Source organism: Nicotiana tabacum, chromosome 14 (genome assembly GCF_000715075.1).
Source record: "Nicotiana tabacum cultivar K326 chromosome 14, ASM71507v2, whole genome shotgun sequence".
Classification (NCBI taxonomy): Eukaryota; Viridiplantae; Streptophyta; class Magnoliopsida; order Solanales; family Solanaceae; genus Nicotiana; species Nicotiana tabacum.
In genome coordinates this window covers 54,967,040-55,039,128 of record NC_134093.1, presented here as the reverse complement: position 1 = coordinate 55,039,128, position 72,089 = coordinate 54,967,040, and the positions used below count along the sequence as shown (strand labels likewise).

Sequence of the window (72,089 nt, the reverse complement as noted above, 5' to 3'; positions counted from 1 at the left end):
AAGGATCTCAAAGGGTCCGATATACCTAGGGCTCAACTTGCCCTTCTTCCTGAACCACATCACAACCTTCATGGTTGAAACCCGAAGCAAAACCCTCTCTCCAACCATGAATACCACATCACAAACTCTCTGATCGGCATAACTCTTTTGCCTAGACTGTGTTGTACGAATCCGATCTTAAATCATCTTGACCTTTTCCAAGGCATCCCTGTAAGGCCCCGTGAAATTTCACCTAGAACCCAAGGTTTTGTGGTGCTGAGGTAAGCTAATGTGTTTGAGGATTGTAGGAATTTGTCATGGTGAGCTTGCGAGTCACGGTACGGACTTTTGGAGTTTCTTAGTGCATCGAGGAGTTGAAGGAAAAGATTTTGCGGAACATGACAATTTTGCGGTCCACTATGCGACCGCAGATCCAGTTTTTGGGCCGCAGATCGGTCGCAGAATGAAGCAGAAAGATTTGCCAATTTTGAGGACCATTATGCAGCCGCACAACCGTTTTGCAGGCCGCAGATCCCATCACAGAACCAGTATAAGAAATTTCGTAAGGATGTTCTGCGGTCCATTATGCGACTGCAGAATTGGTCTGCGGACCGCAGACCTATCGCAGAGTGAAGCAGAAACTCCCAGTTCTGAAAGGCCATTATGTGGTCCATTTTGCAGACTGCAGAAGTGTTATGCAGTCGCATATGCGGACCGCAAAAGTGTTATGCGGTCGCATATACGACCGCAGATCTGCATCGGGGCTTCATTTTTCTAATTTTATAACCCTACCCCTATTTTGTTTATCTAGTCTGAGGGTTCAGTTTTGGGGAACTGCCCGATATTTTAAAGAGAAAAGAAAACTATTCTAGAGAGAGGAAAGGGAGGACTAAGGATTTCACTACTCTACTTTGATCAAACCTTGGAATTTCATCAAAAGGAACTTGCTAGGGCTTCAAAAAGGTAAGAATTGCTTTCCCCAATTCTTCAATTTTAGGTTTGGGTTGATTATGGGTGATGAGGATAGATATATCACATGCATGAGTTAATAGAGACTGTGGGGAAGTTGTTGAACCATCTTGGGTGATTTTGTTCTTGAATTAGTTGAGGGAAGGTTGGGTCATCACTGTAGCAGCTCTTGACATACGAATTCCTCTAATCATGCTTGTAATTCTCACCTCTTCTATAGATTAAAATTGTTAGAAGTATTGGGACGTTATTGTTACACCAAGGAAAGCTCTTTCAAGGTATGAAGGCTAAACTCTTCTTCTAGTATCGAAATTCCCGAATCCTTGCAAACTTTTATCATGTGTAGTCCAACTTGAAACACTGTTGAGGTGAGATGTTCAAGGTAGTAAATTGATTCTCAAATTGCATAACGTGTCTGAACCCTTATGTGTTAAAGATTTTATATTGTGACTTAATTATGTTATACACCTTTTGGGAATCTAAATTGTGGTATTATGATTATACCTCCACCCGCATACATTCGGGTGAGGCGGTAGGGCCACTTCGTGTAAAGTTGTGGTATTGTGATTACACCTCCACCTGCATACATTGGGATGAGGCGGCAGGCCCGCTTTGTGTAGAGTTATAGTATTGTGATTACACCTCCACCTGTATACATTGGGGTGAGGCGGCATGCCCGTTTTGTATAGAGTTGTGGTATTATGATTACACCTCCACCCGCATACATTGGGGTGAGGCGACATGGCCACTTTGTGTAGAGTTTATGGTATTGTGATTGAACCTCCACCCGCATACATTGGGGTGAGGCGACAGGGCCGCTTTGTGTAAGGGTGGTTACAGAGGATCCCCAACGTAAAAGTTATAAATATTATTGGAAGCTCTTAATAAAATTTGCTTTGACTTTGACGGCTATCTAAGCCCTTTTATTGTTACCATGATTCATCATATTCATATTGTATTTCCAAATCCTTGAATAGGTATTTTGGTTTTCATACTAGTACTATTTGACATGTATTAACGTCCTTTTTGCTAGGGGCGCTGCATCTTTAATGGGTGCAGGTGGTTCCATAGCGGGAGGCATTGACCAGTGATAGCGGTACACTCTCTTCCCAGCTGACTTGGTGAGCCACACATCATTTCAGGGTCATGTATCTTTAGTTCTGCGTGTATTATATTTTGAGGTATAGTCGGAGTCTTGTTGTCAGCACTATCATTATACTCTTTTGTATCTATTAGAGGCTCTGTAGACATAGTGTGAGTTGTGTATTGGTGTTGGGAAAGTCAAGCTAGTAATGTCGAATGCTTTTTACATGTTCCACTTCAAACTATGAAAGTGTTTGTATTTTGAGACTTAAAAATAGAGTAACTAATGGTAATGGAGTTCGGTTTGTTTAAGCAATCCTCTTAGTATTTAATTAATAAGCATTTATCTCCTCTTTATTCACGGGTGAGTTTGGTTAGAAAGAAATCTAACAGGCTTGCTAGGCCGGGTTATCTCGGTTGAGCGCTGGTCGCACTCCCCGAGGTCGGGGCGTGACAATCCCGAACCAAATCAGTACCCGACAACCAAGTCTCTCCCAGATCAAACCAACCAACTGGAGAACAACACTGCCTCCCATATAAGTCATCATAAGGAGCCATCTGAATACTTGATTGGTATCTGTTGTTGTAGGAAAACTCCACAAGCGAAAAGAATTGATCCCAAGAACCCCCGAAATCCATAACACAGGCGCGAAGCATATCCTCAAATATCTGAATGGTGCGCTCGGATTACCCGTCCGTCTAGGAGTGAAATGATGTACTAAACTCAACTCGTGTGCCTAACTCATGATGTATGGCCCTCCAGAAATTTGATGTGAATTGCGTTCCCCGATCAGAAATAATGGACACCGGCACACCGTGAAAACGAACAATCTCGCATATATGTATCTCAGCCAGCCGCTCTGAAGAATAGGTAGCTGGTACCAGAATGAAATGCCTCAAATATGTCAGCCTATCCACAATGACCCATAATGCATCAAATTTCTTCAAAGTCCGTGGGAGCGCAACAACGAAATCCATGGTAATATGCTCCCACTTCCACTCGGGAATCTCAAGTCTCTGAAGTAAACCGTCAGACCTCTGATGCTCGTACTTCACCTATTGGAAATTCAAACACCGAGCCATATACTCAAATATATCTGTCCTCATTCTTCTCCACCAATAATGCTACATCAGATTCTGATACATCTTGGCGACACCCGAATGAATGGAATACCGCGAACTATGGGCCTCCTCAAGAATCAACTCACGAAGCCCATCCACACTGGGCACACAAATCCGACCCTGCATCCGCAACACCCCATCATTCCCAATAGAAACCTTCTTGGCATCACCGTGTTGCACTGTGTCCTTAAGGACAAAGAAATGGGGGTCGTCATACTAACACTCTCTGATGCGCTTATACAAAGAGGACCGAGAAACCGTGCAAGCAAGAACCCGACTAGGCTCCGAAACATCTAACCTCATGAACTGATTGGCCAAGGCCTGAACATTTGATGCTAGCGGTCTCTGTAACGAATAAGACAAAAAGAAGTAGAAATGGAGAAAACGGGGCTATAACTCTCTGTAACGACCCGGCCGGTCGTTTCGAGAGTTATAGCCCCATTTTCCCCATTTATACTTCTTTTTGTCTTATTCAGCTATATTATGTTATATCAGGTTAGTTAGTTCGGGTCCGGAAGGAACTCGGAGTGAAATGAGACACTTAGTCTCATAATTAAAAATTTTAAGTTAGAAAAGTGGACCGGATATGGACCTATGTGTAAACGACCTCGGATTTGAATTTTGATGATTCCAATAGCTCTATATGGTGATTTTGGGCTTAGGAGCATGTCCGGAATATTATTTAGAAGTCCGTAGAGGAATTAGGCTTGAAATGCCGAAAGTTTAATTTTTTTGAGAAGTTGACCGGGGGTTGACTTTTTGATATCGGGGTCGTAATACGATTCTGAAAATTGGAATACCTTTGTTATGTCATTTATGACTTGCGTGCAAAATTTGAGATCAATCGGACGTGATTTGATAGGTTCCGGAGTCATTTGTAGAAATTAGAAATTTCAAAGTTCATTAGGCTTGAATTGGGGTGTAATTCATGGTTTTAGCGTTGTTTGAGGTGATTTGAGGATTTAAATAAGTCTGTATGATGTTTTAGGACTTGTTGGTATATTTGGTTGAGGTCCCGAGGGGCTCGAGTGAGTTTCGGATGGTTAACGGGTTGGATTTTAGACTTGGAACTCTGCTAGAATGTTTCTAATGCACCATCTGGTTTCCTTCATTGCGTTCCGAGTGGAGCCTCGCGTTCGCAAAGAGGAAATGAGAGGCTGGCAATATTTTCTCTTCTCATTCGCAAAGAGAAGCACGCATTCGCGAAGGGTGAACTGGGTGTACATCGTGAACGCGAGAGGAGTTACACGTTCGCGAAGAAGAGAGGAAGCAGCCGAAGACCCCAGGCAATTGGTCTACGCGTTCGCGTAAGGGGTGTCGCATTCGCGTAGTGAGGGGGAACGAAGCATCGCGTTCGCGATGGGTTGAACGCATTCGTGTAGAAGGCATTGAGGCAGAGCCATTTTGTGCTTCGCGAACGCGAGGGTGATGTCGCGTTCGCGAAGGAGGAATTTGGACGGGAGCTATTTTGTACTTCGCGAACGCGAGGCACTGACCGCGTTCGCGAAGAAGAAAAGCCTGGGCAGTGAGTTTAAGTTCTGAAAATGGGAGTTCGTCCCATTTTCAGTTTTTGACGATTTGGGGCTCGGATTTGAGGCGATTTTGGGTGATTTTCAGAGGAAACAACGGGGTAAGTGTTCTTAACTCAATATTAGTTAAATTACCCGAATCCATGGTTATTTTTATCATTTAATTGGTGAATTGAGTTGGAAAAATTTGAAAACCCTCTTGGTTTAAATTGAAGATTAGAGGGTCGAGTTGGGGTCGGATTTTGGTAAAATTGGTATGGTTAGATTCGTGGTTGAATGGGTTTCCCGATTTTATAACTTTTGTTGAGTTTCGAGACGTGGGCCCTACGGGCAATTTTTGAGCTAATTTTCGGATGTTTTATGGAAATCATTATTATCTTATGGAATTAATTCCAATAAATTTTATTGACGGAAACGAATTATTTATGACCAGATTCGAGGCGTTTGGAGATCAATTCACGAGGAAAGGACATTGCAAAATAAGAATTTCGCGGCTTGAGGTAAGTAATGATTGTAAATCTAGTCCTGAGGGTATGAAACCCCGAATTTCGTATCATTTTACTTCTTTGAGGTGACGCACATGCTAGGTGACGGGCGTGTGGGCGTGCACCATTGAGGATTTGTGACTTGGTCCGTCCCGTAGTAACTGTAAAGTTGCATACTTCGTTGAAACTATATGATACTTATATGTTTTAGAAAGAGTTTCTGTAAATTGGGCTGAATGCCATGGTTGGGCCTTGCGCCAGTGCTGTTTGGACCCTTAGGGGCTTTTTCTTACTATCCTCTCATTGTTTTCGATTGAAAATCTATACTCAGTCATGTTTATACTTATTTACCGCATAACTCAGTTTTATGACTCTATTTTGATGCATATAAATGTTTTGGGCCGAATGTCCTGTTTTACTGAAATGCCCGAGTGGCTTGAGAGGTTTATGACTGAGTGAGGCCGAGAGCCTGATTTGTGAGGATATTTATGGGATCGGGCTGCACGCCACAATATGTTGATATCGGCCGAGGGCCTGATTGTGAGGATGAGTGTGGATCGGGGATGCCCGCCTGCATCATACTTTATTATTATAGCACGTGAGTTGTCCGTGCAGCACGTGAGTTGTCCATGCAGATTATAGCGCTTGGGCTGAAGGAGCCCCTCCGGAGTCTGTACACACCCCCAGTGAGCGCAGGTACCTACTGAGTGCGAGTGCCGAATGCTGAGTGACTGGGAGGAATGAGTGATTGTGAGGTATGCCCGAGTGGCAAGAGTGATTGTGAGGTATGCCCGAGTGGCACGAGTGACTGTGAGGTTTGCCCGAGGGGCTGTATATGAGTGATGTTTTTCCCGAGGGGCTGTTTATGATTTCATCATTTTTGCTCACCTTTGCATTGAGCCTTTTTTGAAAAACTGTTGGAAAAATATCTTTAAATGATTTTTACTGGAACCGGGTTTAAACTAGATGATTTGACTCAAACACTGATTTTTAAAGCATGTTGTACTTTACTGAGATTTCATGATATGAACGTTATATGCTTTATTGCTCGTCACTACTGCTCAGTCTTTATTTATTGTTGTTACTTACTGAGTTGGCATACTCACGTTACTCCCTGCACCTTGTGTGCAGATTCAGGTGTAGCTGGACACGGTAGCAGTTATTGAGTGTTCTGGTTGCAGATTTTCTTGGAGATAGCAAGGTAGTTGTTTGGCGATCGCAGCCCCTGCTCTTCTCCCTATTATCTTCCTCTAGTTGTTTTTAGCTATTTTTCAGGTTGAGTTAGCATTGATATTGTTAGACAGATTGTAGTAGATGCTCATGACTAGTGACACCCCGATGCCGGGCTTTTCCTTCCGCACTTTTATTTTGATTTGAACTCATTTACGAAGGTTTTTATGGTAAATAACATTGAAACTATCTTTGAAATGAAAACATCGGTTTGTTTTGGAAATGAGTCGGCTTGCCTAGTTCCACGATAGGCGCCATCACGACAGGGGTTAGTTTGGGTCGTGACAGTCTCTCACCAACTGGAATATATGCAAGGCTACCCATACTCACAGCCTTTCTTCTCAAGGCATCGGCCACCACATTAGCCTTCCTGGGATGATACAAAATGGTAATATCATAGTCTTTTAACAACTCTAACCACCTCTGCTGCCTCAAGTTAAGATCCTTTTGCTTAAAAAAAAGTGCTGGAGACTCCAATGATATGTAAATACCTCACAAGACACACCATAGAGGTAATACCTCTAAATCTTCAATGCATGAACGATGGCTGCCAGCTCCAAATCATGGACAGGGTAGTTCTTCTCATGGGGCTTCAACTAGCGCGAAGCATAAGCAATCACTCTACCCTACTGCATGAACACTGCACCAAGAGCAATATGCGATGCATCACAATACACGATGTAGGATCTTAAACCTGTAGGCAATTCCAACACTGGGGCTGCAGTCAAAGCAGTCTTGAGATTTTGAATGCTCAACTCACACTCATTGGACCACCTGAATGGGGCACTCTTTTGCGTCAATCTAATCAATAGGGTTGCGATGGATGAAAACCCCTCCATGAACCGGTGATAATAACTTGCCAAACCCAAGAAACTCTAAATCTCTGTAGTTGAAGTAGGTCTAGGCCAGTTCTGAACTATCTCAATCTTCTTAAGATCCACTTTAATGCCCTCCTCAGATACAACATGTCCCAAAAAGGCAATCAAGTCCAACCAAAACTTATACTTTGAAAACTTGGCATATAATTGACTATCTATCAGAGTCTGAAGTACAATCCGAAGATGCTGCTCATGAACCTTTCGACTACGGGAGTATACTAGAATTTCATCAATGAAGACTATCACAAAAGAATACAAATAGGACTTAAATACCCGATTCATCAAATCCATAAATGTTGTTGGGGCATTTGTCAAGCTAAATAACATCACTAGGAACTCATAATGCCCATACCGAGTCCGAAAAGCTATCTTAGGGACATCTGATGGCCTAATCTTCAATTGATGGTAGCCAGATCTCCAATCAAACTTCAAAAACACTTTGGCACCCTGAAGCTGACAAATAAGTCATCAATCCTCAGCAACAGATATTTGTTATTGATAGTGAATTTGTTCAACTACCGATAATCTATACACATCCTCATCGAACCATCCTTCTTCTTCATAAACGACACTGGCGTACCCCACGGCGAGACACTAGGTCTAATGAATCCCTTATCAAGCAAATCCTGCAACTGCTCCTTCAGTTCCTTCAACTCAGGTGGGGTCATACGGTATGGTGGAATAGAAATAGGCTGAGTGCCCGGAACCAAATCAATACAAAAGTCGATATCTCTGTCGGGTGGCATCTGATAAGTGTGGATTTTAACTACTTATTAGTACCTACTTGTTTTAGTTTTGGTCCAAAAGTATTAATTTATGTTCCTAAAACTAATGAAATTGTGCAAATTGCATGAATGTTGGAGAAATGGACTCTAATGAAGAAATCTAACTCAAAAAAGAGTGTTTCGGGTCATAAGGCAAGAAGGAGCACAACATGCTAAAAGTGTGGCCCGTAGAAGAAAGCGCGGACCGTAGAATTCTCTCCGTGGCCGCAGATCTGGTGTTGAAGCTCAGAAGTTGATTGAAGCAAAGCACGGACCGCACACTATTTTTGCGGCCGCAAAACATGGTTGCACTGACAAGAATTCAAAATGTTCAGAGAGTGTACAAAATGACCAAGAGTGAAGCCTTGCCAGAAGTGCGGACCGCATATGGAGTTTTGCGGATGTTGAAGCTAAAGTGCAGCCACAGGCGAAATTGTGTGGCTGCAGAATCCCTCAACCTGCAGACTCGAGCAAAGTGTGGACCGCACGTGGAATTGTGCGGCCGCAGAACCTCTTGAAGGGCATATTTGTCAGCTAATTTTGGGCCACTATAAATAGACGAGAATCACTTTTTTAGGTCAATTTTGGTAGTTTTTTGAGCTTTAGCCGTTGTACTTTACCACTTTTGGTAATTTGTAACCAATTTGGGCTAAAAACACATTAGTTTATCATTTTAATTTGCTATTATGGCTTTAATTAGTGTTTCATCTTTATTTTCTTCTATTTCCATTATGAGTACTAGATATTTTCTAGGGTTGTGACCCAACCCTAGTGTGTAAACCTTATGGGTAATTAATCTAATACTTGTTTATTATTGAGTGTTTGTTGTTTAGCCTTTTTCATGCTTTAATTTTAGAATTAATGGTTGCAAACATTTATTCATGCCTTTTTGACTTGGTCTTTACTTAAGAAAGAGGGACTTAGTCTAGGAAAACTTGGCTAATAAGAAATTGGGCTAGTTAAGGTATTGACTAGCCTAATTAAAAGGTTTGAACTAGAGATAGGAAAAATCCGACTTGAGCTCATATCAACTATTTGGCTTGATATCCATTTGGGATTGAGAAAGCCAAATTTGGCAAAATCACTCCATGACTGAGAGGTATTGAGTGGGTAACTTAGCGTTGAGAGCTATAATACACCCTGATCACTAAAACAAGTGTTAACGTAATTAATATATTAGGCTAACACCTAGGCAAATGTTACATCTGTAGGACTTTTACCTATTTGAAAACAACAAAAAACAATTAAGCAATCTCTAGTTAATCATCATATTATAGATTGTAGAAGTAATTTGCAAAACCATCTTGTTTGGAAGCATATTTAAGCTATTTCTTCTACACTCATCAAGTGTACATTCTAACACCCACATTTAGCTCCCTGAGAAAATCGACCCTGAATCATAGTTAGGTACTATTCTTCCAACAATCTCTTTCACTCATTGTTGAGTGAGGATTGGAGTGGATCAATATTTGGCATCATTTTCGGGGAGTTATCACGGTGTTAGCTATATATTTGAGTGTGTTTTTGGAATATCTTCTTTCCCTTCCGTGTTGCTAACTTGTTTAAGAAATCATAGGTACAAACATGGCGAATAATGAGCTTGAATATGCCTTTGGGGTACTTGGACGGTGAGGAGGAATAATTCTATGAGGCACCTCAAGTGCCACAAGCTAATCGACGTGGCTGGGTACCACAAGACAACGTGCTCGTACCACCCCTACCTCCACCACATCCACCACAAGCAGCTCAACACCTGATATTTCAAATCACCAACGTGATGCTTACTTTACTTGAGCAACGGAGCTTCTTCATCGGTGCACCAACCCAAAATGCTTACAAACCTTTGAAGGTCTTTGTGGATACATATTGGGGGAGTAAGAAAACTAATGTTTTCTAAGATGCATTGAGGATATGGCTTTTTTCCTTCTCTCTACGGGGAAAAACTTTAGATTGGTTGGAACGTTTGCTGAACCATCCAATACTCACTTGGGATGAGTTGGCGGCTAAGTTCATTGCTATGGTTTTCTCTACCGGGCACATGTCTACACTTCGGGATGAGATCTTGGCATTTAAAAAAGAATCGAATGAGCCACTACACGAAATTTGGGAGCGCTATCGAACAATGGTTAAGGAATGTCCCAACAACAATATGACAGAAAACATGTTGCAATAAAACTTTTATCGTGGGACTAACACAACCAACCAATATGTAGTGAATTAACTAGCCGGTGGAAACTTCATGACAACGCCTTATGCGGAGGCGTGTGACATTCTAGATAAGATGGCAGAGACGTCATCTGCTTGGATATCCCAGGCCAATATCCCACAAGGTGATCCGAATATGATCTACCTCCACAGAGAGTTGCAAGATCATGGGCAATACATTGACGAATTGACTACAACCATGACTCAACTAGAAAAGTCCTAACATAATCAAGTGCAAGCTCCTAAGCAAGTTTATGCTATGGAGGGAGTTAATGTTTTGGTAAACAAGAAGAGGACCAAGGGTCCAAAAATGCAAACCCGAGTGGAGAACTATGTTCAAGATGATGGCGGTATTGATCAAGATGATTCTTATAATTAGCAAGAGGAGGAAGTGCAATATGTGAACAATTTTCAAGGGCAAAGAAACAACTTCCAAGGCCCAAATCAACAACAATGGAGACCACAAAATAACCATGGCAATTGGAGTTCTAATAATCAAGGTAATTGGCATAATAACAATAATCAATGAAATTGGAGTGGAAACAACCAAGGAAATTGGAGAGGCAACATTTAAGGTAGTTGGGGAAACAATCAAGGCAATCGGGGTTCGGGTTTTCAAAGGCCCCCAATGTATCAACAACCAAGCAACCCACCTCCTTATCCTTACCATGGTTCAACTCCTTCAAACAATGAGATGGGACGTATTGAGAATATGTTCAAGCAAATGATGGAAAAGAATGCGGATTTGGATGCCTAACTTGCCTCACACAACACATCAATCCGCAATCTAGAAGTTCAAATGGGAAAAATATCTAAAGCTCTAAATTCTCGCCCTAAGGGTGCACTACAAAGTGACACGATGGTGAACCCAAAGTGTGGTAAGAATGCGGGGCATGCTATGGCAGTTATCATAAGAAGTTAAAAAGGCGAGAATGTACCCGCCTCAAGTGTAAAGCGACTTGTCGATGATGACCAAGTGATGCAAGAAGAAGATATCTCAAATGATGTTGTTTAAGCAAATGAGGAAGTTTGGATTGATATGTATGATAGTGTGGAAGAGACTCAAGAGGAGGTGAACCCGTCTAGGGAACACATCATTGACATACCGGAACCGGTAGTGCAAAAGGTCAAGGCACAATTTCCTAGGCCTCCACCTCCATACCCTCAAAGACTTGCCAAGCAAAATGGTGAGAATCAATTCAAAAAGTTCTTGTGACAAAGAAGTGGTCGATGAAGAGTCTTTCAATCAATGTGCTATTGGTAGAAGCTTTGGAACAGATGCCTGGTTATGCAAAGTTTATAAAAGATCTCGTGATAAAGAAGTGGTCAATGAACTTTGAGATTATCAAAGTCACTCATTAAGTGAGTGCAATTGTTCATTCAATGGCTCCTAAGTTGGAGGATACCGGTGCTTTCACGATTCCTTGTACAATTGGGAATGTCGAGTTTGCTAAGGCTCTTTATGATCTTGGGGCAAGTATAAATTTGATGCTCTATTCGATTTTCAATACTTTGGAGATTGGGCAACCAAGACCCATTTCTATGTGGTTGCAAATGCCCGATCGTACCATGAAGAGGCCACTGTATGTGATTGAAGATGTTTTAGTCCGGGTTGATAAATTCATTCTTCAGGCCAACTTTGTCATGCTAGATTACGTTAATTATGAAGTGTCAATCATTCTTGGGAGACCTTTCCTTGCTACGGGTAAGGCTCTTTGTGATGTAGAGGCAGGAGAACTCACTTTACGGGTTGGTGATGAAAAAGTGGTATTCCAAGTGTGAAAATGAGGTGTGTTATTTTGTGGACTTAGTGACCGATGTTATTGTTGACGATACAAGTGCTACTATCAATGTTGGTGATATGTTGGAGGCCAATTTTGCTCAGTTTTGATGATGACGAGATGGATGGTTTCATGGAATGCGTGAACTCTTTGCAAGGAATGAGGTCGTATAACTATGCACCCCGAAAATTATCTTTGGATCTTGAAAATGGGAAGACTCCTCCTACAAATCCTTTTATTGAAGAGACACCCACTTTGGAGTTGAAGCCATTGCCTTCACACCATCGGTATGAATTTCTTGACCATTGTTCTACTTTACCGGTTATGTTTTACTCTTGTTTGACAAATGTGCAGGTTGATTCCATATCGGTGGTGTTACAAAAGAGGAAGAAGGCTATTGGGTGGATTTTGGCGAATATTCGGGGTAAAAGACCTGCCTTTTGCATGCATAAGATCAAGTTGGAGGATGGTGTTAAACTGTCCATTGAACATCAAAGAAGACTCAGTGAGGCTATGAAAGAAGTTGTCAAGAAGGAGATTATCAAATGGTTGGATGGCGGGGTTGTCTACCCTATCTCCGATAGTTCATGGACCTCTTTGGTTCAATGTGTTCCAAAGATGGGGGGCATGACGGTGGTTACCAATGATAAGAATGAATTGATTCATACAAAAACAGTGACTGGTTGGAGGGTTTATATGGATTATTGCAAGCTCAACAAAGTTACAAGGAAGGATCACTTTCCACTTCCTTTCTTAGATAAAATGCTCGATAGATTAGCCGATCATGCTTTCTATTGCTTTCTTGATGTGTACCCTTCTACAACCAAATTCTCATTGCTCTGCAAGATCAAGAGAAAACAACCTTTACATGTCTCTATAGTACTTTTGCTTTCAAGAGGATGCCATTTGGTTTGTGCAACACACCGGTGACTTTTCAACGGTGTATGATGGTTATTTTCACGGACATGGTGGAAGTCTACCTTGAGATTTTCATGGATGACTTCTCGGTAGTTGGGGATTCTTTTGATGATTGTCTTGCAAATTTGGACAAAGTGTTGGCTAGATGTGAAGAAACCAATTTGGTACTCAATTGGGAGAAATACCATTTCATAATTGAGGAAGGTATTGTCCTTGGACATAAAATCTCATATAATGGAATTGAAGTTCACAAGCCGAAGATTGAGGTGATTTCTAAGCTTCCACCCCCAACTTCGGTGAAGGGTCTGCGGAGTTTTCTAGTCCATGCGGGTTTTAACCGGCGCTTTATCAAAGATTTCTCTAAAGTGGTGAACCCATTGTATAAGCTCCTTGAGAAGGATGCCAAGTTCAGTTTCAATGATAATTGCATGAGGGCTTTTGAACTATTAAAGCTCAAGTTGACAACTAGTCCTATTATCACCGCTCCAAATTGGAGTGTGCCTTCTGAACTCATAAGTGATGCAAGTGACGTAGTGGTTGGGGCTATTTTGGGGAAACGTATCAACAAAATTATTCATCCGGTCTACTATGCTAGTAAGACCATAAATAGTGCCCAAAGAAATTATACCATTACGGATAAAGAGCTCCTTGCTATTGTGTTTGAAATTGAGAAGTTCCGCCCATACTTGATGGGTGCCAAAGTTATTGTCGACACGGAGCATGCGGTGTTTCGCTATCTTATGAACAAAAAGGAGTCCAAAGTCCTGTTGATGAGATGGGTACTCTTGTTGCACGAATTTGATATTGATATCCAAGATAAGAAAGCTAGTGAAAACCAAGTGGCGGACCACTTGTCTTGTTTGGAAGAGGAGGGAAGGCCGCATGATGGCCGTGAAATCAATGCCTACTTTCTCGATGAGCAACTTCTGGCAATTTCAATGAAAGAGGTGCCATGGTTTGCGAACTTGGCAAATTTTCTTGTGAGTGCCTTCATTCCGGATGAGTTCTCTTCAAACCAAAGGAAGAAGCTCAAAAGAGATTGTCAAGATTATTATTGGGATGAACCATACCTTTTCATGATTTATACGGATGGGTTGATTAAAAGGTGTGTACCGAAAAAAGAGCAAGGCAATATTCTTGGGGCTTGTCATTCTTCACCATATGGTGGCTATCATGGTAGAACAAGAACGGCGGCCAAAGTTCTTAGTTGTGGTTTCCATTGGCCTAAAGAATGCTAGTGATTTGGTGAAATGATGTGATGAATGTCAACGGGTCGGTGGAATCTCAAAGTAAAATGAAATGCCTCTCACAACCATCTTGGAGATTGATATTTTCGATATTTGGGGCATTGACTTTATGGGCCCTTTTGTGAGCTATTGTGGAAACACTTACATCTTGGTTACGGTGGATTATATGTCCAAATGGTTTGAGGTCATCGCCTTACCCAACAATGAGGCGAGAAGTGTAGTGACTTTCTTGAAGATGAATATTTATACAAGATTTGGTACTCCACGTGCAATCATAAGCGATGGGGGTCACACTTTTGCAACTAAGCTTTTGACACTTCACTTAGCAAGTATGGTGTTACTCACATGGTCACGACTCCCTATCACCCACAAGCTAGTGGGCAAGTGGAAGTCTCCAACTGGAAAATAAAGAGTATTTTGCCTAAAACGGTAAATGCTAATCAGGCGGATTGGTCCAAGAAGCTTGATGATGCATTATGGGATAATCGGACGACTTACAAAATACCTATCGAAATGTCTCCATACCGGTTAGTGTTCGGGAAAGCTTGTCATCTTCCGGTGGAACTAGAGCACAAAGCAATATGGGCTCTAAAGAAATTGAATCTTGATTAGGAGTAGCCGCTAACTTGCGGGTTACACACTTGAATGAATTGGATGAGTTCCGGTACCATGCATATGCGAGTTCGTCCTTGTACAAAGAAAAGATGAAATATCTTCATGATAATACATTTGGAACAAAAAGTTCAAGGTGGGCGATCTTGTATTGTTATTTAACTCAAGGTTGAAAATGTTTCCCGAGAAGCTAAAATCCAAGTGGAGTGGTCCATTTGAAATTGTTGGTGTGACACCTTTCGGTGCATTAGACTTGAAGAACAAAAACAATAAAGTATTTTGAGTTAATGGTCACCGGTTTAAGCACTACTTGGGGAGGGTTGGAGATAGCAATGTGGTGGCGGTCATTTACTTCACTTGAGGATGCTTTAATATTGTATCGTGCTGCGACTTTAAATCAGGCGCTTCTTAGGAGGCAACCCATGTTCTTTTTCTTTTTCTTTTGTAGTTAGATGTTACTTGTTGTGTTAACTTAATTTGAAGTGTGCTAAAGGATTGAGTGTTACATGCAAGAAGGGTGGATGAAAAATGGCCAAGTATAGAAGCAATTGCGGACCGCACTTTAATTGTGCGGACCACAGAATTTCATGTGCCACAACAGGGGTGCTTATGCGGCCGCACATTTCAAATGCGGAACGCATAATTGGAGGCTTGCCAAAGTGTCAAAATGTAAACTCTCTAAAGTTTAAGTGTGTTAGTGCGGGGCAAATAAGCGACCGCACTCAAAAATGTGCGGACCGCACATGAGGTTCATAGAAGGCAGGCCCAGGTGAAAGAGCGCGGACCGCACTTGGAATTGTGCAACCGACCCTATTTACTCTGTAAGTGCCGAGTCTAACCTCAACAAAGTAGTGACGAGGCTAAGGCAATTCACTTACAATAACATGTATGCGACAATAATAATAACGAAAAAATATGAAATGGAAGTAAAGTAGTTAACTCATGAGAACGAACTCGAAATTTAACTACCAGAGAGCCCATAATAACAAATTGCATAGTCTCATATCACAATATCGAGGCAATTCCAACAATCACAAATAAGTACCACATATACAATCCGTTTCGGCGCGCAACCCGATCCCACCATATAATCATCTGTTAATATCATAATTTGTCATTATTCCACGATTTCAATTCATTAGCTTTCAATTTTCATTGCGGCGTGCAACCCCTCCCCAAACAATTTCAATCAATATAAACAATTCAACAACCAAGTTTACAAGAATTTCTGCATCAAGAAGGTAAATGTACAAGACAATAAAGAATCACATAATAATCAAAGAATCTCTAACGACTCGAAGTCTCAACTTTACCAATTCATCGGTATCTATCAACTAAAAAACTCATGCAAGAAAACCACATTTATAGAATGCAACAAATATTACAAAACAACAAGGTAAGTAAAGCATGTGACAACTTAGGTATACAAGCAAACCAAGTAGAGGCAAGTAGCAAATAAGCATCTAGTCATGGAAGGGATGAACAATTTAATATAAAAAAAAATGACAAGTAACAATTATGGCATAAAAGTGAAATAAAGCATGTAACAATTAAGGCATGAAGCAAGATATATCATGAAATAAACGAAAACATGGATAAAAATATCATGACGGCGTATATACACTCGTTACCTCGCATATACGTCGTTTTCCCAAAAACTTCACATAACACATAGTTCAAGAATTCCTAATTCCCTCAAGTCAAGGTTAGAACCAACATTTACCTCACTCAGTGAATCAAAGCAATCAACCAATGACGGCCTTGCCTTTTGAAAGAGCCTCCAAACCAACCAAATCTAGCAAATTATCGATCAAACATTTCAAAATAAGCTTTAGAAACTACCCATTAATGAAAGAGGTTCAATTTTGATCATTTTAGAAAAGTCAACAAAAATTAACCCTGGGTCTGCTTGGTCAAACCCCGAGGTTCCGATCAAAACCCGATTACCCATTCACCCCCGAATCCGGTTATGTGATTTGTTTCGAAATCCGACCTCAATTTGAGGTCTAAATCTTAAGTTTACCCAAATCCCCAATTTCTACCCAAATCCCTAATTTCTGTCTTGGAAATCCTAAATATGATGTTCATATCTCATGAAAAGTAATGAGTACTTGAAAAATATTGATTAAAGTCACTTACCAATGAATTTGGGAAGAAAAGTCTCTTGGAAAATCGCCTCTAGAGTGTTTAGGATTGATAAATAGTGTAAAATGAGCTAAGTCCCAATTTTCCCTCTTTTACCCAGCTGCAGATGTCGCAATTTTGAAGTCATGTTCGCAATTGTGAACATCGCAAATGCAAAACAAGGGTCACAAATGCGAACCCTACCTCAGAAGCCTAGAAGTCGCTATTGCGATGAAAAGTTCGCAATTGCGGAAAGACCCACCTTCACAATTGCGGACAATGCCTTCTCAATTGCGAAGATCACCCAAATGCACACTGAGTGGCAAATGCGACTCAAGGATCGCAAATGCGACCACTGATAAGAACTACTAGAATCACGTATAAGCATCCGAATCATGTCAAACCAATTCCGAATTACACCAAATTTTGAAGAAGAGTTTCAAATAGTAATACAGACCTATTCCAAGTTTCAACATAAAAATACGAACCTGATACGATCAAACTTAGGAAATTTTAAACTTTCAAAATACTAGTTTTTGACAAAAATGAGTCAAATAAATCTAGGGACCTCCAATTTAAATTTCGGGCATATACCCAAGTCTAAAATTATGATACAGGCCTATTAAAATCGTCAAAACACCGATCCGAGGTCATTTTTATAAAATATTGACCGCAGTCAACTCAAGTTTTTTAAAAGCTAAAAATCATATTTTCTTTAAATTTTCACATAAAAGCTTTTCAAAAAGTGATACGGACCATGCATGCAAACCAAGAAACATCAAACAGAGCTAACGGAGGTCTTAAAATAAGAAAATAAGGTCTAATTCTCAAAACGACATATCGGGGCGTCACATAAATTGTGCTCAATTATGACATAAATTGAGAAGAGAGACAAAATCACATACATACATTCTAGAGAGAAGAAATTGGGAAGAAGAAAAGAAAGATTTTTTTTATTATCTCTCTGAAAAAGAGTACAAGTATATATATATACACACACACACACTTCAGTGCACTCAACTCTCACGTGCAATCTAACTATCTAACAACTTAACTTCTAACAACTCATTAACAACTTATTTCAACTGTTAATATCTCTGATACTTCCCCTCAAACGGGTGGGTGAAATACATCGAGCACACCCAGCTTGAAAGAAGAGTATGTTGTTGAGCAACACTTAACCCTTTGGTGAGCAAATCTGCCAACTGAGATCTGGTGGTCAGATAACTAGTCTTGATCAGGCCTAATTTAATCTTCTTTCGGACAAAGTGATAATTGATCTCAATGTGCTTGGTACGTTCATGGAAGGTGGGGTTAGCAGCAAATCGCATTGCTGCCTTTCTGTCATAGCAGAGTTGTACTGGTGTAGAAAGTGAAATCTTGAGATCCTTTAAAAGCCCAACTAGCCATATAATCTCTGCTACAGCCGCTGTCATGCTCCTATATTCAGCTTCAGTTGAGTTTCTGCTCACAGTCTACTGCTTCTTCGATTTTCATGAGATCAAGGAATCACCCAGCTTGATTACATAGCATGTGACTAACCTTCTAGTATTGGGACAAGCTGTCCAATAAGAATCACAGAAGGCAATCAGTTCATTGAACGTTTCTTCAAGAATACTCCTAAACCAAGAGCATTATTTATATATCTTAGCACTCTTAATGCAGCTTCTCAATATGATTGTTTAGGTGGTTGCATGAATTGGTTCAAAACTTGCACTACAAAGTAAATATATGGCTTAGTGACAGTCAGATAAATCATCTTGCCCACTAGTCTTTAGTAACTGCTAATATCTTCCAAAGGTAAATCATCAGACCTTCCAGCATGAGTGTCATAGTCTATTGTTGTCAGCTTGATAATCTATTCTAATGAGGTGGAAGTTGTCCTGGCTCCACTTAATCCCGTATCAGAAATCAACTCCACATCATACTTCTTCTGATTAAGTAAGATCCCATCCCACATTTAGACCTCATCACTTCAGTCCCCAGAAAGTATTTAAGTTCCCCTAAATTTTGACCTTAAAATTGTCCTGAAGAGTTTTTTTTTGCCTCATGAATAATGTCCTTGGAGCTCCCACTAATTAGAATATCACCCAAATAGATCAAGATGATCACAATGTCCACTCCATTTTGCTTAGTAAACATGGAGTGATCATGTGAGCTTTGATATAAACCAGCTTCTAGTAAAGAAGAAGTCAATTTGATGTTCCATTATCGAGAGGCTTGTTTAAGCCAATACAAGGACTTTAACAATCTACATACTCTAGAATCCCCATGTCTGTGAAACCCTTGTGGAAGTTTCATATAGACCTCTTCATATAAGTCACCTTGAAGGAAGACATTATTCACATCCATCTGACACAAATGCCAATCCTTAGTTGCTAACATGCTAATCACAGTTATGAGAGTAACCATCTTGTCAACGGGAGAGAATGTTTCATGACAATCCAAACCTTCCCTCTATGTGTAACCTTTTGCCATTAGTCTTTATTTATACTTGTCTATTTCACCATGGCCCTTGTATTTAATTTTATACACCCATTTAGAACTTATGTCTTGCTTTCCAGCTGGTAGAGGCACCAACTCCCATGTATATTCTCTTCTAAAGCATCAATCTCTTGTTGCATAGCCTCTACCCATCTCTGATCTTTAGAAGCTTCTCTAAAGGTTTTGGATTCTGTGACTGTGGAGAATGACCCTAAATATGCATGATAGGTAGAACTGTAGGGGTGTTCAAACCGAACCGAAAACTCACATCAAATCGAAAAGTCAAACCAAACCAATTATAAAACTCGATAAGGTTTAGTTTGATTTTGTTTGTTATTGAGTAAAAACACTCAAACCAAACTGACATATAAATATATAATTTTTATATATGCTTCTAAGATTTTATATAGAATTTTCTTTAAAGAATATCGAGAAATATTTGGAATCCTCTCATGGGATGTATTATATTTAATAGAACTATGAAGTGAATCCATTTTTATTTACTTTAAATAATGGGTTGTATCATCACTTTCTTATCAAGTGTTATTGAAATGTGTCGATCTCTTTGTTCTTCTATATTCATATGTCAAGTAAATTTTTATATTTTCTTCGAATTTGAAATGGTATTTCAATAATTTAAAATTAAATAGAACATATTTTTATTTAGGTATCACATTGATTTTTATATTTAATTATTAAATTCGGTTAAGTTTGAAAGCGTACATCACCGAAAAATTATTGTTAGATGACTAAGAAAAAAACTATCATGTGTTACTAAAAAATATTTTTCTTAAGAATATTTTAATAAATCATATATTTGTCAGTTTTTTCAGTTTTTACTAAACATATATTCACTTATCAAAATTCTATCAATAACTTTAATAAAGTAAGATTGAAATAATATTCATGTAATAGAAAACGCGAAAAATCCGAACCAATCCAAACCAATATATAGTTGGTTTGGTTTGGTTTTGATAAAAATTGAACTAATCTGGTCCATGTACACCCCTAGGTAGAAGATAGGTGAGAATAAGTAATACACTAGGAGATGGGATAAGAGAAATAAGCAATTGGCTTGATTGTAGTAACATAATCACTAAGCCAAATAGGTGGCTTAGATACTTTGCTTGGTCCGATAGAAATTGCCTCCTGATTAGTTCCAGGTGCTTCATCAGGCATAGGAACTGCCACTTTTGGTTGTTCAACTTGTGAGATAGCTTTAACTGACTCGTCATGGAGTTCCAGTCCTTTAGCTGGGGTAGCTGAATCTGATGATGCTTCAGATTGTACTGGCGTGTATTACCCTCACTACCTTTAGGATGAGATTGTGGGTCTGACACTGCATATTGAGGTAATGGTTCTGTAATTGTTTGAGTAGGATGAGGAATAACATAATGTTGTTCCTCAAATGGTTGAATAATTGTTGGTTTCCTGAATAAAAATATATTTGAAGTATCTTCGTGTGGATCTTCTTTGAAAGGAAATATGGATTCTTTGAAAGTAACATCTCTACTGACAAAGAGTTGTCTATCTTCCAAATCATATAGTTTATACCTATTTTGAGTTTCTGAATAACCAATCAGGATAGCCTTCTTGCTCTTGTTGTAAACTTGTCAGTTCTATGTAGTGTACTTGCATAGCAAAGACAGACAAACAACCTTAGATGCTCTAGTTTAGGTTCCTTTCCAAGAAACAATTCATAAGGTGTATTCCCTTCCAACACAATTGATGGCAATTTGTTAATAAGATAGACTGCAATTCTGATAGTCTCCCCAGAATCAAATTGGCATGGAGCTTTGAAACTTTAGAGATCTAGCTACTTCAAATATATGCATATGCTTTCTCTCCACTGTCCTATTTTGTTATGGAGTATATGGACAACTACTTTGATGTATAATCCCACTATAAGCCAATAATTCATTACAGTTAGCATTAAAGACTTCTGTCCCATTTTTTGTTCTTAAAATTTTGAAATTCATTCCGAACTGGTTATTAATCATGGAAAGAAAATATTTTAACACATCAAATACTTTACATTTAGACTGCATCAAATATATCCAAGTGTATCTACTATAATTATCCATAATAGTCGCACAATAATATATCCTATTATATGTAGTTCCGAGTATAGACCCATACATCTAGATGCATAAGCTAGAAAGGGATATCTGTTTTATTATTACTACTAGGAAATTTCAGTCTACTATGTTTAGCTAAGGGACAAATATCACAATTATCTTGAATGCCACTATCAACTAGGCTTATAAGTGATGGTACATGTTGCATTTCACTAACTGATGGGTGGCCCAATCTCTAATGCCATAATCTTCCGTTGTTTTCTGTTTTGAAGGCAGTTGCTCCTGCTGCAGGCTTTATTTCTTCTTATAGTATGTACAAACCATCTCTCTCTCCACCAATCCCCATTACCTTGCCATTGAAGAGTCCCCGAAACACACTAAAATCGGGGGAAAACGTGGCCAAGCAAAAGAGTTCCCTGGTTATTTTGGAAGCCGACAGTAGATTGAATTTGAATTCTGGTACGTGTAACACATTGTGGATCTTATGATCTCCTAGAATCATTGTCTCCCCTGCACTTGAAATGTGAGTTCTACTACCAGTTGGTACTTGTACTTTACTACGTATTTGATCTCCTAGAGTCTTAACAGGTGTAATGTGATGAGAGGCCCTCGAATCTACAATCTATTCACAGGCAAAATCATTGGATAGTAGCGAGAATATACCTGCCATGTTTCTCTTGCATTCACTCGAAGAAGACTTATCCAGCATGCTCAGTAACTGTATGTTATTGTTGCTCTGTGAAACAATATCCTGCGGATTTTCCTTTAGAGGATGATTCATTGTCCGATGTTGTAGTGGTGTTAGCAAAAGGTTTGAAACCAGTAGGTGTCACATTCTTCTTTTTGCTCTTAAAATCCTAGGGATACCCAATGATTTTGTAACAATTTTCTTTTAAGTATCCTTTGTATCCACAATGCTCACAGATAAGACCTGGCTTCTTAGGTTTGAGTCCTTGAGTTTTCCCTACTAACATGATCAGAGGATCTTTTTTCATGTCAACCACTCATAAGGATCGTTGGCTCTCTTCCTGAGTCACAGTGGCATAAGCCTCGTTCATTAATATTAATGGTGTAATGACTCGACCGTTCATTTTGAGAGTTGTAGCCTCGTTTCCCTATTTACTACTCATTTTATGCTTTATAGCTGCTATGTGACTTGTCAAGGTAGTTGGTTTGGGTCTGGGAAGGTTTCGGAATGAATTGAGACACTTAGTCTCAAGGTTGAAAGCTTAAGTTGAAATGGTTGACCGGATATTGACTTGTGTGTAAATGACTCCGGAATAGAATTTTGATGGTTCTGTTAGCTCCGTAGGGTAATTTTAGACTTATGAGTGTGTCGAGATTGTGATTTGGAAGTCCGTAGTTGAATTAGGCTTGAAATGGCAAAAGTTGGAAATTTGAAAGTTTGACCGAGAGTGGACCTTGTGGTTACCGGGCTCGGATTGGGGTTTTGAGAGTTGGAGTAGATCTCTGGTGTAATTTATGACTTGTGTGCAAAATTTGAGGTCAATCGGAAGTAATTTGATAGGTTTTGGCATCGTTTGTAAAAGTTGGAATTTCTTAGTTTTAATATGCTTGAATTGGGGTGTGATTTGTGGTTTTAGCATTGTTTGATGTGATTTGAAGGCTCGACTAAGTTTGTATAATATTTAAACACTTGTTGGTATATTTTGTTGAGGTCCCGGGGGCCTCGGGTGGAGTTCGGGTGATTTTCGGATCAAGTTTGGAGTAAAAAGGGGTGATGTAGCTGAAGCCTTCTGGTGTAATCGCACCTGCGGAGCTTTGGTCGCAGGTGCGAGCTCGCATGTGTGGGCTGGGAAGCGCATAAGCGACCTAGGATGGAGGTGTGCAGTGGTCGCAGGTGCGAGATAATTTTCGCACCTGTGTGGTCGCAGATGCGGCGTCATGGGCGCAGAAGCGGAGTTGGCTAGTGGGGGAGCTTGCGCAGGTGCGATGGAAATTCTGCACCTGCAATTGCGCAGATGCATAGGCAGGAATGCAAAAGCGAAGGGAGCCTTAGGGCATATCCGCAGGTGCGGTTACGTGATCCGCAGAAGCGAAAAGGCTGGGCAGTGTGTTAAAAACGAGGGTTCCGAGATTTTCTTTACTTTTGAACCTTCCAAGCTCGGGATTAGGCGATTTTGAGAGGGATTTCGAAGGGATTCTTGAGGCAAGTCACTTGTGGTTTAATTTTTTCAATAATTATGTTTTCCCATTAATTTTTCCACCTAGATTGTGTGGTTTTAAGATGTAATTTAGGGGTTTGAGGCTAGGGATTTAGAGAGTTTAAATTGGGGATTTGGGTTTCGATTTGGTGTTGGATTTTAGTAAATTTTTTATGGTTGGACTCGTGGTTAAATGGGCTTCCAGGTTTGTGACTTTTATTAGATTCCGGATGTGGGCGGGGGGGCCGACTTTTGAGTGGACTTTTTGACTTTTAATTAAAAGCTTAGTAATTTCATATGGAATAGATTCCTTTAGCTCGTGTTGATTGTATCGAACTATTTGTGGCTAGATTCGAGGCATTTGGAGGCCGTTTCGCGAGGCAAAGGCTTGTTGGAGTAGAGTGTCGTATAGTTTGAGGTAAGTAACACTTCTAAGCTTGGTTCTGAGGGTGTGAAACCAGAATTTCGTGTTATGTGATTGGTGTTGAGGTGACGCATGTGCTAAGTGACGGGCATGTAGGCGTGCACCGTAAGAATTGTGACTTGTTCGATTTCATGGAACTAAATAGTTATTAACTCGTGTTGTTACCCGTATTTTCACCATGTGTTAGATCTATTGAGTTATCAGTCATGTTAGAAACCCTGCTTAGGCTATATGATGGTACTATTGGGATCCACAGTGGTCGTTCTTTGCTGTAGAACTAATTGCTTAATCTGTCAATTTGTACTCAGTCACAGTTATTACCTGCATATTATGTCTTAATCTCTGTTGTCTTTACATGTTATATCATATCATCATTTGTGGGCTGATTATCATGATTATGGTGAGCCCAAGAGACTGAAGAGGTTATTGACTGAGTGGGGTTGAGGGCCTATTGTGAGTGATATTTATGGAATCGGGTTGTACGTCGCAGCAGGCTTTATTGATTGATGCCAGGATTTGGCTTATCATAGTGCTTGGACTGGATCGGCCCCTCTGGAGTCTGCACACCCACAGTGGGCGCAATGCTAGCAGTTATGACATTTGGGCTGGATCTGCCTTGTTTTTGTCTGCATGTAGGCTGGATCTGCCCTAGGCTATGTTAAGTGTTGTTGTGAAATTTGAAAGCATGTCTAAGTCCTTGTTGAAAGTATGTCTAAAATTCTTGTACCTTCACTTGCAGAATATAAATTTTTGAGATATCATTGTCATGTTTTCTGTAACTTTTCGTACTGTTAAATGTTGAAAATTGGATCGTAATAATTGGACTTGTCACTACTTTCAGTCCAAAGGTTAGATTTGTTACTTATTGAGTTGGTTGTACTCATGCTATACCATGCACCTCGTGTGTAGATCAGGTGCTTCCGGTCACGGCGGTTGCTGACTTGCAGAGTCCAGACCTTTGGATATCATCGAGGTAGTTGCTTGGCGTTCGCAAACCTTGACTCTCCTCCCTTATCTTTCAATTTATTTATTCAGTATTACATTTTAGATAGTGTACCAGGCTTTGTCTTTTCGTAGATGCTCATGTGCTTAGTGACACTCCGGTTTTGGGAAGATTCTATGTATTGAGTTATGATTTTTCTATCTTGTTTTAAGAGATTTTTTCTTTATTTAAACTGTTTTAGTATCTTTCAATGATTTCAAGTGTTGGAAATGTTTGAATAGTCGGCTTGCCTAGTACCACGATAGACGTCATCACGATGGGTTGGTTTGGTTCGTGACAAGTTGGTATCAGAGCCAAGAGATTACTTCTCACATTGATATTGCTTCATTTAATCCCATAAGAAATTACAACAGATGTTGTGAATTTAGATGTTTAACATATAGTCTAGACTCTTCGCAATTACAGGAATGTTGAGGAGCCAGCACATCTTGTTCATCCCATAAATCCTTTATCTTCGAGTAATAGCTATACAGAGTTCGTACCTTGTCGCACGGTTGCAATTTCTATCAAGAGATGATAAATTCTCGTCAAGTTCGATGTATCAAGCCTCTCCTTCAACTCACTCCAGACCTTCTTCGCATTTGAAGCTTATACAATACTAGGCATCATTTCATTCGAAACAGTTCTTTCAATCTATGATAGCACTCTCGCTTTGCATTTCTCCTATTGCTTTGCTAATTCTCCTTTGTACGTCACCTTGACACAGGTTCCCTCTACAAATTTAATCTTGCCTTTACCACAAAGTGCCAATTTTATTGATCTACTCCATATAGCATAATTCTCTGGCCCAATGAGCTTGAGCGGAATCAAAACTAATCTAGGAGCATTTGCATATGCATTTCCAATGAATTCTAACCACACCCACTATTAATTTTTTTCTCATGAATCTTTTGAATGTTGTATATCATTGGTGACTTTTTGTTGGCCAAAAGTGATACTCCCTTATTTTATTTATGTGACATAGTTTGACTCGGTACGAAGTTTAAGAAAGAAAGAAAGAAAGAAATACTTTTAAAACTTTTGATCTTAAAAATTTTAGAGGATAAAAACTTTTGCGGGGCTTTTAATTAGTTTGGCTAAAAAAATTTCTCATTAAAGGTAAATAAAAAATAATTTCAAATTTAGCAACGCGTCAATCTTTTTGAAACAAAATAATAATTAAAAAAAAGTATAGCACATAAATAAAAATAAAGGGAGTAGATGATATTCTACGGCTAAATGAGCCGCAAATATTTTATATTTTTGGTACGTTTCTATAATTCTATTAGTGCTTTTTTTGTGTGTTAAAAGTAATGAGGAAACTACACAATGTCACACCTCCTTTTTCAGGGATTTTTTTCATTAAAGTGAAATTATTTGAATAGGATTATTTTATTTTATTTTTAAAAAAAAATTACACTTTTCTTTCAATTTTAATTTATAGCTCAATCATATTTTTTTATAATATTTATATTTTTTAAAAATCTTTATACTCATTAAACATGAGGTACACACGCAACACATATACCATAAGACTAGTTCTTTTAATAATGGAGTTGTCATTCTTATGTATAGATAATGGAAACCATTATTTACAAACACTTGATATGAACACATAGCAAAGTAATTAACAAAACAAATAATAGAAATTGAGCTAAACCTTAATGCACATGGGAAGTCTTAATTCCAGGGAATATTTGAATCTATTGAAGATGTATAACTAATAAGATAAATTATGTGCCCCATAATGTAAGTTTATTAAATATGGCGCACGCATCGAGGCATTTCTTTATATGCAAGGCTTTTAATGTATCGTTATGTGGAGGAGCTACATAGTCTATACGAAGATTCCTTATTTAATAACTAAATACTTATATATATTTTGATTTTTTAACACAATGTTCAAGTAAGATTTTATTCATTTGTTAATGTGTCATGATTGTGATATTGGGTCAAACTTATACAGTTATACTCACCTCGATTAATCTATTAATGACATGTTATTTGTCATAGGCACCTCTATTCAATGAGACAATGATGTTCATCAAAACTTAAATAGATTGGCTTAGTTAATCGACGTTGTTGTATTTTGAACGTTGATCTTAAGAATACTACTCCAATTATTAAATTTCTAGGTCACTCCCGTGAGGGAATTCTCATCTTAGATGATTAGATCTCTATGAAGCTAATTTGAACAAATTTAATTCAAACATTCACATAGTCAAGCTATGCCGTTTTCAAGTGAGGTATGTTAAAGTAAAATAAAGTATAATGCAATAATAAATTTAACTCTCCCACCCTCTACACCCCAAAGAGACAAAAATCAAATCTGAAAAAAAAAGGTTAAATGTATGAAGATGTCGGCGACAAGAGGAGTTGTTTAAATGGTATGTCCCTTTCACCTTTGACTTTAAGCTTGTAAGTTCGAGTTACCGTGAGAGTAAAATGGAGGAGCTTCTAGGAAGGATAGAAAAAATGGTGGGTATGGCTCATCTAAAAACACGAGATATTCGAAACTTTCACCAAAATTGCAAATATAATCCCTTTAATTTCAGTTTATATTGTATAGTGCCAACACTTTTTAAAACTAAAAAAAAGGATTCCTATTATTTTGGGTTTAGAAAAACAATTATGATGCTAACTTAAGGTTTCTTAAAAAATAAGAAACTTGAGATCTAATAAAATTAAAGAAATTGAATTACTAATGATTAATGAATATTGTATGTAACTATAAAATAAATCATACAAAATGAATTAATGATAAAATGAAAATAAAATAACCTATTAGCACATAATAAAAGGAGGTTACGTAAGAAGAAGATACAGAAAATTATGGTGTGACAAAATCTCTTGAAATAATTAGAAGATCTTCAAAAAGGGGTACTAGATCTATCAATATGAGCGGGGTCGGGCTAGCCCAGCCCAGTCCACATCGACTTTAGCAATTAACGGGCTGGATTGGGCTGGGTTAACCCACCATTTTGATGGGCCATATAATAGTCAGCACACCTCAGTCCTATATGGGTTGCGGGCCCCATGAGTTGGCCCATCATTTTTTAAAATATAATTTTATATTTTTTCTTTAAGTTCTAACCTAAAAAAAGATAAATATTTAAAAGTTAAAAAAATCTTATTAGAAAAATTTTACAAAACTTAATAATTTTTTATATTGTTCCAATATTATCACAATAAACACTAAAAAAGTAAAGGACAAGACTATATTTCATTCACTAAAAGTCAAAAGTGAAAGCAAACTATTCAAGAGAATGTTCATGACGCTTATGGGATATCCAACACACCATCTTCATCAAGCACATTTGAATGCGTTTTTGAGAAGGTTGTCTTAACATCTTCACTTTCATCTACATCTACAATTCGTATGCAATATTAATTAGTTAAATATTAAGAATAATTAAATTTTTAAAGCTAATTAACGTTTTAAGACTTTGATCTTTTAATATAATGAGCTTAATAAACTTTAAGCTTGGGATACTCTTCTTCTTATTTTTTGTGTCGTATACTTTTTATATTTTAAATACGTATTTTTATTAGGTCCATGAGCCGGCCCAACCCAACCTTAGTCAAGCATCACGGGCCACGAGCTTATTCGGACCGGGCTTAAAAGCCTCGTTTTTAAATAGGCTCTAAAAATTCTAGCCCAGTCCTGATAAATCACGGGATGGGATAGGCTAGCCCATCGGACCAAGCCCATATTTGACGGCTCTATGGGATATATTCAAAAATATCCAAATTTACAAGTGGTAATTGAAAAATAGCCACAGTTTCAAAAGTAATCGAAATTTAGCCAATTTTCATGTAAATATAAATTTTAACGAAAACACTGTTCAAAATCCGGAAAATATTCCAGCATAATATACTGGAATTCCAGTATAATATATTGGAACTCCAATATATTATACTGGAATATACTGGAGTTCCAGCATAATATACTGGAGTTCCAGTATAATATATCGGTCCAGCATATACACATGTGCTCCAATCTCCAGTATATTATGCTGGAACTTTTCGCGTGCAGGTGCACCAATCTCCAGTATATTATGTTGGATCGGTCCGTGTTGCAGCAAAATAGTGGTTATTTTTCAATGACTTTGCAAATACTGGCTATTTTTCAATTATCAGTTCGAAAACTGGCTAACGCGTGCTATTTGTGATACTTATCAAAAATAATATAACAATAAAAAAAGGAATTTACTTGCTATTTTCAAGAAATAGGAAACAAACATTGGATCTACCACCAATATTATTAAAACCTTAGTGGGGTTCCTGACAATGAAATCACCCACCAAGAAAGTCCCCACATTTCAGTCACTAAGCAAATTGGACCCCATTATATAACTTTTTAAATTAATGCATTTTACCACACCCTACATACTTCATTATATGATTCATCATTACTTAATTTTTTCAAAAGCGGTTGCTTTCCACCCCACCTGCCCCAACCCCCTATAGGGGATGGGGGCTGTATAGAAAATATAAATTTACAATATACAAGAATATATCCACTTTGGATTATTTGAGATTAGACACCTTGATTATAGGGAGCCCTAGGTTGAAACCAACTAATTAATATTCCATTAGTTGTCCTATATGAATAAATAAAATATGGGGGGAATGGGACAGAGGCTTATTAAGTGAAGATAACTCTATCTCTAATGCATTAGTTTAATTGATAACATCGCCATATTATCTTTTGATTCTTATTGAAGGCAAAGGAATCAAATATGTTTTGTTAATGAAATCATCTGACCTGGAGGAAACTACTCAGATTATGCTTTAAATCAGGATAATTATTTAACAATTAAATAATTAAGTTAACGATAGTAGTAGTATTGATTAGGAGATCTTATGCCATGTGGACACGAAGACCAATGTGTGAAGTTTAATTAGGGTTAAACTTATAAAATGACAAATGGTTGTGGGTTTATTATCGTGATTTAAGCTATGATTACGCAATTTATAAAACAAAGATTACGCAAATGATGATGACAAAGATTACGCAAATGATGATGACATCTACTATAATCACAGATCTCTAACATCCCAAGTGTTTTTAAGTTTTAACCTAGTGTCTAGAACTAAATGCAGAGATACAACTAATAGTACTATTTTTGGTGTAAGATCAATTTGCAGGCATCTCAATTATTTCATGGGGTATTTGCTAGTATCTTTTACTAGCACAATACTGAATAATTCTATCCATTAGATAGTAAACAAATAAAAAGAAATCACACGGCGTGTTTGTTTGACAAAAGAAACAACTATTCCAATAGCATTATCACGTAATTCGGAATTTAATTTCCTACTTGTTATCTACATCTCCCAAAAAGAAAAATGCTGATGGGCCAGTGGCCGAAGACACTGTTATATAAGTCAAGGGCAATAAGGCCCACAATTTAAATCTTTATAAGTTGAGCAGCACAAGAGTTGAGATACCTTTATCATAGCTTATCATATTTGATTATTGAGATGAGGGAAGAGATACTCTCCTATAATAAGGAGACTTAAAGATGAATGACAAACTAAACTAACATCTTTCTGTGTTTGCGTTGAAATAAGAAAGTAACATACAACATACATGAGAAATTTGGACATAAGGTGGTTAATATTAATTATTGGCAATAATGCTACATGTTGATTTTAATGAGTTAAGATTGATATAATAGAACAAGATTTAATATAATATAGCTTAGTAACGCACAACCACGGTACAAAACAGTCTCTTGAGTCTTGTCCCATGCAAACACAATAACACGGAAGATGCAACATCCAAGCATATTATGATTTTAGAAAATAAGAAATAATTTGTCCATTCTTGTTAATTGCTATACTTAAAAAACACATTCTTGTTTATAAATGCAGAAAAAGGTATCTTCACTTTCTAAAGGTATGAGCATGCGCTCAATAATGAGTTTCCAACTTTCTCTTCTCCAATTTTGTCAACAAATGGCACTTCATTCGCACCCCTAAAAATAATGTTTCTCTTCAAGTTACATAGTCAATGGACATACTGTTCTTTTATACAAAGTTTCTGAAATGGACTTGCTGGTGCCGAGTCTCCAAGTAGCCTTCCATTGTTATCACCAAAGCTACCGATCGTTTCGTCAACTCTATTTCTGACCACAAGACAAACGACGAAAATAGCTGGAAAAAAAAGCAAATCTATGAATCCATTTGAATGAATGAAGAGGGTTATCTGGTTGCCCTCAGGATGATTTGTTCTTCAGACCAGTGAATTCCTTTTCTTGCTGTTTCTTCAAGTATCTCTGTGCAGTAGCATTTACAATCTTAACGAAAAAGTTCAGTAGCATGATCGTAACCACGCCATTCCAAACTGAAGCAAATGAGAAATCCCATTTGTTCACCTGACAAGATGAAGAGTTTATATCAAGAAGAAGAACCATTGATTGTTGAATCAGCAAAAAAGAATCATGAAATATCACAAACAGAAATCTTTAATCATGTAAAAGAGAGTTAGATGAATTATTACCTTTATATTTGAAGTTACAGGTGTTTTGGTGGCCATATACTTGTCTTTCATGGAGTGGAGCTTGGCAATGATGTTTGGTAACATGGTTTCAAAACCAGGTATAAAACTAAGCATCCGAATCAACTCGGTTTCCACCCAATCAAGAAGTTGATTGTTGCAAACAGAAATTATAAACAGAGTCTGCACAAGCATAGCCAAAGAACACAGCTCTTTCATAAAGTGACCAGTCCAAAAAAGGTCGTCAACAGCCAAATGACAAGATCTTTACATTAAGCCAAAACTAAACTAAACTAAACAGCATCTAAGATGTGGAGAATCATGAATGCAGAAAAGGAGAGTTGACTGACCTGTATGTGAGTTTTAATGAGAGCCTTTCCAATCAAAGTTGCAAAAAAGAACTCCCAAAATGGGATCCCAAATTGTCCACACATTATGCCAGCAAGATCAAATAGAGGATTTGGAACCTACAAAAGGCACCTCCGTTACCACAGTAAATATTTTCTGGGGTTTTAGTAATGGGAAGTTCAGTGATTTGCAGAGACATTAGCAGATTAGAAACATATTTATGTACTAGAAACCAAATCTATATTTGCGGTCAACGAAAAATCAACTTTATTTTCTGGTGGGACAAGGTGATGCTCTAATGTCTAGCTTTAGGAACATATTAATTTATCCGCATGCAAAACTAAGGTAATCTTGTTTATCCTCCATGCAATGGTTTTCTGGATGAATAGAAGATAGATTTAAATAAAGACTTGGACTAACCGAAGCAAGTATTAGAATTGTGAAGAAGTTCAAATATTGTGCATGGGAAAGAAACCAGCGCTTCATTTGAGTCAGACGAGTAGCTAGAAATCCATTACTTTCAGAAGATGCATCTAGTTCTTCCATTGCGTCCACTCTACTACCTGAGAGGCTTGCTGCATTAAGTGATGGAAATACATTAGCAACAAGGACCCTGAAGATTAAAATATTCAATTATCATTTGCTTATAACAAGATCGGCAACATGCCGAAATTATTTTATTCCTGAAATTACAGGTGAATATTTCCATTAAGACTTGAGATTGAATGGCCGCCTATGATACTAGGACCAATAGCTACACAATCAGTTTGTGCTGGAAGTGTTAACAGATCTATTCGACACGGGTATGGGCTTAAAGGCATAAGAGACGAACCTGCTCGTGAAATAAAATATGGGGGAAGCTCTCCAAGCGCGGTTCCAAGGCCCCACAAAATAGCCTCTAACTGCACTTGGGGCAGTATACTACTAAGTGGGACACTTGTGCCATGTGAAGATGAAAATACAGGGGGGCCAAACTCTGAACAATCTTTGCGAAGCCATAGAGGAGTTCTTTGGAATTGTATTGTATCATAGGGAGCCATTTTGAGGTCAACTCGCCCACACTTCATTGCTTTTATCGTAAATAAAGCAATATGAGGGCCCAGATAGAGGACAAAAGTGTGCAAACCAGACCCTGCAACACGGAACAAATAGAGGATCTATAAGTGTTTTTAATGGAAAAACTAGAAAGAAGCAAGTTAAATCCCAATACTATCAGCAAGTTCCTTATTATGGAGACTTGAGTAGATAAGTTGCCCTCCAATATAGAACATAAGACGCTAAAAAATCAAACAACGTACCAAGGCCAATAGAAGATGCAACACCAAGAGCCACCCACCATAATCCAAACTTGAGATATCGAAGAACCTCCTCAACATGCTGCATTGCAACATAAAATGTCCAATTAGCATTGACGAGTCTTTGAATTTTAAAACAACATACAGGTACGATAAACAACCAAACAACGGCTCTTCAAAACTAGTTGAATGGCTATATGACTCTTCACTAAAACAGTCATGTCGGAATGACGAACTGTTTGAACCGCCAGAAACTAGACTCAAAGGACTACAATCTTATCAAAACAGCACCCCAAAATTCTCTATATATTGGGATATATCCATCCCATTTATGTATCATACAAGTAGAGGAAAATAGACATCTGACAATTTCTAACTCAACAAAATAACCCAAATTGTCAAAGAGCTCCAAATAAACAGTTCACTTGTGATGTAACAATAGAAAACTCAGCTCTGAGTTGACCACTTGTCAACTTCCAGCAACATGCAATAAAGTTCTTTTTCTTATGGAGGCGTGTGTGTGTGTGTCTATAGATAAAGGTGGTATCCGAGCGAACTCGCATGCACCTCAACTACTTCACCGAGTACATGCTACTTCCCACCAGTACAGATATCGGATAACTCTGCCCACCAAGGATTAGGCAAATGGAAAAAGTCACATAGTATTTTTTGCCTTTGTTGGGATTTGAACCTTGGTCTCCCAAGGCCTTTCCCCACTTCATTGACCACAAGCGCAACACCCTGGGTTGCTAAGCATATATTCTGGTGATGGTAAAGGTAACTATCCTTCTCCACTACAAAAGCAACTGAAATTGATGAAGCATACCTTTACATGAGGACCGTCGGTTGTCACAAGCAGTGTTAAGGCAAGCACAGCAATGGTACTGAAAAGCATACACCATCGATGTGACAAAAGATATGCTATCGACTTCCTGAGATACTGCATCATTGCCATACTGAAAAGTTTGAGTGTTCTGAAAGGCTGTGTCAACAGATTCAAATTTTCTAAATCCTGTTGATGCTTCGCACGAAGATCTGCAAGGCAATGGCAATTAACTCAGCCAAGTAACTTTAGAAAGCAATATTTCCTTCTCTTCAACAGGAGCATCCCACGCCCCTGACAAGAAATTAGACTGTCCCCTTAATTTTTGTCCCTTACTTTCTTTTCTCTGTTCAAATCTGCCTCGGTGAGCATCACAAATAAGCTTTCTGCTAAAACGTATGCTAAAAATGATATGCAAAAATATAAAGACCGCAACAGAACTAGCACTGCATTTACAATGATGAACATGTTCTCCTTCCTACAACATGCCATATAGGTAAAATATTTTTGTTTCTTTACTTTTAGCGTTTTTTCTTTGATGTGTTGGCTGTTTCTTGTTTGGTCAACCAAATTGATAAAGAGACACACTTATTACTTTATTTCCTATTTTGTTCAATCATATCAGTTAGATTATGTCGTTATTTTTTAACTCTACAACAACAACATACCCAGTATTATCCCACACCGTGGGGTCTGGGGAGGGCAGTGTGTACTGTGTACGCAGACCTTACCCCTAGCTTGTGAGGATAGAGAGGTTGTTTCCAATAGACTCTCAGCTCAGGAAAGCATAAGCACCACATTAATGATATTTTTAACTCTAGTCAAGTGAAAGTTCCTACAAAAGTTTCTCATTAATAATTCCACAAACAATTTTCAGAAAAGAATTGAATTTCTCTCGATACTTCTCAATAAATTTATTTCCTCATTCATTTAATAAAAATGTATTTTTTTATCCTCATCTATAACAGAGGTATAACATAAGCTTCCAAATATTAAGTGAAATAATGAAGCCTCGGCGATTTTAATTTATCTCTATAAGTTACTTTTTTTGTTCTTTTATCTCTCTGTATAAGTTACGATCTCGAAGATTCTTAAAAGTTGGGATACAGTAAGATTTTATGCTGATAAAGCACTAGTATACAAATAACAACAATAAGTAGGTAAAGATGTATGTAAAGATGTAAAGTAGGTAAAGATAACTTGTAATAGATCAGTGCTATTGATATCCTCCCCAGTTTATGGTTGGAGATATGAGCCTATTATAGTGAAAAATTAGTAAGCATCTTTATAGAGTTGATCTTAATAAAACAAGTTTGCCACGGGCTACGTGCCTACTGAACTGATCACTTACATGAAACAAAGATAATAACTCATAAGTTTTGCAATAATAGCAGTTCCTAATGAAACTACTTTCTCGGAAATTTTTTTATTAGAAAGGAGTTGCTTTCTAAGAAATTTGATATATATCATAGTTTAACAACATAAATGTTTCGATTTTTATACATCTCTTTCTTCTCTCCATATGCATTTAGTGGTCTTCCAGGCCTTCAGAATTAAAAAGCATATTTCGAGTTTCTCATCTTAATAAGAAGAAATGCTCAAAAGATAAATGCATCATGTAGTTTCCAGTTCACTATGTTTCTTCTCATCATCAAGTCACCGATCATGTTAAATGATACATTGCCAAACTAAAGTCTCATTCGCTGCTCTACCCACAGATGAATAGATATGGCACTCTTGCAGATAAGAAAAGATTCAAGCTAAGCGGATTGGGGCCAAAATAGAAGGGAATAAACAACTACCAAATTAAAGGAAATGAATATTGACAGAATATCCAAACTTCAAAGGACTTAACATTTCATCTTCACCCAACACTATGCAATAGAAAGTACTCCCCATGTTTCATAACAAGTGTCTTAATTTCATTTTTAGTATGTTTAAAAAAGAATGTCACTTTCCATATATAGTAACTCTTTAATTCAAACATCGGAAACAGCCTCCACTTCCAACCAAGAGGTTGTGAGTTCGAGTCACCCCAAGAGCAAGGTGGGGAGTTCTTGGAGGGAGAGAGCCGAAGGTCTATCGGACACAGCCTCTCTACCCCAAGGTAGGGGTAAGGTCTGCGTACACACTACCCTTCCCAGACCCCACTAGTGGGATTATACTGGGTTGTTGTTGTTGTTGTTTAATTCAAACATCCCCCATGGCATGTTTAAAAAAGACAAGATTCAAAGGGTATATTGGTACATTAAACAAATCTTTAGTTTAATAGCACAAGATTCAAAAGTCATCCTTAATTTCTTAAATTCGGATATGGAGACAAACTAAGACACATAAAATGATATGGAGAGAATAACAAGCAGAAGTAAAGGATATAAACAGAAAAAAAAAATTGTTATAGACTATGTCCAATACAAGAAAGTGGTATCTTAACTTTTTGATTCACAACCAACTCCATAACAAGCAGAAGTAAAGGATATGGAGACAAACTAAGACACATAAAATGATATGGAGAGAATAACAAGCAGAAGTAAAGGATATAAACAGAAAAAAATTTGTTATAGACTATGTCCAATACAAGAAAGTGGAATCTTAACTTTTTGATTCACAACCAACTCCATAACAAGCAGAAGTAAAGGATATGGAGACAAACTAAGACAAACTAAAACACATAAAATGATATGGAGAGAATAACAAGCAGAAGTAAAGGATATAAACAGAAAAAATTTGTTATAGACTGTGTCCAATACAAGAAAGTGGAATCTTAACTTCTTGATTCACAACCAACTCCATGGAGGTCTTGATTATACCTTCATGACAAGCTTGGGACAATACTATGCAGGATTTACAGGTAATTTGGCAAATTGGCTAAAAATTGCTTTTTGGAACAATACTACACAGATGCGGTTCAAAGAAAATATGTTCCACCAACTTAAATCTAGGCCAGTTATCATTCTATGTTGTATATTTCGATTCATATATTCAAAACTAATATCGGGTATCATGTAGTTTAACATTTAGCTGCTAAACAATGACAACTGAAGATGCTAATCTCCAAAAGGAAGCAGATGATCTCTAAACAAAGTAGAAAACTAGGATGAAACTTAAACTAATCTAATCCAGATGAGAACCTACTTAATCACACTGGTTTGAGATATATGAGCTTATATTTAAACGCCAAACAGAGACCGCATGACCACAGCATTTAAACAATTGTTTGTTCTCCCAAAAAGGGGATGATGAGAATGACACTAAAAACCTAATGTAATGAGCAGGGGCAGATTTAGGGAGGCGGAAGGGGTTCATCCGACCCTCCTTCGCCGAAAAATTACATTGTATATATAAGGCAAAATCTGTTTTTTACCTCTATATAATATGTTTTGAATCCCTTTGATACAACCCAAAACCATAGCTTAGTGGTCAAGGGAGTTCAAAACTTTTGTGAGGTCGTTGGTTCAATTCCCTCTAGTTACAATCTCTTTTAATTTTTTTTTTTTTTTTTGAACCCCCTTAGCGAAAATTCTACCTGCGCCATTGGTAATGAGTACTGGACCTCCAGTATAATGGTCGACTGGCTAAGTACAGTGGAAAAACAAGAAAATCTTCATAGAATTGGTATAAGATTATGAAAACAGGGGTGCAGAAAGTAGGATATGATGAATAACCAAAGTTTTCTCGCCAAAAACTTTAGTTAGTCTCACCTTTGCGATGCTACATTCAACAAATTTATTACAATTCAAAATGCGATAAAGTCTGCAGATATATACTCTGCCCAAGGCTGTTCCTAACTCCAATAATCTACTCGCACGGTAACCAGAAGGACTAAAACAAACAACTCCATAAATCAACATGTTTTAGAATTCCTCAAATCCCATGAAGAAGACCACATCACCCAAGGTGCACAATGGGTATCAGCGTACATTTTTCTCTACATCATATAACCAAGAAAACATACATGATGACATAAGCAAATAGTTCACATGCAAAAAAAGTGGTCTAGAAAATAAGATTCTACATGGCACAATGTATAGCTGGTTGATTGAAACAACCATAGTAAGATTGACAAATTATGATTACTGGCCCAGTATATAACTTAAGCATTCTCTGATTTTTGTCTCCGTACTTCAAGATTCAATCAGTCAAATACACTTAAATCGCACACTAGTTGCAGCTGGCTATACGAGTCAGGTAGATCGGTTGCTCTTTATTCGAGACCAATTCATTCCAAACTACAATAACAACTATGCCTAAAAATATCAAGCTAGGAGTCGGCTATATGAATCCTTATCCATTTAGACCCGTCTCAATTTGATATTCAATTAGTTAGGTTCTCTACTGCTGGAAGTTCTTCACATTTTCTACCGACATTCAAATCTCGAACAAGATTCCATTATTTGTTCACTAAGGACCCGTTTAGCCATAAATTTTGCCAAAATAAATTTAGGTTTTATTTGGCAAACGCATGTTTGGCCATAGATTTTGCCTACATTTTGGCAAAATCCCAAATCCTAAATCCCAAAAACCAGCTCAATAGCTGGTTTTTGGCCAAAATATCACTATTACATTTTTTAAAAATTGCCCAAACTTTTGTATTTTATAAAAGAGCCCACCATTTATTATTTTGTAACAATGTTGATTCGTCTTTTCGGTCACCTGATAGTGTATCATGTAGTTCATTATAAAAATAATAATTTTGTATCAAATTTATTTATGTTCATGACTATGGTTTGCAATAATACAATGAATGTTATTGATAATGGTACTGTTGGGTATTTGTGATAGTTTTTAGAACTTGTGGGTATAAGTCATGTTTCATGTTTTTCCAAAATAAATTTGGAAAATATGTTTTGAAAACTGATGTCCAAACACATTTTCATCTTCAAACTAAACTTCACACAAATCAGATTTTTCACAACAAATTTGGGAATCTATGGCCAAACGCTAGCTAAGTCTTCATAGAAACCAAGACATTGAAGTCTTTCGAGAAAACTCCCTTCCATGTAATTTTAGGTCTACCTCGTCCCTTTTAACACTTCCAATCATCATGGTTTCACATCTATGGACCAACACACAGGGAGGTATGACATAGGGCATGACACATCGATGTACCAGCACATCTAGAGGTCGACATAGGACATGACCATACCATCTCAATCAACCTTCTCTTATTTTGTCCTCCATGTGTGCTACTTGCACCTTCTTCATGATGTGATTATTTCTAATCTTCTCTAGTCTTGTATGATCAACTATTTCATTCCAATAACTATCCAAATTCACCATAACCCCACAAGGCGATACTTAATAGTAGATACAATTATGTGAAAACTAGGTTTGCTTATCCCAAAAAAGGGGGTAGCACAACATAAAAAGTTTAGTCTCAAGCATGAGAGATCCATCAATATTTTGACTTCCCCTTAAACCACACACAATTCTTGACAAATACTAGTTATATTCAAGAATCAGAGTTACACCTTCATCCAGCACATGCAATCATGAAATAACAAAAGATGCTTATTTTAATTTCTTTCCAGCAAGTATTAACACATACCCGACATTAAATTAAAAAAAAAAAAAAACAATCTTATCCATCAACAAGTTTCATTTTTTTCTTAATATCCCAGAAAATTAGAAAAAGAAAGACTTGCCTGAAACTGGCATTTCTTTAACTGGAGAAGCAGAACGAAAACTTTTCTGCGAATTTAGTTTCTTTTTGGACCCCATTGAAGCTAAATGTTTCAGTTAGACTCCCTCGTTTATCATCCAAAAACAACTACTGTTGGATTAACTTGGAAAATTGACTGATTCGATTACACAAAGATTCGATTTGTAGAAGAGATCTGAGGATTGTAAGCAAGAAAATCCAACTGGGTTTTGCGTCAGATCCACTGTGGGGTCGTATTCTCAACAATGGAGGCGACCCACATCACTGGGCTACAGAAATATACGTATATAAAGATATCAGATTTAAATAAATAAATAAACGAATAAATAAAGTTGGTAAATGCTTTACTTATAATTAGCCCCAAAATTAAAGGGGGAAAATCAATTAAAAGTGATAGATTCCAAAAATCGAATTAAAAATGTTGACATTTGACATGATTTCGGAAATGATAGTTCTTTTTTCTCACATAAAATAAAAGAATAATTTTGTTGATAACATAAACGTTTTTTATTTTCGAGAAATAAACTAAAGGATGCAAGAGGAGGAGAAGTCTCAAAGTATTGGAGCTAATGATTAATTGTTGAGATAAGACCAAAAGAGTGACATTACTATTTAAAAGAGTAGTACTGAAGCATACATTTTTTCCAAACCATACTCAGAAGTTTAAGAATGTTTTAATTTGATTGAAGAAGAGATTAGGAAACTAATTGAACGTTAGAGTCACTTGTTATTTCTTGAGGAAAAATGTAAGCAATTTGCGATTACTATTAGTTTTTTATTATTGTATACGGTCGAAATAGATTTCGGTCTTCCTATGTTCGATCGAGTTCGAACGGTAAGCAACCGGAATGGGATTTTGGGATGAGTTCCGAAGGCAGTACAAATGAGCCTCGAGTCCGAAGGCTGATCGAGGAGTCGGCTCGATGCTTTTATCGAGCCCGTGACCAAATCGATCCACAAGGCATTGCTTCGAGGTCAGGAATGCGCTACACCCACCCCGGAGGTCGAACTCAAGCCAAAATCGAGGGCTCGACCCAATAACGAGTTCGAGCCAGTATCGAGCTCACAAACAAGAGCCGTTACAACCGCACTAAGAGAGAGAATCTTGGCGGGAATCGAGGAAGGGACAATTCATCATGGGTCCTCCACTATATGCTTTATTTTATTATAAATAAAGTAGGATCCCTCTATTATAAAGGGGGAATCCTTGTAAGCAGAGAGGGGCAGAATGCATTGTAACAAAAGATCACTTCTCATATTGAAAGATATCTCCTCATGCTTGTTTTATTTTACATCATTCTTTCTTTTGCTCACTATTCCCATTCTCATAGCCAAGAACATACATATTTCTATTTCTATATACGATTTTGTATCAAATTGTATCACATATTCTTAGAATCATACACAAATTTAATGTTATCTGATTTTTCGGGTAAACAGTTTGGCGCCCACCGTGGGGCTAAGGATAACAGTGATTGTTTGATATAAATCTGCAGTACACACTAGTTTACAATTTCAAATCAGCAATGGCTTTACCTATCGACCACGAAACCGGCCTTCATGATGAAACCAACAACTTGGCACCCGGGGGCGGAAGGCCACTTGATGATGGCACTGAGGCTCGAATCGAAGTACCCGAAATTCGAGCTGAAGTATCATTGGATGTCAATTCACAAATAGCTCTGGAGGTGAATCAGCGCTTTGAACCGGAAAAAAGCATTCAGGGCGGTACTCGATCTGTAGCCCGAGACACCCATAACATGGAGGAAATCGGAGCCAGCTTACGTATGATCTTCAAGATACTACAAGTCCAACAAGTAGCGATAGCCCAGTTACAGAGCCAAACTCATATACAAAGCAGGTCGGATCCCAATCCGCTTCGAGAAATCACCCCCAGAACGGAGCCCGTCGTAGTGAAATCAAACGAGCAAGAGTCGGGGACCACTCCCGAAATTACTAAATTGCTCGAAGAACTCACAAAACGAGTCGAAGCCAACAACAAGAGAGTGGAAACATACAATGCCAGGGTCGATCAAATCTTGGGAGTTCCACCAATGATAAAAGGGCTTGATTCGAAAAAATTCATACAAAAGCCTTTTTCCTCGAGTGCGGCCCCAAAACCAATCCCCAAAAAAGGTCCGTATGCCCGAAATTCCCAAGTATAATGGTACGACCGATCCTAACTAACACGTCACCTCTTACACATATGCCATCAAAGGTAACGATTTGGAGGACGATGAGATCGAATCTGTGTTGTTGAAAAAGTTCGGGGAGACCCTCTCGAAGGGAGCAATGATCTGGTATCACAATTTACCACCAAATTCCATCGATTCTTTTGCCATGTTAGCAGATTCGTTCATAAAGGCACATGCTGGTGCCATAAAGGTTGCAACAAGGAAATCGGACCTCTTCAAAGTAAAGCAAAGGGGTAATGAAATGCTGAGGGAATTCGTATCCCGATTTCAAATGGAACGCATGGAATTGCCACCGGTCACAGACGATTGGGCCGTACAAGCTTCCACCCAAGGGTTGAACGAGCTAAGTTCGACAGCATCACGTCGGCCGAAGCAAAATTTGATCGAGTATCTAACAATAACTTGGGCAGATATACACAACAGATATCAATCAAAAATTAGGGTCGAAGATGACCAGTTGGGAGCTCCGTATGGACCCGTGCATCAGAATAGGACAGCTACTAAAAATCAAAGGGAGATCGACAGAGAACAAAGGTCGAACAGAGACCGATATCAACCGCACGTCGCAGATCGGATGAATAACGGTTCAACATGCAATACAGTTTGGAACAATCGAAGGATTGATCGAGGGCAAAATTCTCGGGGACTTATGAGTAAGAACGGCTTTGATAAATATGCCGATCCTATAGAAGCACCTCGATTATCAGAGTATAACTTCAGCATTGGTGCATCCACCATCGTGTCGGCTATCGGACGCATCAAAGACACTAAGTGGCCTCGACCCATGCAGACCGATCCTGCCCAAAAGAATCCCAATCAAATGTGCGAATATCATGGCACCCATGGTCACAGAACGGAAGATTGCAGGCAACTAAGAGAAGAAGTAGCCCACTTATTTAACAAGGGCACCTTCGGGAATTTCTGAGTGATAGGGCGAAGAACCATTTTAAAAGCAAGGATTTTGGCAAGCAAAACGAGCAAGAAGAACCGCAACACGTCATTCACATGATCATCGGCGACGCCGATACCCCTCAGGGACCAATGCTTAAACGCACTAAAACATCGATTGCGAGGGAAAAGCGATTTCGGACTCAAGATTACGCACCCATAGGGACTTTGTTCTTCGATGATGAAGATGCAGAAGGAGTCATCCAACCTCATAAAGATGCACTAGTAATATCAGTAGCTCGGCCAACATCATCAGATTGAAGGTCGTAGAACAGCTTGGCCTGCAGGACCAGATCATACCCACAACTCTGGTTCTAAACGGATTCAATATGGCATGTGAAACTACCAAAGACGAGATAATCCTACCAATAAACGTGGCGGAACCATCCAGGAAATGAAGTTTCACGTGATCGAAGGCGACATGAGATACAACGCCCTTTTCGGAAGGCCATGGATCCACAACATGAGAGCTATACCTTCGACCCTACACCAGGTCCTCAAATTCTCAACATCGAGAGGTGTCAAAATAGTGTACGGAGAACAACTGGCCGCAAAAGAAATGTTCGTCGTCGAGGAAGCGAAATCAATATCCTCGCCTTCACTGATAAAGGGAGCTCAGAAGGAGAACGGGACACCAAATAGCAATCACAGATGTCGGCATCGACCCAGCCAGATAACCAGAAGATCGATGAAGATGATGGTCAAAGGGTACCTCGATCTTTTATGGTTCCCGATGACTCCGACGCCACCAAATCAACAATTGAAGAACTCGAGCAAATCACACTAATTGAGTACTGGCCCGAGCGAAAGGTATACTTGGGAACGGGGTTGAGCCCCAAACTCAGGAAGAAACTTGTTCAATTTCTTATCGATAACATTGATTGTTTTACCTGGTCCCATTTAGATATAACAGGGATCCCGCCGGACATAACAACGCATCGACTAAGCTTGGACCCTAGGTTCAGACTGGTGAAGCAAAAGAGAAGACCCCAGTCCGAGAAAAAGCACGCATTCATAAAGGACGAGGTAACCAAACTTCTCAAGATAGGGTCCATTCGGGAGGTAAAATATCCCGAATGGTTAGCCAATGTAGTTGTAGTGCCTAAAAAGGGAACAAACTTAGAATGTGTGTGGACTATAAGGATTTGAACAAAGCATGCCCCAAAGATTCCTTTGCACTGCCCAACATCGATCGCATGATCGATTCCACGGCCGGCCACGAGATCCTCACTTTTCTCGATGCCTATTCTGGGTATAATCAAATCTAGATGAACCCGTAGGACCAGGAAAAGACCTCATTTGTCACCAAATATGGAACATATTGTTATAATGTGATGCCCTTCGGGCTAAAAAATGCAGGGGCTACTTACCAATGCCTAGTAAATAAAATGTTCGAAGAATAAATAGGTAAATCAATGGAAGTTTATATTGACGACATGCTAGTTAAGTCCCTACGCGCAGAGGACCATTTGACCCATTTGCAGGAAACATTCGAGATTTTGAGGAAATATAACATGAAGCTCAACCCCGAAAAATGTGCTTCCGGGGTCGGTTCGGGCAAATTCCTGGGCTTCATGGTGTCAAATCGGGGAATCGAGATTAACCCCGATAAAATTAAGGCCATCGAAGACATCACCATCGTAGACACCGTGAAAGCCATACAAAGACTAACGGGACGGATTGCAGCCTTAGGCCGATTCATTTTGAGATCATCAGATCGAAGTCACAAATTTTTCTCTCTACTCAAAAAGAAAAACGATTTTGCTTGGACCCCGGAATACCAACAAGCATTAGAGGAACCAAAACGATATCTATCGAGACCACCACTACTTCACACTCCAAAAACAGACAAAAAACTTTTCTTGTACTTGGCAGTATCGAAAATCGCCGTAAGCAGTGTCCTAGTTCGAGAAGAGCAAGGTCTCGAGCTAGCTAAAAACTTGGGAGCAGAAGTCTTTGAAGCCAAATGTGACTTGTTGCTAGTGGTGAGTCAAGTAAATAAAACCTTCGAAGTTTGAGAAGGTAGAATGCAAAGGTATTTAGACAAACTACTTGTCACTTTGCACCATTTCAAACAATGGACTTTACAGCATGTTCCACGAGAACAAAATAATAAAGCCGATGCACTTGCGAATTTGGGATCATCGGTCGAGGAAGGTGACTTGAGCTCGGGGACTGTCATCCAACTCTCAAGATCTGTAATCGAAGGAGGTCACGCCGAGATAAATTCTACAAGCTTAACCTGGGATTGGAGAAATAAGTATATTGAATACTTAAAAAGCGGAAAGCTCCCATAGGACCCTAAAGACTCTAGGGCCCTACGGACTAAAGCTGCTCGATTCACGTTGGCTTCGGATGGAACGCTATATCGAAGGACATTCGATGGACCGCTGGCAGTATGCTTGGGTCCGGGAGGTACTGATTACATCCTATGGGAAGTGCACGAGGGCACTTGTGGGAATCACTCTGGTGCCGATACATTAGTTCGAAAAATAATCAGAGCAGGGTACGATATGGGCAAAGATGTGAAGGAATTTATTCGTAAATGTGACAAATGTCAAAGGTTTGCGCCAATGATCCATCAACCCGGAGAGCAACTTCACTCAATCCTATCCCCATGGCCGTTCATGAAATGGGGAATCGATATCGTCGTCCCTCTGCCATCTACCCTAGGTAAAGCCAAATTTATTTTATTTATGACTGACTATTTTTCTAAATGGGTTGAAGCGCAGGCGTTCGAGAAAATAAGAGAGAAAGAAGTTATAGACTTTATTTGGGATCATATCGTATACCGATTCGGGATACCCGCCGAAATAGTATGTGACAATGGGAAACAATTTGTTGGCAGCAAAGTAACAAAATTCTTTGAAGATCACAAAATAAGAAGGATACTATCAACACCATACCACCCTAGTGGGAACGGACAGGCCGAATCAACGAACAAAACTATCATTGAAAACCTAAAGAAGAGATTGAATGACGCTGAAGGAAAATGGAGAGAAATCTTGCCCTAAGTCCTTTGGGCGTATCGGACAACGTCAAAATCCAGTACGGGGGCGACCCCATTCTCCTTAGTATATGGGTCTGAAGCATTGATACCAGTCGAAGTTGGTGAACCCAGTACTAGATTTCGATTTACGATGGAAGAATCAAATAACGAGGCTATAAATACCAGCCTCGAATTATCGGACGAAAGACGAGAAGCTGCTCTTGTCCGATTGGCCGCCCAAAAGCAGCGAATAGAAAGATATTATAATCGAAGAACCAAGCTCCGCCATTTCAATTCCGGGGACTTAGTGTTAAGAAAAGTCATCATCAATACCCGAAATCCGAACGAAGGAAAACTAGGACCAAATTGGGAAGGACCATATCAGGTTCTCGAGAACGTCAGAAAGGGATCGTACAGGCTCAACATTATAAACGGCAAACAACTATCAAGCAGTTGGAATGTGTCACATCTAAAACGATACTACTGCTAAGGTACGACCCTTCCATATTCATTTACATTTCAAAACTGACCCCTCCAGAAGTCCGAACAAGAGCTAAGATGGACCCTTCGCTTTAAAGCACGCGTTGCACTCTTTTTCCCTTAGACCGGTTTTATCCCACATGGGTTTTCGGCAAGGTTTTTAATGAGGCAACCAATGATCATGCTGCACTTACAACAAGTATCCGAGGCCTCTGTATAATCGACCTCGAATACTGGGGGGCATTAGCCCTCAAATATATCAAGTTCTGATGCAAGAAAGTTATTTCGCAACAACGGGGTTCCAGTAAGAAAAGTTGTAAGAGCCAAAATGATCAAAACGAACCATGCTCATGTAGTTGGCCCGAACCCAGACGCAAAACATGAACACATGTATAATGACTTGAAAAGAAAGTCCTCCTCTTTACCGATATCTTATATCCAAGAAAAATTCCTCTATTTGGAGATTTATTATGCAATCAGAATTAAGATAAACTCGACCATTACGCCTACGGGCTACTTTTATTTCGAGTTCGAGCAAGCACTCACTCGACCATTATGCCTACGGGCTATATTACTTCGAGTTCGAATCATTCACTCGACGACTACACCTAGGGGCTACTTTTATTTCGAGTTCGAGCAAGCACTCGACCATTACGCCTACGGGCTACATTAATTCGAGTTCGAATCATTCACTCGACGACTAAGCCTACGGGCTACATTACTTCGAGTTCGAATCATTCACTCGACGACTAAGCCTACGGGCTACTTTTATTTCAAGTTCGAGCAAGCACTCACTCGACCATTATGCATATGGGCTATATTACTTCGAGTTCGAATCATTCACTCGACAACTACGCCTACGGGCTACTTTTATTTTGAGTTCGAGCAAGCACTCACTCGACCATTATGCCTACATGCTATTTACTTCGAGTTCGAATGATTCACTTGATGACTAAGCCTACGGGCTACTTTTATCACGAGTTCGAGCAAGCACTCACTCGACCATTATGCCTACGGGCTACATTATTTTGAGTTCGAATCATTCACTCGACGACTAAGCCTACGGGCTACTTTTATTTCGAGTTCGAGCAAGCACTCACTCGACTATTATGCCTACGGGCTACATTACTTCGAGTTCGAATCATTCACTCGATGACTAAGCCTACGGGCTACTTTTATTTCGAGTTCGAGCAAGCACTCACTCGACCATTACGCCTACGGGCTATATTACTTCGAGTTCAAATCATTCACTCGATGACTACGCCTACGGGCTACTTTTATTTCGAGTTTGAGCAAGCACTCACTCGACCATCACGCCTACGGGCTACATTACTTTGAGCTCGAATCATTCATTCGACTACTACGCCTACTGGCTACTTTTATTTCGAGTTCGAGCAAGCACTCACTCGTCCATTACGCCTACAAGCTTCATTACTTCGAGTTCGAATCATTGACTCGACTTATAAGCCTAGTAGCTACATCACTTCAAATTTGAATAAGCACTCGCTCGATTATAGAGGCTACGAAATCCAGAATTTGATTAAGTTGATTAAATCTTTGTGAAAACATTTATAAAGCATGTACAAAGTCTTCACAAAATAAAAGCAAGTCGACAAAGTTGTCTATATACACAATTGTCTACATGATTGATTACAAACATAAAAACTAAGGACTAAGCTTCCTGGTCATCCTCAGGAGCGGTTTCTTCTCTATCGAGCTCCCCCCGGTTCTCGAATCCGCTCTTGCTACCATCATCATCATCATTATCGCCATCACTAGCCAAGGCTTCAGCTTCGAGCTCTTTAGCCTTTTTTATCTCTTCGGCAAGGTCGAAACCTCGAGCGTATATCTCCTCGAGGGTCTCCTTCCGAGACCGATACTTAGCAAGTTCGGCAACCCAATATGCTCGAGTATCGACAGTATCCGCCGCCTCTCGTGCCTCCATCTAAGCCGCCTCGGCATCAGCCCGATACACGGAAATGGACTTGTCCGCCAGGACTTTCAATGACTCAACCTCCGCCTTGGCTTCAGCAAACCGTGTTTCAAGCTCCTCGATCCTCTTAGCCTGAGCCGAACCCTTTTTCTTGACGCTTCGAAGCTGAACATCAGCCGATAATAATTTGGCCAAGATGGTTTTTTTTTCCGCAGCCAGGCGGTCGATAGTCTCCTTCCACCGATTACATTCAGCCTTGATTTGATCGACTTCTTCACGAAGTAACCCGATCTTTTCAACCTTTTGCTGCAGCTGAGATAACGAAGGGTTAACTTCCACAGTTGAGTCAAACCCATACTCTAACAGAATGAGGCTCAGCTGCTTATCTAGTTCGGCCTCTTCTTCACGAGCCTTAGCCAAATCTGCTTGGAGGTCCTTTATAGGCTTGCATCGTGACGGTTCAATATCAGAGGTGGCCGACCATCGTCTGACATGCATTAAATACCTTGAAAAGACTAAATCGATGGGACAGCTATCACATACGTCATGATTGAGTTCGAACGGTAAGCAACCGGAGTGGGATTTTGGGATGAGTTCCGAAGGTTGTACAAATGAGCCTCGAGTCCGAAGGCTGATCGAGGAGTCGGCTCGATGCTTTTATAGAGTCCGTGACCAAATCGATCCGCAAGGCTTGCTTCGAGGTCAGGAATGCGCTACACCCACCCCGGAGGTCGAACTCAAGCCAAAATCGAGGGTTCGACCCAATAACGGGTTCGAGCCAGTATCGAGCTCACAAACAAGAACCGTTACCACCGCACTAAGAGAGAGAATCTTGGCAGGAATCGAGGAAGGGACAATTCATCATGGGTCCTCCACTATATGCTTTATTTTATTATAAATAAAGTAGGATCCCTCTATTATAAAGGGGGGAATCCTTGTAAGCAGAGAGGGGCAAAATGCATTGTAATAAAAGATCACTTCTCATATTGAAAGATATCTCCTCATGCTTGTTTTATTTTACTTCATTCTTTCTTTTGCTCACTATTCCCATTCTCATAGCCAAGAACATACATATTTCTATTTCTATATACGATTTGTATCAAATTGTATTACATATCCTTAGAACCATACACAAATTTAACGTTATCTGATTTTTCGGGTAAACAATTATAAAATGGAGAATTAAGTTGTGTGAATACAATAAAATGAGTTAAGCAAATTCTATTTGTAATATTTTCGTGGGGTTAACGGATAGTGTTTTGGCATGAATATAAGTAAAGGTTCAATTTTTAAATAGATTGAATGTGACGTTATTTGTCCCCTCAACCAAAGTTTAAGATCTTTTCACATATATAGAAAAGGGGGAAAATAAAAGATTAATTATTGATGTTAACTACTATTCCATCCGTTTTAATTTATTTGAATATATATATTTTTTTATTAATGCCCAAAAAAATGACCTCTTTCTATATTTGGAAATAATTTACTTTTATGCATTAGTTTATAGCCACATAAAATATATATAAACTCGTTTTATACTAGGGGTGTACAAAGAAAATTGATAAACCGCACCAAACCGATAATCCGAGTCAAATCGGAAAAAAAAAATCCGATTGTGGTTTGGTTTGGTTTGGTTTGATATTGGAAAAATAAAATCCAGCCATATTTGGTTTGGTTTGGTTTAGGATTAACTAAAAAAAATCAAATCGAAATCAAATCAACCCGATAGTACATTTATACAATTTTTAAAAATATTTTATACCTATAAATATTTATTGTAATGTAATTTATAAATATTTCTTAAACTTTTTCGTAGTTTTATCTTTTAATGTATTATTTCAAGTTTGGATTTAACATTCTTGAATGGTAAATAAATTTTATAGCACATAAATGTAGTAACTCAAACAATATTCAAATTAATACTAATGCTAACAAAAAAAATTCAATTCAACACTAGGAATGATGATATTATTGGATATCTATTTTTCAGTTTTACATTAGTTTATAATGAAAATGCATAACTTAGTTTATCTTTTTTTTTAGTACTTAGGTATGTAATTAATAGTACTTATTAGCTATACTTATTTTAGCATGACCTATATATAGTATTTTTAGATTATGTTAATTTTTATTATGGCTTATTAATTAGCAATATTTGCTTTATGTAATATTGAATATTTTAGTATAATGCTATGACTTATCTCATGTTATTTGTGTTATTTTCTTGAAAAATACATTATATAATTGTATCTAACTAGGAATAAAGAAATATTTGGAGCATAAGTTACATATTTTGTGCTATGAAGACTTTACCGGAAAAAATCCCGAGAACCCGAAAAAAAACCAAAAACCAGAGAAAATTCGAGATTGAAAAATCCGACTTTGTTGGTTTGGTTTGGTTTATAGATTTAAAAATCTGACACCATTGATTTGGTTTGGTAATTGAAAAATCCGAACCAACCCGATCTATGTACACCCCTATTAATTCAAAAGTCTTCTGGTTTTCTTACATCTTGTTTGGATGGTTGTTATGTATCGTATACTATTGTACTGTTTTGATGTATACAATATTTAGATATATTATATTATTTTTTGTCATTTCATGAAGTCTTGCACCAACAATATGTAGAATAAACTTGCAATATTATAAACAAAAGTAAGGTATACGGTAAAATTATTATATAAAAGGTAGGGTAAAGGATAAAATACGATTACTTAATAATATGGAAGGGCAAGATGAGAAAAAATAAGGGAACGACGCGACCACACCAAATTGGTCGTTCCATAAAGTATCACTTTTCGTCGTTACGTAACGATAGATTTAACGATACAATATAATAAAACTTAAGTAACAATCAAAATAAATATTATAATACAACAGTTAACAACCATTTAAACAAGCTGTTAAATTTCGTGTCTAGTCAAATAGGTTCAAATAAATTAAAATGGGAGAGTAATGACATTTTATTCCTTTCAAGATCCGCATCAGCTCTCTCACATGCTGGTTCGTGTAATGTCCTCTCTTCTTTTTTCTTTTTCTTTTTGGGAATAAAGAATAGTATATGCTAACATAGAAAAGAAATTGAAGATCAAAACTGCTAACAATTGATGAAGCAGCAAAAAAGGTTTCAAATATATATTCTTTTGAAATGAATAGTCACTACTATATATGGAACGTTCAGCTTATATTTATCTGATAAATTTATTTTCTGAATTTATATAAACGAGTCTTAATCTTTTTTCTATTTTTAAAATCAATTTTTGTTTTGATAAGATAATTATAGAAAGAAAAACTTAGTCGGAAGCTAGCTAAATATTTCTAATTTCAGGTTCTATTTGATGAACGTTCTAATAGGTCACAAAAAATGTTGAAAATGAGAACTAAAAGAGACAAACTTAATCGAATGCTAAATATTTCTAATTACAATCATATTTCATATTTGAGTTGCAATACGTTGAAAATGCGGTATCAATAAAAGAAAAAAGAAGTTGGGGATTGGAGCTAGTGTTCAATGAACGTAATATTTTGTTACTCAAGAGTCAAGAGACTTGAAGCAATATATCAGGGGAAAAGGAGAGTTCAAGCAATGTAATAATTTATAGTATTAAAATATTATTTTTTTCGAACCAGAGAAAAAACTTCTGAGTTTGTAGGTTTACCTCCACTTAAACTTTTTCAAAATATGAAGCAGAATAGATTCAACAAGATGTTTGCAAAGTATGATTACAAAAATGAAAACATAATTTAGACTTGCAAGTCTAACAATCATAATTTCGACATGCATTGCTAAAGCGCAAAGTTCAGTCTCACAAAAATAATATAGCTTCTTTCTCTTTTACTGTATGCCCTCTCTCCCAAGGTTCGTTGAGCTTAGAGATGTATGAGATAGGCAACAAAACAATGAAATGGATTGATTTCTTTTTAGATGTCAACTAAATTGCATATGGCAAGTAACATGAATAGCCCAAACATTCTCATTATGGAGTAAATTTCATGGGTGGTCATTCAACTTTGTGTTTATTACCCAAAAGTCATTTTTCTTTCTTTTGTACGTAAAAGTCATTTAAGTTTGTGTTCATTACTTAAAAAGTCATTTTTCTTTCTTTTGTACGTAAAAGTCATTTAAGTTTGTGTTCATTACTTAAAAAGTTATTTTTCTTTCTTTTGTTAGACAAAAATTATTTTACTATACTCTAATTATCACAATAATAACTTTGACCAGATTTTACATAATACTTTTGCTTGAAAAGTCTATTATGCCCTTGACATTATAAATCCTCTTATTTATGTAATACCTTCTATATTATATACTATATAATATATTTTTACCTAGGTATTTTACTTATAATTAAAATAACTTTAAATTATTTTATTTATTATTTTTATCCATACATTTAGTCTTTCCATGATACTTAATTTGATTAATCATATTCAAACATGAACATATTTTAAATATAAAAATAATAAAAAAATATTTATTTTTTAATATTTATTTAAAATAATAAAAATATATTTGTTTAACAAATGATAGTTCTTTATAGTCAATAAAAATTTTAAGAAAAGTTTCCAAGATATTTGTGTTTAATATTAAGTTTTTTAAAGCTTTATTTGTTAATATTATTTATTTGAAAGTATTAATCTAATGTGTCATTTTGCTAAATGTGGGTATTTTATTTATTAAATTAATGGATATGGCTTGGTTGATAAATCAATGAGTTTTGATTTTTTAATTTTCATTAAATATATTTCATTAAGCATGATTAAGAATGTGGACTTGAGATTTGTTCACGGTAATATTACTGAAAAATTTAATAATGCTACTTATATATCTTGAAAATTAATATTAAGAAAAAATTAAATGTACGAATATATTATAAAAATAATAAATAAAATAATATTAAGTTATTTTAATTATAAGTAAAATACATGGGTAAAAGTATATTATATAGTATATAATATAGAAAGTATTACACAAATGAGAGGATTTATAATGTCAAGGGCATAATAGATTTTTCAAGTGAAAGGCTTGTAAAATTTGGTCAAAGTTATTATTGTGATAACAAGAGCATAGTAAAATGATTTTTGTGTAACAAAAGAAAGAAAAGTGACTTTTAAATAATAAACACAAAGTTGAATGACTTTTGCGTAGCAAAAGAAAGAAAAATGACTTTTGGATAACGAACACAAAGTTGAATAACCACCCACGAGACTTAAGCATTTTTTAACAGCAAAATATCGTTTGGTTGTGTCTCAAATCTTAAGGATATAATCTTAATTCTTAATTCACGTTATCCAGACTTGCGTGTTTGAAGGACAAGTTGGTTTGGATCATTAAAGTATCTCAATATTTGCATGCAATCGTCTTCGTGTTCTAATATAAAACAAGAAGCTAAATTTCAACGTATTTGAGAGGCAAATGTTACGGCAGTGGACTTTTGAGGACGCAAAGTGTAATTTACGCCATGGGAAGAAGCTTCGTAAAGGACTCTTCAAGTCTTCTACTTCAGCCTTCTTCATAGTTTAGCAAGAGAAAATTTGTCATTATCCTTTAAAGTACAACAACAATAACCCAGTATGTAATATGGCCAATAATTTGGTTCTTCTTAAGTGGGGGCCAAATTTTCATGACATTTGCCATGACATAATATTCACTATTAGGCCAAAAATTTCTTGCTATATATAGAGGAGCTTCTCCTCATTTATAAGCACACCAATTCAAGAGTTTTTCACTCTTGTCTTTCTTTCTCCTCCTTTATTTCATTATAGAATATTTTGTAAGAGAGTGAGTGTTGAGAAACACTTGTGTGAACCCTTTCTTTGGAGTGATCTTGTGAGATTATTCTCTTGGGGTATTTGGGACTAATTAGAGTATTTACTCTAATTTTGTACTCTCTTTTGTACTCTTGTTGGTATAGTGAAATTGTTCCTCTCCGCTTGTGGACGTAGGTCACTTTGACCGAACCACGTTAAATTTATGTTTTCTTTATTTTCTTTAATTGCCGTTATTATCAACTTGCATTGTCTTTGTTATTGTTATTATAATATTGTTTGGCTAAATTCTGCACTACCCGATTTACCGATCCTAACAAATTGGTATCAGAGCCAGATCTAACCGGGTTAGTTTAAATAGCCAAAATGACTCTAACAAAGTCTTATGTTGAGAAATTTGACCGAAGTGCAAACTTCGGAATGTGACAATTAAAGATGGAAGCTATCCTAATTCAGGATGGCTTAGATTTGGCACTGCAAGGAAAGGAGAAGAAGTCGGATAAAATAACGGACGAGGAATTTACCGTCATAGACAAAAAGGCAAAAACATATATTATTTTAAATCTCTCAAATGAGGTTTCGCGTGAAGTTGCAGTAGAAAGCTCAGCCAAAGGCATATGAGAAAAGCTTAAAACCCTATATATGAAAAGAACAGTAGAAAACAGGCTTTACCTAAAGCAAAAACTCTACACTTTTCGTATGGCTGAAGGTACCTCTATACTTGCACATCTTGATACTTTTGGTTCTCTTCTTATGGATTTAGGTAACACAGATGCTGAAATCAAAGATGAGGATCAAGCTGTGTTATTGCTTATTTCCTTACCCCAATCGTTTAAACATATAAGAGATACTATGCTTTATGGAAAGGATAATATCTCTTATAAAGATATCAAATCTATTTTGAAATCAAAAGAACAAATAGATAGAGATATTACTGGAGAAACTAGTGGGAACCAAGGGGAAGGCTTATTCATAAGAGTTAAATCCAATAAGAAAGATTCAAGTAGTGAGAGACCTAAATCAAGGTCAAAATCCAGATACAGAAATGTCATGTGCAAATATTGTCAAAAGAAAGGTCACATTATTTCTGAATGCTTTAAATTAAAAAACAAAGAAAAGCAAACAGAAAAGAAAAATGAGCACAAAAATACTGACACTGCCGAAGCAAGTGTAGCTGCTGAAGGGACTATTTTTTAGCAACTAATAATAGTTTCAAATCTAAAAATGAGTGAATTTTAGATTCGGGTTGTTCTTATCATATGTGATTTATTTACCACATATAAATCTATTGGAGGTGGAGTTGTCTTGATGGGCAACAATGCTGCTTGCAAAGTTATTGGAAAAGGTACAGTCCGAATCAAAATGCACGATGGTGTGGTAAGAACTCTCACCGATGTTAGACATATTCCTGACTTGAAGAAAAATCTCATCTCTTTGGGCACTCTAGAATCTCTTGGGTGCAAGTACACATGTGAAGGTGGAGTTCTGAAAATTTTTCGTGGTACTCTTATGATCATGAAAGCACGCAGATCTGGTACGTTGTATACTCTTTTGGGATCTACTGTTACAGGTGCTGCTGTAGTTTCAATATCAGATAAATCAGATTCTGACATCACCAAATTGTGGCATATGCGATTGGGGCATATGAGTAAAAAAAGGTCTTTCCATCCTCAGCAAAAGAGGTCTCTTATGTGGCCAAAGTACCAGAAATATAGAGTTCTGTGAACATTGTGTGTTCGGAAAGTAGAAAAGAGTCAGCTTCAAATCTCTAGCAATTCATAGAATAAAAGGTACTTTGGATTACATTCATTCAGATCTTTGGGGTCCTTCACGTAACCCATCAAAAGGTGGTGCCAGGTATATGTTAACTTTCATTGATGATTATTCTGAAAAGTTTGGGTTTATTTCCTGAAAAATAAAAGTAATTTTTTCTTAAATTTCAAACAATGGAAAGTTTTGATTGAGAAGCAAACAGGAAAACTGGTTAAGCGGCTTAGAAAAGATAATGGCTTGGAATTTTGTAATGATGAATTCAACGAATTTTACAAGAATGAAGGAATTGCTCGACATCGTACTGTGAGAATGATACCTCAACAAAATGGTGTGGTAGAAAGGATGAATAGAACTCTTTTGGAAAGGGATCATTGCATGATTTCAAATGCTGGGTTGACAAACGCTTTTGGGCAGAAGCTATCTCTACAGCTTGTTATATTATCAACCGAACTTCTTCTGTACCTTTGAACTTTAAGACTCTAGAGGAAATGTAGTCAGGTACTCCTGCTAATTATTCCGATTTAAAAATATTTGATTGCCTTGCATACATGCATGTAAATGATGGAAAATTAGAGCCAAGGGCTAAAAAGTGCATTTTCCTTGGGTATGCATCTGGGGTGAAAAGATGCCGACTATGGTATCCTGATCCCACGTCACCAAAATTTATAATTAGCAGAGATGTAACCTTTGATGAATCCTCTATGTTACATTCTAGAAAAAAGTCTTCTAGTTCTTGTAATACAGATAAAGGAAAAAGTACACAGAACCTGGTGGAGATTGAGATTGGAATTCCTTCTGAGCCAAACTCATCAACTTTGGAGCAAAGTACAGTTGAAACTCCTGAAGTTGAGCCAGAAGCTGAAATTCCTCAAGTTGAGACTCCTGAAGTTGAACCAGAAGAAGAAGAGTATTCTATAGCCAAATATAGACCAAGAAGAGAAGGTAAACAACCATTAAGGTTTGGAGATTATGTTGCATTTGCTTTTTCAATTGCACAGAAAACTGAAGAAATTGGAGAACCATCAAAATATTCAGAAGTGGTTTCTGGTGCTGACTCAGCCAAGTGGCCGATTGCAATGAATAAAGAAATTGAGTCTCTCTACAAGAATGGTACTTGGTCTCTTATGAAGCCGCCATCAAGAAAAAGAATTGTTGGTTGCAAATGGGTCTTCAAGAAAAAAGATGGCATTCCAGGGGTTGAAGATGCGATGTATAAGGCACGATTAGTTGCAAAGGACTATAGTCAGGTACAAGGAGTTGATTTTAATGAAATTTTCTCACCTGTTGTTAAACATAGCTCTATTCGTGTCTTGCTTGCCTTCGTTGCCATGCATGATTTGAAATTAGAATAACCTGATGTTAAGACAACTTTCTTACATGTCGAACTTGAGGAATAAATGTACATGCATCAACCCAAAGGATTTGAAATTAAAGGAAAAGAAGATCATGTTTGCTTGTTGAAGAAATCCTTGTATGGATTAAAGCAGTCTCCAAGACAATGGTATAAAAGGTATGATTCATTTATGTTGGGTCATGGTTATTCGAGGAGCATGTATGATAGTTGTGTTTACTTCCGGAAGTTAAATGATGGTTCATTTGTGTACCTATTATTATATGTTAATGACATGCTCATTGCTGCTAAGGATTTAATAGAAATTCACAATTTGAAAGGTCAGCTGAAAAGTGAATTTGAGATGAAAGATTTGGGAGCAGCTAAGAAAATCCTTGGCATGGAGATCAAAAGAGATCGAAAAGCCAACAGGCTATTTCTGACCCAGAAGAAGTACTTGGAGAAAGTCTTGGAGAGGTTTGGCATGAAAGATGCTAAACCAGTTAGTACCCCTCTTGCCGCTCATTTTAAGTTATCAGTTGCTCAATCCCCGCAGTAGAGGAAGAAGAGAGGTACATGGCACATGTTCCTTATTCCAGTGCAATCGACAGTGTTATGTATGCAATGGTTTGTACACGTCCAGACATTTCACAAGCAGTGAGCGTGGTAAGCCGATATATGGCTTGCCCTGGTAAAGCACATTGGCAGGCTGTGAAATAGATTCTCAGATACTTGCGAGGTACTTCAAACACACGTTTAGAGTTTGGGAGAAATACTAACACTTTAGTTGGCTTTGTAGACTCAGATTATGCAGGTGATCTTGACAAAAGAAGATCACTGACAGGCTATGTATTTTGCATTGGTGGTTGCGCTATTAGTTGAAAAGCTACATTACAATATGTAGTAGCTTTATCTACTACCAAAGCAAAATATATGGCAGTGACCGAGGCAATCAAAGAAGCCTTATGGTTGAAGGGTCTATTTGAACTCAGTTCATACCAAGGTGGTCTTACCATTTTCTGTGATAGTCAAAGTGGCATTCACTTGACTAAAGATCAGATGTATCATGAGAGGACGAAGCACATTGATATAAAATATCATTTCATCAGAGAAACCATTGCTGAAGGAAAAGTCTCTGTTCAGAAGATCAATACTAGAGACAATCCTGCTGACATGTTCACAAAACCTCTTCCAGTGTCCAAGTTCAAGCTTTGCCTGAACTTGATTGGCATTTATAAAGAATGATTTTTCCCATTGGGGTTTTTGCGGAGAAGGTGGAGCAAATTTACTATATATAAGACGAAATTAGACCAAGGTGGAGATTTGTAATATGGCCATTAATTTAGCTTCTTCTCAAGTGGGGGCCAAATTTTTATGACATTTGCCATGACATAATATCCACTATTAGGCCAATGATTTCTTGCTATATATAGATGAGCTTCTCCTCATTTGTAAGCACACCAATTCAAGAGTTTTTCACTCTTGTCTTTCTTTCTCCTCCTTTATTTCATTATAGAATATTTTGTAAGAGAGTGAGTGTTGGGAAACACTTGTGTGAACCCTTTCTTTGGAGTGATCTTGTGAGGTTATTCTCTTGGAGGTATTTGTGACTAATTAGAGTATTTACTCTAATTTTGTACTCTCTTTTGTACTCTTATTGGTATAGTGAAATTGCTCCTCTCCGCTTGTGGACGTAGGTCATTTTGACCGAACCACGTTAAATTTGTGTCTTCTTTATCTTCTTTAATTGCCATTATTATCAACTTGCATTGTCTTTGTTATTGTTATTATAACATTGTTTGGCTAAATTCCGCACTACCCGATTTACCGATCCTAACACAGTATAATCCAACTAGTGGGGTTTGGGAAGAGTAGTGTGCACGCAGACCTTACCCCTACCCTGGGATAGAGAGACTGTTTCTGATAGACTCTCGGCTCCCTCCCTCCAAGAACTCCCCAAGGGTAGTGTGTACACAGAGCTTACCCCTACCTGAAGTAGAGAGGCTGTTTCCGATAGACCCTCGGCTCCTTCCCTCCAAAAACTCCCACCTTGCTCTTGAGGTGACTCGAACTCACAATCTTTTGGTCAGAAGTGGAGGGTGCTCACCACTAGAGCAACCCACGGTTGGCTTGTCATTATCCTTTAAAGTGCCAACAATGATTTGTAGGTTTATTGTCTTTTCTGTTGATACAAAATCTGGAAGAAATCACTTTATAAAAAATCTTACTATATGTTTATGTTATCATATTCCTTTGTCTTAATATAAAGATTTAGTTTTTCACTAACTCTTCATTTCTTCTTTACTTTCACGAGCCTCATTATATATTTATATCAAGTATTAAACATTTTGGAAAATGCAAGAGGCATTATTAACTAAACTCGAATTTTTCCATAAGTGTGAATATATATTTTTGACATGAAAAAATATTTTAAATTATTAAGTATACTTTGGAGTTCTGGAATCATATCTTTTAATACCTATTGGGTCTCTTTTGATAAGAAATGAATATTAAACTTCAAAATTGTCAAATTTAGATTGCCGACTAAACTTAGAAAAGTTTTCTTGAAAAAGATAGTTAAGGTGTCACTCCCAAATAGATTTGCTATGATAGAATGCAAAATAAGAATGTGTTAATTAGGGGATAATATTAGGAAACAAGATTCAGAAAAATTCTACGTGAGTAAAGTTTGTTTTGGTTAAGGTTCTTTATTTTGTTAATCGATCTGTTTTTAAAAACCAAAAATAGATGGTGGCTTTTAAGTTTTTAACTTTTGTTTGTACGTAGAAACTACATAAATAAGCTAATTTTTTATGGTATAGTTGGAATTAGTTGAAAACACAAATGAAACAATATACAAATTTTGAGGAAGATTAAAGTGATTCGGATTGCTCTGAGGTCGTCAAAATTTATAGTTGAAATCGAGTTCAATAAATTTTCTGCGACATATGTATCTAATATGTATCTCACATATATCTCACACATAAGTATATGTAGTTATACAAGGGATACACAAATGATATACTATAACAGCTTAGCCCACTAGTGATATTATCCACTTTGGGACTAGGTCCGCACGACTTTAAAATCCATTACTAGGGTTTAAGAGGTATTTTCTTATATATCCAATATCTCTCCTGTATTTTACTGATGTGGAATTTATTTGGGGTGTTACATACACTCTTCTCCTATTAGGGACTCAACGTCCCAATTGAGGTTTGCCCTACCATCATCTCAACGATGTGGGATTCGCCTAAACTAAGTTAAACACTGATAGTTTTCCCATCATTGTTTGCACGCGGAGTGGCTATGGTACTAACTTGTCACGTCCGAAATTTGGGCAGGGTGTAATAACACCCAACCTATGCTAACTCGTTGAGTGAACTCTTTCCTATCTATCTGAAAAGTACTACTAAGCATAAAAATCATATTAAAATCGGATAATCCTTAAATCATATAAATCTGAAATAATTTAACAACATATGACGAATAAGAATTTAAATATCTAAACCTACCACGACAAGTTATGAGCCTCTATCTAAAAAAAATCTGTGTACATAAGTCTTTGAAGCATTCTCGTGGAATAATATAAGAGTTTAATAATAGCTAAAGGCTTGAAAAGAAACTGACACCACTAGAAGAATCAACAGCTCACCAACTGAGTATACGGAATTTATCTTTAACCATGTGCTTCGTCACCTACAAACTCAACTACTATCACATGACGTAGGGCTAAGTACCAAAAAAGAATACCCAAAATGTCTCATTGATAATTCCCTTAGTGGATGACCAAACTACTATAGGCTATCTATATAAACAAAACAAAGTGCAACAAGTAGAGTAGATAATTCATATAACAAATCCTGAATAGTCTTAAAATTAAAGTAATTCTTAAAATAAATTTAAAACTTATAACTGAAAGCTGAAGCTGAAAATTGAATTTGTATCTGATAATTGAAACTAAAGCTAAAAGCTGAGTCTAAACTGATATATGAAACTGAAGATGAAAACCGAGTTATATTTAAAAAAGTAAACTTTTGATAGATTTACTCATAAGCGTACGTAAGCTTTTGGGAATATGCACGAGGAGTGCTAAAGCTAATGTGGGACCTCTTATTATGCTCACTTAAGCTTAACCCGTACGTGGGACCTCTAATTATGCTCACTTAAGCTTAACCCATATGTGGAGCCATCGAGTACCTAAATCAAGATCAACACATATGATTGCATTAGTAGGCCTTTGATTTATGCTCACTCAAGCTCAACGCATATATAAGGCTGATGCTAGTAGGCTAGGAATACGTATTTTAGCCGTATTTTGCATTCTAATTACTATTCCATCACGATTTTCTCTTCGAGAATACTCGCCTCGTCGATTCTTCCCCTCGTTCCTTTTATCTTAGACATTGAGATGTTTATGCAAAGCATTCTTTTCTACCCTATGTAGGCGACACAAGCTACGAAGCTGTAGACTTAAGACTTAAGGATATTTTTTTGACGGTGATCGGGTCTTAGAATCCACAGGAAAGTGTAAGCACATGTATACAATTTAGATTTTGCTTTATATATATATATATATATATATATATATATATATATATATATATATATATATATATATATATATATATATATAGCTTTCTCTTGATGGAATATACCAAGCTAAATCTTCTTTTTAGAACCACAACTCAGTGAAGTAGGCGACAACTGCTATTAGGGTATGTCTTAAGGCATTGGCTCTATAAAACAAATATTTTCTATAGTTGTGTGGGTTCCTTTTTGTATAAAATATATTGACTACAAATTGAACTAAAGAAAGAATATTGACTATGAGCTTAAATAATGGTGATTTGCATTTATTACATGTTTTATGCCTTCCAGGAAATGATTCCGAGTTGAGAAGATATTTTGGAGCTAAATCGAACAATTTAGATCTTTGAAATCTGTGTAAAAGTTCAAGGAATTAAATCGGGATCGCCTTCGGGGGTCGAGGACCAATTCTGAATATCAAAAAGTGAGAACAAAAATTTACGGTGAGAAATTTGCACTACCGCACCATGGTGTGCGGGGCACTAGTGCAATTTTTCTGCAGAGTGAAAAAGTCAACTCTCTGGAGATCCTCACTAATGTAGGGCATGGGGCGGCGCATGGCATGTCGGGCTTGTGTATTTTCACTGTCCAACTTCTCCCACTTAGGCTTGAAAAGGGTAGTTTCGTACGAAACCGTTCCTACATGGTATAAATACACCAAAAATACGTTTTAGAGGACTTTTGACCAAGGGAGCTTATGGAGAGCGTTGGAGGCTTCATGACACAAGAATTCATCATTCCTCCACCAATTTAATACGCGAGTTTGGATTGTCATGTTAGATTGATGTTTTTTATATTCTTAAACTTATTTATGATGAATTTATTCATGATTATGGAGTAGTTTACCTTAGGGTTTGACATGATTTGGTAACTTGGTTATTGTTTATGGATTTGACTATTGTTTAATTGTTTGAATTTATTGGAGGAGCTTTAATATTTATTGTAATTTTATTTTTATATTGTTTAATCAAATGAGGAACATCTTATTGAATATTATTATTGTGTATGCCGTAATTTATTTTGGGTGATTCTTTAAAGTAATCAAGAGAGCTTTTTGAGTTACCGTTTAAATTAAGATTGAGAAATATCCGCAAGAAATTTCTCTTAGATCATTCCTACCAACGAACTTCTTGCAGATTTTACTCTTCACATTAGTTTACTTGAAAGGTTTAGGTTTAATCGGGAGAGGAATTTGAATCGAAAGTATAAGCTAATCACCTATTGAATTCGTGAGAATCGATAGAACTTTAAGAGTAAAATTTAACAGTGTCAAATCCAGAATAGCAGTCTTGCACCTATAATGTCAAAATCCTTTGTAATGACTCGATCGGTTATTTTGTATATTGTAGTTCCATTTTCCTATTTATAACATCTTCTATACTCAATTGGGGTTATGTGTCTTGCCAGGGTGGTTGGTTTGGTTGCAGAGATGTTTTCAGAGTGAATTAGGACACTTAGTCCCAAGGTTGGAAGCTTAAGTTGAAAGAGTTGACCGAAAATTTGACTTTTGTGTAAATGAGTCCGAAATGGAATTTGATGATTCCGATAGCTTCGTAACATAAAAGTATGTCTAGATATTGATTTGGAGGTCCGTAGGTTGTTTTGGCTTCAATTTGCGAAAGTTGGAAATTTAAAGTTTTGGAAGGTTGAGAAGTTTGACCGAGAGTTGACTTTGTTGATATTGGGCTCGAATTTTTTTCCCGAGAGTTGAAATATGTCTGTTGTGTCATTTATGACTTGTGTACAAAATTTAAGGTCAATCAGAGTTGGTTTGATATGATTCGGCATTGGTTTTAGAGGTTGGAAGTTTCACATAAACGGATAGTGACTTGATGGACTGGGTACCGCAGATACGGAAGGATTCCACGGGTGCAGAAGCGCAAAAGCGCGAGATGGACCGCAAGAGCGGAACCGCAGAAGTGGGATTTGGACAGCAGAAGCGGCAGGTAGGGTTGTTTTAGTGGACTTCGCAGATGCGACGTTCTCTCCGCAAAAGCGATATCGCAGGTGCAAATATTGTGTCCGCAGATGCGAGAAGCCTCGACAGAAGGATTAAAATGAAGGGTTTCGTATTTTCTCTCATTTTGGACTTGTGGAGCTCGGCTAGGGGCAATTGTTTAGATGGTTTTCACTATAATTGAAGAGGTAAGTGCAGATTCATCACTTTTATTGATAATTATTGTTTACCCATTGATTTTTACACCCAGAGTATGTGTGTTGGAGGTAAAATTTGGGGATTTTAGACTATGTTATTGGAGAATGAAAATTGAGGATTTGGAGGTCAATTTGTGGATGAAATTGGATGAATTTGGTATGGTTGGACTCGTAATTGAATGGTTGTTCGAATTTTGTGAATTTTGTCGGGTTTTGAGGTGCAAGCTCGGGGTTGACTTTTTGGGTTCGGTTAAAGACCTTAGCTTTATCTTTTGGAATCATTTCCAATAGCTATTATTGATGGAATTAAGTTACTTTGGCTAGATTCGAGTCGCTCGGAGGCAGATTCGCATGGAAAGGGTTTGTTGGAGTATTGAGTTGCGCACTTTGAGGTAAGTAATACTTCTAAAGTTGGAATTGAGGGTATTTATCCCTGAAAAGTGTGTTATTTGTGTTGTGTTGGGGTGACACACATGCTAAGTGACGGGGGTGTGGGCGTGCACCGTGGTAATCATGATCCGGTTGATTCTTTTGTACTGTGTTATTATCAAGCCTTGTTCTATCCATGAAATCCTTACTTGTTAGAGTAATTGAACTGTGATTCCTATTAGAAATCATGTTTAGGCTATGTGTTTATTCTGTTGAGACCTAGTGAGGTTATATCTGTTGTTTTGAGATATCTGCTTTAATTGCAATTATGTACTCGATCATGATCCTTTATTTGCATATCATATCTCAGTCTCTGTTATCATTTACTGTTACATCACATGTTATTATTATTTAGGCTGAGTAGTACGAGATTGTGAGCCCTTGAGACTTGAGAGACGGATGACTGATGTGGGCCTAAGAGTCAGATTGTGAGTGTTATTGTAGATTGGGTTGCATGTCACAACATGTCTTATGGGCTTATTTATTATTGTGGATCGGGCTGCACGTCGCAGCAGGCCTTATAGGCTTTATGTTAACAATTGGGCAGGATCTTCCACTCCAGAGTCTGACATACCAGCAATGAGCGCATGCACAATGATATGTACACACGTGCTTTGGTGAGGGGCATTGATTCCAGGCACCCATACAGTACTGAGTGATTGTGTGTGTGTGGTTTGTGTGGGCATTTGGCAAACATATTAAGTATTACGATAGTGTGAGTACTTGAGTACACCACCATGAAAGCATACATTTGACATGCATATTGACATGTATGCATAGAGATGTACCATTCCTCATGCTAGCTGTAATTGACATATTCTTATCAGTGTTGGGCTTTAGTTGTTGAACTTGAAAGCATGTCTAATTTTTTTTACCCTGAACAAGTTGATTATGGAAATTTCTCTGAGTTATTTATTGTCATTGTCATTGTTATACCTATGTTGTTATGATATTGGTTCTGATTGTACCCTCCTGAGCTCGTCATTGCTTTCAGCCCAAGGTTATGCTGTTACTTATTGAGTACATCGGTTGTACTCATACTACACTCTACACTTCGTGTGCAGATCCAAGTACTTCGGAACGTGGTGACTGTTGGATATGTGCTAGTACCTGCTTGGAGACTTCCAGGTAGCTGCTATGACATCCGTAGACCTTGACTTTTTTTCTGGTTATTTTCTTTAGTACTGTTCTACTACTCAGACAGTTGTACTTGAGTTTCGGTATATGTTGATACTTAGTAGTGCTCATGCTCGTTGATACCAGGTTTTGGGATGGTTGTAGTAGTGCTCCAGTTTCTTTTTAAAGATATTTATGTTATTTCCACTATTGAGTTTATTAAACCACGTTTTATCCAAATGTTTAGTTGTTATGTGAATTGTCGGCTTTCCTATCAAGTGTGTTAGGAGCCATCACGACTGGTTGAGATTTTGGGTCGTGACAAGTTGGTATTAGAGTTCTAGGTTGCTTAGGTTTTCACGAGTCATGAGCAGGTTTAGTAGAGTCTTGCATACCAGTACTGAGACGTATGTACTTATCTTCGAGAGGCAATCGAACTGTTAGGAAACTTCACTTTCTTCCATTCTTGTCGTGTGGGTTTGTAATTTTGGAATCTGAACTTCTACTCTTCTATTCTCTCACAGATGGTGAGGACACGTACGATCGGATCAGGCGAACGACCACCAGTACCACCAGCTAAGGCCGCGAGAGGCTGGGGCCGCGGTAGAGGCCGAGGTACGACTCGTAATACAGCTAGAGCAGCACCTGTGGAGCCACCAGTTTCTCCAACTGAGGAGCAGATACCAGATATTTTTGAGCTGGTGGGACCAACTTAGGCACCAGCTGTGCACATTGTGATCCCAGGCCTTCAGGAGGCCTTAGCCCAGATTTTGACTGTGTGCACGAGCTTGGCTCAGGCAGTCTCAGTTCCATCTGCACCAACCACTTCTCAGGCCGGGGGAGGTGCTTAGACTCCCACTTCCCGTACTCCAGAACAGGTAGCTCAGGGACTCCAGACACCGGGGGTACTAGCAACCCAACTAATTGTTGCTGCTCGGGCCCAGGTTGGCCCACCTATGATTGATGAGGAGTAGAAGATATTGGAACAGTTTGGGAGGTTTAAGCCTCTAGAGTTCAGTGGGACAGAATTAGAGGATGCTCAAGGTTTTATACATAGGTGCCTATAGATCCTTCGCACAACGGGTATTTTAGAGTCCAGTAGAGTTTCATTTACTACTTTTCAGCTGACAAGGGCATCCAATAGATGGTAGAAGGCCTATGAGTTGGGTAGACCAGCCGATGAAGCACCGCTTACATGGCATGAGTTCTCGGTTCTCTTCTTAGATAAGTTTGTCCCATAGACTCGTAGAGAGGAGTTACATAGGCAGTTTGAGCAACTACGCAAGGAGGGTATGGCCGTGACTCAGAATGAGATGAGGTTTGCAAAGTTGGCTCATCACGCGGTATGGTTGGTTCCTACTAAGAGAGAGAATATTAGGAGGTTCATTGATGGCTTCAACTATGTATTACGCATCATTATGGCTCGGGAGATGGCGACGGGTGCGAAGTTTGACCAGGTGATCGATATTGCTAGACGCTTAGAGCTGGTTTGCAGTCAGAAGCATAAGAAGAGGGAGGCCAAGAGGCCTTGTAGTTCAGGTGGTTTCAGCATGTTTCTTCTGGAGGGCAGTTCCACCACAGTAGGGGTCGTCCTTATAGGCCCGCTCAGATGGCTTGTCCGGTTCATCGTGGTGCATCAGCTAGCCATGGTTCTTATAGTGCTCGTCCGGGTCATTTATCTCTCAGTTTTCCCTCCCACTCAGAGTTCATCCCATGCTCCACCAGTTTAGGGTTAGTGGCTATTCTGGTTCTCGGGGTCCAGTTTAGTCCCCGCCGCCATTTGTAGATCGAGGTTGCTACGAGTGTGGAGAGTTGGGGCAAGTGAGGTGGTATTTCCCCATCTCATGGGAGGTCCAGTTCGGTAGAAAGGTCATGCTATGAGTTTTGCACCAATTACTTCACCACATGCTCAGCCAGCTCGAAGGTGGGACTCAGGCAGTTTGAGGTCACCCTAGATGGGGAGGTCAATCAGGTGGTGGTGAGGCTCGATGCTATGCATTCCCCTCCAGACCAGAGGCAGTTGCTTTAGATGCAGTGATCACATATATTATTTCAGTGTGCCACAAGGATGCTTCTATATTATTTGACCTTAGTTCCACTTATTCATATGTATTCTCATACTTTGCTCGCTATTTAGATATGCCCCGTGAATCCTTAGTTATGCTTGTTCATGTATCTACACCGGTGGGTGATTCTATTATTGTGGACCGTGTGTATCGGTCGTGTGTGGTGACTTTTGGGAGATTAGAGACGAGAGTTGATCTTTTACTACTTAGTATGGTTGATTTTTGACGTGAATTTAGGCATGGATTGGTTGTCACCATGTTATGCTATTATAGATTGTCACGCTAAGATCGTGACATTGGCGATGTCGGGATTGCCTAGGATTAAGTGAAGAGGTTCCCTAGATTATGTTCCCAATAGAGTAATTTCATATTTGAATGCTCAACGGATGGTTGAGAAGGGATGTTTGGCATATTTGATCTTTGTGAGGGATGTTAGTGCTGATACTTCTATCATTGAGTCTGTTCCGGTAGTGAGAGACTTTCTAGATATGTTTCCTGCAAATCTACCAGACATGCCACCCGATAAGGACATTGATTTTGGTATTGATCTGGTGCTGGGTACTCAGCCCATCTCTATTCCTTCGTATCGCATGGCACCAACAGATATGAAGAAATTAAAAGAACAACTCCAGGAGCTACTTGATAAAGGATTCATTAGGCCTAGTGTGTCGCCTTGGGGGACACCGCTTCTGTTTGTGAAGAAGAAACATGGTATTATACAGATGTACATTGATTACAGACAGTTGAACAAAGTTATAATTAAGAACAAATATCCACTACCGCATATTAATGACCTATTTAACCATATTTAGGGTGCTAGAGTGTTCTCAAATATTGATTTGAGGTCCGGGTATCACCCGATGAAGATTTAGGATTCTGATATTTTGAAGACGGCATTCAGGACCCGCTATGGTCACTACGAGTTTCTTGTGATATATTTTGGGCTGACCATTGCCCCAACATCATTTATACGTCTGATGAATAGTGTATTCCAGCCATATCTTGATTCTTTTGTCATAGTATTCATTGATGATATACTGGTGTACTCACGCAACCAGGAGGATCATGATCAACATCTGAGGATTGTACTCCAGACGTTGAGGACGAAGAAGTTATATGCTAAATTCTCCAAGTGTGAGTTTTGGCTTGATTCTGTGGCATTCTTGGTGTATGTGGTGTCCAGTGAGGGGATCAAGGTGGATCCGAAGAAGATTGAGGCAGTTCAGAGTTGGCCCAAACCGTCTTCAGCTACTGAGATTCGGAGTTTTCTTGGCTTGGTCGGATATTATCGCCGTTTCGTGGAGGGTTTCTCATTCATTACTTCACCTTTGACTAGATTAACCTAGAAGGGTGCCCCATTCAGGTGATCTGATGAGTGTGAGGAGAGCTTTCAGAAGCTCAAGATTGCCTTGACCACGACTCCTGTTCTAGTTTTGCCTTCAGCAACGGGTTCATATACGATTTATTGTGATGCTTTTCGGATTGGTATTGGGTGTGTCTTGATGCAAGAGGGTAGGGTAATTGTGTGTGCTTCACGCCAGTTGAAGCCCCATGAGAAGAACTACCCTGTTCATGACTTAGAGTTGGCAGCCATTGTTCATGTATTGAAGATTTGAAGACGCTACCTTTACGGTGTGTCTTTTGAGGTATTCACAGATCATCGGAGTCTACAACATATGTTTAAGCAAAAAGATATATATTTGAGGCAGCGGAGGTGGTTGGAGCTATTAAAATACTATGATAACACTATTTTGTATCATTCCGGGAAGGCAAATGTGGCGGTCGATGCCTTGAGTAGAAAGGTTGTGAGTATGGATAGCCTTGCATATATTCTAGTTGGTGAGAGACCGCTAGCATCAGATTTTCAGGCGTTGGCCAATCAGTTCATGAGGTTAGATGTTTCAGAGCACATCATGAGGTTAGTTGGTGATAGATCGCTTGCATGGTTTCTTGATCTTCTTTGTATGAGCACATCAGAGTGCGTCAGTACGGCGACCCCCATTTGTTTGTCTTTAAGGACATTGTGCAATACAATGATGCTAAGGAGGTTTTTATTAGAGATGATGGGGTATTGCAGATGCAGGATCAAATTTGTGTGCCCAAGGTGGATGGGTTGTGTGAGTTGATTCTTGAGTAGGCCCACAATTTGTAGTATTCCATTCATCCTGGTGCCGCCAAGATGTATCAAGACTTGAGGCAACACTATTGGTGGAGAAGAATGAAGAAAGATATAGTGAAGTATGCGGCTTGGTGCTTGAATTGTCAGTAGGTGAAGTACGAGCATCAGAGGCCGGGCGGTTTGCTTCAGAGACTTGAGATTCCTGAGTGGAAATGGGAGCGTGTTACCATGGACTTCGTAGTTGGAATCCCATGGACTTTGAAGAAATTTGATGCAGTTTGGGTGATTGTGGACCGGTTGACTAAGTCTGCACATTTCATTCCGGTTATGACTACATACTCATAGCGGCTGGCTCAGATCTATATCCACGAGATTTCTCGTCATCATGGCGTGCCGGTGTCCATTATTTCTGATTGGGGCACGCAGTTCACATCACAGTTTTGGAGAGCAATGTAGCGAGAGTTGGGCACACTGGTTGAGTTGATTACAACATTTCACCCCCAAACGGATGGATAATCCGAGCGCACCATTCGGATCTTGGAGGATATGCTACGCGCCTGTGTTATGGATTTTGGGGTTTATTGGGATCAATTTCTACCGCTTGTAGAGTTTTCCTACAACAATAGCTACCGACCGAGTATTCATATGGCTCCTTATGAGGGTTTATATAGGAGGCGGTGTCGTTCTCTAGTTGGCTGGTTTGAGCCGGGAGAGGCTAGGTTGTTGGGCACTGATCTGGTTCGCGATGCTTTGGAGAAAGTCAAGATGATTCAGGATCGGCTTTGTACAACACAATCTAGACAAAAGAGTTATGCGTATCGGAAGGTTCGTGATGTTGCATATATGGTGGGAGAGAAGGTATTGCTCATAGTTTCACCCATGAAGGGTGTGATGAGGTTCGGGAAGAAAGACAAGTTGATCCCTCGGTATATTATCCCTTTTGAGGTGCTTGAGAGGATTGGGAAGGTGGCCTGCAAGCTTGCATTGCCACCTAGTCTATCGGGTGTTCACCTAGTGTTTCATGTTTCTATGCTCCAGAAGTATTATGGTGATCCGTCTCATATTTTAGACTTCAGCATAGTTCAGTTAGATAGGGATTTGACTTATGATATGGAGCTGGTGGCCATTTTGGATTGACAGATTCAAAAGTTGAGATCAAAGATATATTCAAAAGCTGAGATCAAAGATAGCTTCGGTGGTAAGGCCAGCTAGTCGAGGAGGCTACTTGGGAGACTGAGCTGTTGATGCAGAGAAGATATCCATACCTATTTGATACCCCAGGTATGATTCTAGACCCGTTCGAGGGCGAACGTTTATTTAAGAGGGGAAAAATGTAATGACCCTGCCGGTCATTTTGTGTATTGTATCCCCGTCTCCCCAATTATCACTTCTTCTATACTCATTTGGGGTTATGTGACTTGTCGGGGTGGTTGGTTTGGTTGCGGGGATATTTTAAGTGAATTGGGACACTTAGTCCCAAGGTTAGAAGCTTAAGTTGAAAGAGTTGATCAGAGCTTGACTTTTGTGTAGACGACTCCAAAATGGAGTTTTGATGGTTCTGATAGCTTCTTATGATTATTTTGGACTTAGGAGTCTGTCCAGATATTGATTTGGAGGCCCGTAGGTCGTTTTGGCTTGAATTAGTGAAAGTTGGAAAATTGAAAGTTTGACTGAGAGTTGCCTTGTTGATACCTGGCTCGGATTTTGGCCCCGGGAGTTGGAATAGATCTGTTATATCATTTATGACTTGTATGTAAAATTTTAGTGCAATCAGAGTTGGTTTGATATGATTCAGCATTGGTTTTATAGGTTGGAAGTTCATTAGTTTCAAAAGGCTTAAATTAAGGTATGATTCGTGAATTTGATGTTGTTTTATATGATTTGAGGCTTCGACTAAGTTCGTATCATATTTTTGGATGTGTTGGTATGTTTGGATGTAGTCCCGAGGGCCTCGGATGTGATTCAGATTGAAATCGGATTGAGTATTAGACTTAGGGAATTGCTGAAGCTTAAGGCTTCCGGTGTGATCGCACATGCAAGGTCTTGAACCCAGGTGCAAAGTAACAGAAGTGACGGGCTTGTCGTAGGTGCGAAGGATGGCTAGGCAGGGCAAAGGCTGCAGATGCGAGGCATTTTCCTCATGTGCGAGCTCGCAGGTGCTCAAGAAGTTCCGCAGAAGCGGATAGTGACTTGATGGATTTGGGACCGCATATGCGAAAGGATTCCACATGTTCGGAAGCACAGAAGCGTGAGATGGACCGCAAAAGTAGACCCGCAGAAGAGACATGTCGGGTCTTTTAGTGGACTTCACAGATGCAACATTCTCTCCACAAAAGCAATATCGCAGGTGCGACTATTGTGTCCGCAGATGCGAGAAGCCTAGGCAGAAGGTTTAAACAAAAGGTTTCGTATTTTCTCTCCTTTTGGACTTGTGGAGCTCGGCTAGGGGCGCAATTTGAGAGGGTTTTCACTATAATTGAAGAGTTAAGTGAAGATTCGTAACTT

At 38.3% G+C, this 72,089-nt stretch overlaps 1 protein-coding gene across 1 annotated transcript; it reads right to left on the bottom strand.

Moving 5' to 3' along the window:
* Nucleotides 1-30,926: 30,926 nt before the first annotated feature.
* Nucleotides 30,927-39,979, bottom strand: LOC107818207 (vacuole membrane protein KMS1). Its single transcript, XM_016644156.2, has 8 exons — nucleotides 39,676-39,979; nucleotides 34,034-34,242; nucleotides 33,211-33,289; nucleotides 32,745-33,044; nucleotides 32,333-32,487; nucleotides 31,915-32,031; nucleotides 31,568-31,747; nucleotides 30,927-31,442 (listed from the first exon to the last, which is right to left on the bottom strand). The coding sequence occupies exons 1-8, from the start codon at nucleotides 39,749-39,751 to the stop codon at nucleotides 31,284-31,286; spliced, it is 1,275 nt and encodes a 424-aa protein (XP_016499642.1). The 5' UTR covers nucleotides 39,752-39,979; the 3' UTR covers nucleotides 30,927-31,283.
* Nucleotides 39,980-72,089: the final 32,110 nt, after the last annotated feature.

What these genes read in the sequence shown, in the direction of transcription:
- LOC107818207 (XM_016644156.2), bottom strand. Translation starts at nt 39,751, where the DNA reads ATGGGGTCCAAAAAGAAACTAAATTCGCAGAAAAGTTTTCGTTCTGCT. An exon ending in CCGACGGTCCTCATGTAAAG is followed by an intron (nt 33,290 to 34,033) that starts GTATGCTTCATC and finishes GTTGCAATGCAG; the next exon opens with CATGTTGAGGAGGTTCTTCG. An exon ending in TGCATCTTCTATTGGCCTTG is followed by an intron (nt 33,045 to 33,210) that starts GTACGTTGTTTG and finishes TCCGTGTTGCAG; the next exon opens with GGTCTGGTTTGCACACTTTT.